At 48.4% G+C, this 70,152-nt stretch overlaps 2 protein-coding genes and 1 non-coding gene across 7 annotated transcripts; 2 read left to right on the top strand and 1 right to left on the bottom strand.

Annotated features, from left to right (window-relative positions):
* Positions 1-9,844: 9,844 nt before the first annotated feature.
* On the bottom strand, positions 9,845-27,366 carry ZNF275 (zinc finger protein 275). 5 transcript variants are annotated; one of them, XM_064277728.1, is made up of 7 exons: positions 27,249-27,334; positions 26,456-26,564; positions 25,126-25,202; positions 17,014-17,105; positions 16,445-16,553; positions 15,959-16,060; positions 9,845-15,589 (listed from the first exon to the last, which is right to left on the bottom strand). In XM_064277728.1, exons 3-7 carry the CDS (start codon positions 25,151-25,153, stop codon positions 14,433-14,435), a joined length of 1,488 nt encoding a protein of 495 aa, XP_064133798.1. In that variant the 5' UTR covers positions 25,154-25,202; positions 26,456-26,564; positions 27,249-27,334; the 3' UTR covers positions 9,845-14,432. The 5 variants fall into 5 exon arrangements, with proteins under 5 accessions (XP_064133798.1, XP_064133799.1, XP_064133800.1 ...); XM_064277729.1 differs by lacking the exon at positions 27,249-27,334 and adding an exon at positions 27,179-27,247; XM_064277730.1 differs by lacking the exon at positions 26,456-26,564 and having other exon boundaries at positions 27,249-27,366.
* LOC111748454 (U6 spliceosomal RNA) lies at positions 19,684-19,787 on the top strand. Its single transcript, XR_002784171.1, has one exon. It is a non-coding gene; the product is annotated as a U6 spliceosomal RNA (small nuclear RNA).
* A 13,370-nt stretch (positions 27,367-40,736) lies between the features above and the next one.
* Positions 40,737-43,292, top strand: LOC111748445 (paraneoplastic antigen Ma6E-like). Its single transcript, XM_064278501.1, has 4 exons — positions 40,737-41,136; positions 41,254-41,325; positions 41,416-41,775; positions 41,812-43,292. Exons 1-4 carry the CDS (start codon positions 40,737-40,739, stop codon positions 43,290-43,292), a joined length of 2,313 nt encoding a protein of 770 aa, XP_064134571.1.
* Positions 43,293-70,152: the final 26,860 nt, after the last annotated feature.

Genomic DNA, 70,152 nt, shown 5'->3' with positions numbered 1-70,152 from the left:
CTCCAAGAGCTCCTAGTCCTCTGTCCTGCCCTACCTCCTGCCTTTGGTCCCTGTGACCTTTGTGAGAGAGCAAACCAGCCTTGCCCCTCGGCTGCCTTTCCCTGCCCCTTGCAGGGCCCCCTTTCTTCATTTGGCCCTAGACTCCAGGATTGCCCCCTATTTCCACACAAGGTCACATTCACAGGTACAGGAGTTAGAACTTCAGCATATTGTTCTGGGGGACACAATTCGACCCGTGACAGGCCCCTCCAGGACCTTGGAGTCTGTGCAAGGGAGGGACCCTGAAGCTTATACAAAAAAAAAAAAAAAAACGTTGCCATCGTGTCGATTCTGACTCATAGCGACCCTATAGGACTGGTAGAACTGCCCCATACGGTTTCCAAGGAGTGGCTGGTGGATTCCAACTGCGGACCTTTTGGTTAGCAGCCAAGCTCTTAACCACTGCACTACCAGGGTCCCGCTTACACAATTAAGGGGGTCATTAACAAAAAAGACTGTAACATCACAAACACAAGTGGTCTGGGTCACAACGTGGGAAGGGGAAGCCAGTCAGGAGCAGCCTGTGACGAAAATGGAGGTAGCCTGGCCAGGGTGGTGGCTGGGGGATGCTGTGGTGCCCCACTGCTTCCTCTCTGGGAATTGCCCTCACCCACTGCCTGATTGGAGCCCTGGTGGTGTGGCAGTTGAGCTACGGCTGCTAACCAAGGTGTCAGCAGTTTGAATCCACCAGCGGCTCCTTGGAAACCCTATGGAGCAATTCCACTCTGTCCCATACAGTCACTATGAGTAGGAGTTGACTCAACGGCAACAGGTTTGGGTTTTTTAGTGCCTGATTTGGTGGCGGGTATTTATAACGGTCAGTCTCCCAGCCCTTAACTGGGGACAAGTCTGTGGGGCCATTCCAGCTGGGGACTCCCCGATTTCCCCCACACATGGTCCTGAGCTCATTGTGTGCTTGGTGGGGAGCTGACCTATGGTCGCTTTTCTGGTCTCCCACCTCAGCAGAGCCTCTCCGCAGCCATGCCTCTGCAGGGCCCTTGCCACAGTCTGCACCCCCCCCACTGTGAGCCCTCACCTCTTTCCACAGGCCCCAGCGCCCCCCTCCACTGTCAGCCGGGGACCTCTCCCAGCTACCTCATCAAGAAAACCGCAGCCTTCCACATGAAGGCCCTCAGGTCTGTGCTGCTTCATCTGAGCGCCCTGTCATGGCGCTGGGGCTACTGGGCCAGATTGTCACAAACTCGGCAGTTTCAAACAGCCCACATTTACTCGCTTACAGTTTTGGAGGCCGGAATTTCAAATTTGGTTTCACTGAGCTGAAACCAAGGTGCCTCTTCAGTTTCTATAGCTTTGTTCTGCGGCTCAGGCCCCTTGGCCCACCTTCAAGGTCAATCTCTCCTGCTTGAGTCACATCACCTTCCACTCTGTAGTCAAATCTCCCTCCCGTAAGGACCTTGTGATGGAATCAGCCTACCCGGGTCAACCATGAAGCTTCCCATCTCGAGGGCCTGAACTCAATCCCACCAGGGACACTCACAGGCTTCAAGGATTAGGACGTGGGCATCTCTTGGGGGACATTACTCAGCTGACCACCCATGTCCACTGGACTTGGTCACATGACCCAAACCAGTCCAGGAGAGAAGAAGCCTGGGAGCACAGCCAGGGGTGAGCCCACCCTCTCCGGAAAATTCTGCTCCCTGCAGGGATTTACAGCACAGACTGAACGGAATGTAAGAGCTAGGGAGCAGGCCTAGAGGATTTAATCCGTCTGACAGAAGAGTCACATGGGCTTAGAATGTCACTCTGCTTACTGGGACCAGTGACGGATCAGGAAGCCCCAGGCCCAGCTGGAGACCAACGCACCCAGAATCAGGGCCTGTGGAGAAGGCCCCGCTGCAGTCACCTCCTGGGGCACGGTTGGCAGATTGAGGGCTCAGACAGGCTGGGGGAGCCCACTCTGAACAGGCTGGTTCCTGCTTCTGTGGCCGGCTGTTTGGCACTGAGAAACATTAAGCAATGTCGACCCTGCATTCTGCCCTGTAGACCATCAGTTTGTTCATTCCCAGGGAATCATTTCCTGGGGCTGCCGGAACAAGTCAGTACAAACCAGGTGGCTTACAACAACAAAAGTTTATTCTCCCGTAGTTCTGGAGGTCAGAAGTCTGAAATCAAGTGTCGGCAGGGTCACACTCCCACCAGAGGCGCTAGTGGAGCGTCCTTTCTACTTCTTCCAGATCACTGCCGTCTCCGCCTCCATCTTCACATGGCCTATTCCTCTGTGTCTCTGTGTGTCGTCTCCTTTTCTGTCTTTTATAAGGACACAAGTCATTGGATACTCCAGGATGATCTCATCTGGAAATTCTTACCTTAATTACATCCTGTTACGGACTGAATCGTGTTCCCCCAAAATGTGTGTCAACTTGGCGAGGCCATGATTCCTAGTACTGTGTGATTGTCCACCATTTCGTCATCTGATGCCATTTTCTTATGTATTGTAAATCCTACCTCTATGATGTCAATGAGGTGGGATTAGCAGCAGTTATGTTAATAAGGTAGGACTCAATCTACAAGATTAGGTTGTGCCTTAAGTCAGTCTCTGTTGAAATACAAAAGAGAGAAGCGAGCAGAGAGACAGGGAGACCTCATACCAACAAGAAAGCAGCACCAGGAGCAGAGCGACTCATTTGGACCCAGGGTTCCTGCACCTGAGAAGCTCCTAGACCAGGGGAAGGAAGATTGATGCCAAGGCCCTTCCTACAGAGCTGACAGAGAGAGAAAACCTTCCCCCGGAGCTGGCGCCCTGTTATAGCAGCACTAGGTAACTAACACACATGCACAACAACCTTGTTCTCACAGGTTCCAGGTGGACAAATCACCCATTCAACCCACTGCAACAGCTGGATTAGTTTCCTACTGCTGCATAACAAATTAACACGAACTAAGCAGCTTACAACAACACACATACAATGAAATCTGTGAAGCCAGAACCAGTCTAGGTTTGAACCCTAGCTCAGGCACTTGCTGTGTGACCTTAAGGATATCTTTTAACCTCTCTGTGCCTCAGTTTCTCTGGACTGTAAAATTGGGTAATAAAGCATCTTTCTTAAAGGGGTGTTGTGAAGATTGCGTTAATGTATGGAAGGCACTTAGAACACTGTCTAGCACATTCCAAGCACTCAATAAATGTCACACACAGGGACAGGCACATTTCAAGGGGGTGTTGAAGGATGAGTAGGAGTTTGCCAGAAAGAGAAAGGGGGAGAAATAGGCATCTCAGGTTAAGATCATTTCAGGGCTAAAGACAGATACTGAGCTACCCAGTTGCATGCTTGCCATGTGCGAGGAACAGCAAGGCAGCTCGTGCCAGCCAAGCCACGACCAAACGGAGGGGAGTAGGAGGTGGGACCAGAGAGGCCTAGAGGGCGAGATCATGGAGGGCCTTGTAGGCCCTGGGGAGGACTCTGGGTTTGACACTTGGTGAGATGGGAAGCCATTTGAGAGAAGAGGCCAGTGTCCAGGCAGTCAGACTTGAGATATACTTCAATGAAGCGGCAGTGGCATTTTCTGATGATTTGAACAGAGGCTCAAGAATGGCTCTAAGGATAGGCTGAGGTAGGGGCAAATTTGCGGCAGAGGGATGGTGGAAATGAAGAGATTGGTTCTGGACGTGTTGAGCTGGAGCTGCCTCTTGCTTTGGTTTTCTTCTTCAAGAGCTCCCATCAGCCATAGGCTGGATCATCAATATTTGTCACTTTGTCTCAAATCATTTTTATCGATTTCTTCATTATTTTGTTATGTTTAAAAATATCTTCATTTTTGTCACCTATATATTTTTAAAATTCTTACATTTTATTGTGGTGAACTACACATCACAAAAGTCTACTGTTTTAACCATTTTTCAAAGTAGAATCCAGTGACGTTTTTTTCACCCTGTTGTGTTACTATCGCCGCTACCCACTTTCAGACAGAAACTCTAAGCTTTTAAGTGCATTATCTGCTGTGTTTTTTCTTCTTGTCTTCTTTTCAGTTTAGTTGCCATTTCGGAAATTTTAGAAGATTTTATTTCTAATTCTTTCCCGAGTCCTATCACCTAATTTCTGCGATTTTCTAATTCTGATTTCTGTTGTTCTTTCACCTCATGTGCAACCCACAAAATACCAAACGTCCCCCTCTTGCTCAGCTAATATGAGTGGATGCTGCTTCATTATCACTCACAGCTCTGTCTTCGGTGTCGTCTGCCCTCCCTATAGATAAGATGCATTGAGACACTCAGTCACAGAATGGCCCCCGCTTTCTGACAGCAAACCCTCACTTTTCCCTGGACCCTCTCCCAAAATCACCCAACCCAAGCCCAAATCCTGTCATCCGGTCTCTGGAAAACCCAAGGGAAACCACTAAAAAGTTGTTACAAAAAGTAAGAGAATTTAGTAAGTCGGCTAGGTACAAAATCATTTAGATCAACGACATGTTAGAAGACTTAATGAAATAGAAGATTCCATGTAACAAAAAAGCTAAAATACCTAGAAATAAACTAAACAAGCAATATGCCAGATCTCTGTAAAGAAACTTTAAAATGTTCACAAAAAAGACACAAAAAAGGCCAGAATGAATGGAAAAGGTCGAAAATATACCCAACGGAAAAGGGAATTTAGTGGATGATGAAAATGTTATTTAAATTCACGGGGGGCAGGGGGATGGATTATTCAGTAAATGGTGTTGGGACAACTAGGTGGCAATATGGGACAAAAGAAGTTGAATTCTTTTCTCACAACATACAACACACTATATTCAGATGGATCAAAGATTTAACAATTAAAAATACATCTATAGAAATATTAGAAGCAACCGTGGGAGATTTAAAATATACTGCTGAAGGAGGTAAGACCTTTTTAAGTATGACATAGATCTCAGAAGCAATAAAAGAAGAGCTTGAGTAATTCAACTACAAACAAAAAGCTTCTAGCAAAGTCTAAGGCAAATGACAAATTGAGAAATTTGCAACTCATGTCAGAGACAAGGGGGTTACTTTTCATATGAAGTGAATGGCTCCTACCAAATAGTACAAAAATTGCCAACAACTCAATTAAAAAAAAAAAAAAAACGGGCAAAGGATAGGAACACAGCTCACAGGAAAGAAATACAAACAGCTTCTAAATAAGAGAAATGAAAATTAAAACTATAGTGACATACAATTTTTCTGCCTATCAGGTTGGCAATGTTGGCAAAAGTGTGGGCAAACAGGCACTCTCTTGCATTGTCAACTGGAGTGGAAACTGCTACGTCTATGGAGATAATTTGGTGACAGTTATCAAAATAAGAAATGCATATACCTTCTGAGCAAGGAATTCTGTATCTAGGAATTGATTCTACAGATATATCTGCGTATGTGTAAAGGGACATAGGAATACCAGACAGATGCTGAAATAATTAGGCAACTATGTACTAGTATAGAACCATCTCCAACATACATTGTTAATTTGGAAAAAGGGAGGTGAAGCACAGTGTGAAGAGTATGCTAGAGTTTGTGTAAAACAAGATTATGTGTGTTTGTGCACGCGATGGGTAATTGTTGAAGCTGGTAAATTGGTACATGGGAATTCATTATTTTTTTGTGTATGTCTGAAAATTTCCATAATAAAAAGTTAAAAATAAATTTCTTAAGATAACCAAAACACCCTAAACCCGTTGCCATCAGGTCGATTCCAACTCATAGCAACCCTATAGGACAGAGTAGAACTGCCCCATAGGGTTTCCAAAGAGCAGCTGGTGGGTTCGAACTGCCGACATTCTGGTGAGCAGCTGAGCTCTTAACCACTGCACCACCAGGGCTCCTTCTGAGGGTAATGATAAAAAAAACTATCTCCAGAAGGACACACACACAAATACTGGTTGCTTCCACAGGTGCTGTATCAATTAGGTACAGTGTTTGGAGGAGTAACAGAGACCCAACAATGATTGCTTAAACACACAGAGTTAATTTTCTTATATACTGAGGTGTCTGAAAGTAGGAAGTTTCTGGCTTTCGTTAGCAGCTGAAAGATGTCCAGAGAAAGGTCTTTACCCGGCATTTTTCCTTACTGTACAAAGATAGTTGCAGAAGCTCCGGCCATCAAATATGTGTTCCCGGTTGAGAGAAAGAGGAAAGGGGCCAAAAATCAAACCAATTCTGACTCACAGCAACCCCATGTGACAGAGTAGGAACTGCCCCATAGGGTTTCCAAGACTGTAATCTTTTTGGAAGCAGATTGCCAGGTCTTTCTTCCATGGAGCGGCTGGTGCGTTTGAACTGCCGACCTTTTGGTTAGCAGCCGAACACTTCAGTCCACTGTAAATAACTTTCCAGAAACTCCACCCAACGGCTTCCACTCTCATTTCATTGTCATACTTCTCTGTAAGGAAGGCTGGGAGACGTAGTTTTGAAACTTAGTACATTGCTACTCCAAACAAAATCAAGTTCTTGTTACAAAACAAATCATGAGAAGGGTAAAAAAAAAGATGGATTAAAAAAATGTGCCAGGAAAAGACTAACAGAAAGGTAGCAAGTAGAGGAATACTATCATATAAAATAGAACTCAAGGCAAAAGTCTTTCAAAGGAACAAATAAGAGTATTTCCTGTAAATAAGAGATATAAGCCCCAAAGAAGATATGATAGGCATTAACTTCTATGTATCTAACAACATAGCTTCATAATATATGAAGCAAAAACCTGATAGAAGCTTAAAAAATGACAGGTTCATAATCAGAGTGGAAGATGTACTGTACCTTCTCTCAGGAACTGATAGATCAAGGAGACAGCAAACCATGAGTACGGGGGGTTTGAACAGCAACAATTAACAAGCCTGACCTAACAGATATGCAGCGTATATACGACTGAACCCAACAATCAGATAGTACAGGTTCTTGTCAAATATAAGTGGAATATTATCCAAAACTGACCATGTATTGGACTGCAAAGAAAATCTCAACCAAGGTCAAAAACAGAAATCATATTCGCTAGATCCAAAGCACCACAATTAGAACTTACCAAGAAAATCACAGCCCCGAATATGGAAAATAATGAAATAAATGAACAGTGAAAAGCCTAAATAGCTGAGAAGACCGAAATGAAAAATGCACAACTCATGGCAATTTTGGTTCAGGAATATGAAAGATGAGGAAACAAATATCACACACACACACACAAACAGAAAGATATAAACTTCAGATGCAGCAGAGACAATTTTTTTAATTGTAAGAAAATGCTATATACAGCTTTGTATGAATACTTTTGAAAAACTAGGTAAAATAGATGCTTTTCTAGGGAAATACAAATTACAATAATTGGACTAAACCAGTATCTAAAGAAGAACTGTAAACACAGCGTTCTGATCACCTTCTCTTCACCCTGCCCTAAATACTGCAAAATGGTTGAACACATGACACCAAACACTGGACAGATGAGACCGAGAAGTAGCTCATTAGTCACATATACTCACTACCTGGGGGAGGAGGACCACCTGAGGGCGTGAACAACCAGGGGCTGTGGGAGGCAGGCTTTGTAGCAACAAGAGGATGGGGTGACTCTTGGTTCCCATGGTAAGATGTTTGAATAATTTCGTGGGCTGGAAGGGAAGTGAGGCCCTTTAGGTAGAGGATGGGATACAGTGCAGCTAGTTTAGCTAGCCAACAGAGGAACTAGCCAGGTAGGGAGTCTTTCCACTGGGTGGGGGGATATCTGGTGAGAACAGAGAAGCTCAGTTAGGCCTCTGAAGCCCTATGAGGCTCAAAGGTGCCAAGGAAGCACTTGAAATTTTAGGTTTTTACAATACAGGTAGTGAAAGATCTACCCTTGAGAATGACATCAGGTCCAGGTGGTTTCATGGCTAAATTCTAGTAAACCTGAAAAGAAATAGGTAATTCCCATATTGTATCAACCCTTGTTTGAGAATAAAAAGATAAAAAGCATCTGAACTCTTTGTATGAGGCTAGTATAACCCTGATACCAAATTGGAATAAGACAGCACTCTGTGGGCCAATCTTTCTTATGACCATAAGCACAAAGATACTAAGTCACATCACAAGAGTATTAAAGGAGTACTTTATCATGCCCAAGTATGGGTTTCCCCAAGAATGCAATGATAAGACATTACTGGAGTTATTAACGTAATTCATTACTGGTTAAAGCTGAGCTCAGACTTCTGTGAGAGAAATAATCTTCCATCTTCTCTAAGCCAACCGAATCATTGCTGGTCTCTGTTAAAGGCATCCAACGATACCTCCATGTTCACCAAGAAGGGGAAAGGTCAAATAAGCCTGAATGACGCTACGCCCATACTGTGGAATACTGAGCTGTAGTTTAAAAAAGAACCTCCCAGGCATGCCCAGTTCAATGAAGAAAAACAGCTGCAGAATAAACTTACACTATGACACCACTTATATGACAAAAACTCTCCCTAGTTTATAGGCACATACATACATGTGAGGTGCAAAAAGATCAGAGAGATCCCTGTCAAAGTGACCACAGGGGGCTCTCGGAAAGGGAGGGGTGCTGGGAGAGGGCCAGAGAGTGGTGAAAAGGGACTTTGATTGCATCCATATTTGCTTAACATTTCTACATGAAATTACATTCATGTTTTACTTGCATACTTAAATGTGAAAGAACAGAAATTAGTGAGTAGAAGGCAAGGAACTAGAAGTGCATTTCATATAGGTGTCTGTGGGCTTGGGGGGAACCCTGGTGGCGCAGTGGTTAAGAGCTCAGCTGCTAACCAAAAAGTTGGCAGTTCGAATCCACGAGCTGCTCCTTGGACACCCTACATATGCGGCAGTTCTACTCTGTCCTGTAAGGTTGCTATGAGTTGGAATTGACTCCATGGCAACAGGTTTGGTTATTTTGGGGTCTGTTTTTTACAGGGAAGGCAAACAAAAGGTTTTGTTTTCCCAAATATTTTAACAAATTTTCATAGGCCTGAGGTTAAAAGCAATGGATTGTGCGGGTTAGTGGGAGGCCTGGCCAGGCCCAGGCCCCTGGGCAGGTGACCAGAAAGGTGGGGAGTCCAAGAGTCCAGCGGGTTGAGGGGCTGGAGGGAGACTGCAGGAGTCTCGAGCCAGGTCCCCAAGTCTGGCTGGGCCTCTTAAGCCCAGGCCTGGAACCCGGCACGAGCGAGCTTGCAAGATCAAACACTTTAAGGAAAGAGGCGGGGCTCTCAGCATCAGGAAACCAGAGGAGCAAATGAATGGCTTGTTCTTAACAACTGGTTTGCAAGCAGATGCCTGGACATGGGGCTCTGGTGCACTGTCAGCAAGGGGGCACTTGGGTCTGAAGAAGAGCTGAGCACACAATGAGGCTGGGCCTCTGGAGAAAGGTGCCTGGGAGCCCCTTTCTGGACTGTTGCCCCCTCCTAGGGGGCTGCCTATGGAGATGCTCATCCCAGCCCCCAAGGGCCCAACCTGCAAGCTCCTGAGCCCACTTCGTGGTGCCCCGCCCCCACTTGGCAGCTGACTTCTCAGCTGAGCTGTCTCGAGGCCAGGAAGCCGAGGGCTTGCTTCCCCCGCCACCTCCCACACCGGCCTTTTCTGAGGACTGGCCACCAGCCACCATGAAGGCTGACCCTCGCCGCCTCCTGGTCCTGCTCTTCTGGTCCCACCCGGAGTTCAGATGAAGGTAAGCAGTGCTCACCAGCAAGGCGCCTCCCCAGTAGAGAGGTCCAGCAGAGCTGCAGGCAGGGCCTGAGTGGTAGATCAGCAGGCCCAGCAGGGCAAAGTGGGCCCTGGAGCCCAGTGCGGGAGCAGTAAGTGCAGCTGCCACACAGTGGAGGGCAGACCCACGAAATGAAGTGAGGAAATAAGCCACCTACAAGAAGGTCGTTTAAGAGATATTTATTGAACTCTACTCGATGCAAGGCACTGCGCTAGATTCAGAAGGGGAGTGGCCACGAAGGGCCACCCTGTCTTCTGAGAGCTCACAATCTAGTGGGTGGGGAGGGGAGAAGCCAAGCCCACAAACAGCTCTAGTGCAAGGCTGAGCATAGTGAGTGCCATAAAACAAACAAGTTAACAAGATCAGGAAGGGACCAGAAAAGTGAGCCAACAAAACAAAATACGAACTAGGTGACAGAGCTAATGCTCCAGGGAATATGGCTGCAAGGGGAATTACAAGTAACAGAGTTCTCAGCCATCCCCACCAGATGGAATTGCTGGGAACACATAAAACACTTCCCTAACAGGGCGTAGGGTGGGCTGTGCCTTGACTCGTTATGCATTCAAATAGCAATGCTACCCTCAGACCATCTGTGGCCCAACTCGCTGAGACAAGAAGGCCATCACAGTGAACAGGTGTTCACGAGTCAGGTGGGACTAAGGCTGGGAGGAATGCCAGCCACGCAACTCTGCCCAAGTAGCAGCAAATGCTCTAGACAGGGTGCGATACGCAGACGCTCTCTGATGGTGACTTGAGTCATGGGGGTCCACAGTAAGGACACAGGGAAACCAAGACTGTAATGGCCAAGCTGCCTCTGGTCAGCTGAGCAGGAGTCCGCACATCTTCAACTGGTGCTGTCGCATGAGTTGACTCCCTCTTTCTCTCCAACACCAACGGGAACGTTCTTTCTCAGTGTCCTTGGTCACACTTCACGAGATCTGAAAGGCTAGCCCCTGGTTTCCAGCCAGGTCTGAGGACTGGCTGCTGCCCTTGGTTGGGCGTTTGCTTCTGGCTTAATTAACGTGGCCTGGAAGGCAGTGGAGAGGGAGCGGGGCGCCCATGGTACAGAACATGGCCGCGGGGCTGCGGGCAGGGCAGGCGCTAGGCCACCTCGAGTACAAAAACCAGCGGAATGCAGTACCACGGGAGAGACATGCCCGCTGTGGTCGGGCGGGGATTATTCCAGAAATACAAGAACAGGTGTAACACAACTAATCAACATTGTTAATTTCAATAAGCAGCAAAAATGGTAAACAATTACTTTCTTTTTAAAACTTCAGCAAATATTCAAAATTCTAATAAAATCAACTGAGGGTTTCTTTCTGAATATGACAAACGAAAGGATGGATTTCTGCCAGGAGCCAGCATTCTCTGTAAGCTGAGCCTCTTCACTGCCCTGGCTAGAGGAGCACATGTGATCAGGCGGAAAAAGCAATGAGGTAGATAGACAAATGCATAGGCAAGCACACACGAAGACAAATGCACAGGCAAGTACACACAAAAGAAAGCTGGGTCACGCTGTGCACCTGACATTGCCGTTCGCCCAGAGAATCTTAAGAAATCCGTCCCCCACCCCGATCACCAGGAACAAAAACGAATCCTGCAAAACTGCAAGACGCAAGTGAAAGCCACAGGCTGATGGCGTTTGGGTAGCAACCACCACGGAAAGCCATTCCGTCAATGCTGATGGAACAGACGTGCTCTTAGTGTTACCTCTTAAGAGAGGCTTAGAGAAAACTGCAGAACCCAAACGGAGGACAGTACAAGAGGCCAGGAAGGGGGATGGAGACGCTCCGCCCTGGCTGGGGAGCGTGCACAACAGAGCGAAGACGATGCTATGGTCCAAGTTAATCCTGTACCTAGACTTCAATAGGATCCTTCATCAAACCGGCAAATTAACAGCTCACGGTGCCAAACTTGCCCCCACTGGGATGGTGACATTCCTCACCATGACAGTTGTACAAAACACGCAACGATAGCTTGAAGAGAAAAAACGGATTGAGAAAAGGAGTGATTTCAGATAGAGATTCAAAATGACTGTAAAAACTAGGATCCAGAGCAAAAGGAATTACTATGTAGTTAAGTGCCGGTGCCTTCTCTCCAGCACTATCCTGGCCTGGTGGCCTTTCGAAAGAATCTTCTGGCCAAGGTCGCAGCGGTCATTGCCAGCCCTTGCTTCCCAGGGTAGGGGCCCAAGAAGCCCTCCTAAGATGTGCCTGCTGGAAAGTTCCGCCCCAAGCCTTTGCGGGCCCCCGAGAAGGTCCAGTTCCTCCACAGGCCCGTGAGTGGCCCTCCTGGGCTCAGCTGCTGGAAGTCACGTCAGCCTCTTGCTGTGGGCTGTGCCTGCCACCGAAGGGGTGAGCTTCCTTGCCCAGCCCTTGCAGCTATTCACCATGGCCGAGGCCGCTGGCAGTGACAGCTATAGCTCCTAGGCCACATGGGCCTCCAGAAGGGTGTGACTTCCCTCCAAACCCTTGCTTTACCACCCTTCTAGGTATGGCTGCTGGAAGTGACAGCCCAGGCCTGATGAGGTCAGCTTCCATCACTATGACATGCAGACCACCACAAGGGCATGGCTCCTCTCCAGGAAGTGACACCCAGACATGTGGGCAAGCTGCCCCCTAGGTGCCCAATGCAAAAGCCACCAAACCGACCTCTAAATTTTCAAGTCACTCGTTAGAACGGGACGGTGCACATGGCCACGTCAGTCAGGTGCATCTTCTTGTGTCTGCAGGTCTCTTGGGTGGTCCCTGGCTGGATCAGTCACTCAATCTATGCCAGGCACCGCCAATGCTCCCAGTAGCTGGCGGGACGGCTGGGCCGCTGCCAAGACTAGGCGTTGACCACCCCGCTGACCTAGGTGAGGTTAGGCCCTGGTGTTGGCTGCCAGCACTAGACTGATGAAAGGCCATAGAATGTTCTGGCCAATCCACGGTGGAAGTATCTCTAGTGCCTGAGTGGTCAGGTTGGACAGTCAAAGACCGCCCGCAACGTATACTGAGTCTATGTGTCGGATGAGGAACGAGCCTGCTTCTCCAGCCCATTCCCCCAGCCCACCCCACCGCGTAGCCTGCCTCCCAATTTGGCTGCTTCCCCTTGGTGGGGGGAGGGCAGCACTTTCAACCTTGAGTTTGTAATTAAAATTCCAGAGGAAAACGTCATATCTAACTACTGCAGTGATGAAGCAATTAAACTTACAATTTAAGCGACAAAGATGAATGTTCAAATACACTGAAATTAAAAAGCTCACACAACAAAACTGTAATCAAACTGTTACAAAGGGCAAAGCAATAGAAGTGAAAAAAAAAAAGAATCACCATAATTGATGTATAAAGAACTGCTCTATAAAGTCAATATATCCAAAGGTAACTTGATAACTAGTCAAAGGAGATGAACGTACAACTTGCATGCGAGACAACAGAAAAGGTCCTTCAGTCCTCACAGGAGAGGTCAGGGTTAGAAGAAAATGAGATAAGGCGTCAGGTTCTGGAGCTAATGACAGTGGGTGACCTGCACTGAGCGCTACCTCCCTGCCAGGTGCTTGTACGAGACCAGCGCTCTGTGGCACCAGCTGCCGGCCGCCCTTATGACCACTCTGGGGTAGGTACTGTGACCCCTCCGTGTGACAGAGCAGGAAACGGAGAGTGGAGAAAGCACCATCGAAGCCCGACAGACCAACGAGAGGCTCTGGTTCCCCTAATTCTCTCGGGAAGGAGGAGCCACCTTACACTCGAGTCCTTGAGAAGCCCCTCTCTCAACTACTTTATTTTGAACCAGAAAGTGCTGCGGGAGACCCATTAACCCGAAACCACCCTAATGAAATGCTGGTTTGGGATATGTATTTTTTTTTATAGGGGTCACCAGACTGAACCGGTTAATAAAGACGCAGAAGAAATTAGGACTATGACCTCACAGTGACAAGCCTTTTAAAGGTCACATTACAAAGCAACACCTTCGGTGCTTATGTTGTAGAGCTACAGAAGTGAAAAAACAAAACAACACAACCAACCAACGGTCCGAATGCCAAGTGAACATGTACCGACGGCTTGAGAGAAAATTTCCAGAGCGCCATCAGGCAGGCTGGCTATCGCCTCCATCTGAGCTGTTGGTCAGTCAGTCAGTCAGCTGGAGGGGGACCTGATGTACTTTGGAAATATCAGATGATGCAAAAGTGGCGCCCAGGTGAAGATAGCGAGGCCAAAACTGGACAGGAGGTGTTAGAATAAAATTATTTCACAAAACGGAGAGTGGGCAAAAAGGGCAGGTTTCTAAATTAATATATTATTTTATATCATATGTGACTTACAATATGTATGTATAACTAAATTAATAAATTAAATAGTATAAGATATTTGACCTTTGTATTTACATCCCTCACAATTTATAAATTCAAGTAGGCCACAAAAAGGCAGGGTGATCTTCTCTTTGGGAAACAAAGGGGATCACATTCGATCGGAGTCGCCTTCCGCTCGGAGCAGATGACCTCTGGCCCCGCCACAACCCGTGACCCTCTCGGATTCGAGGTGTGCACGTCTCAACACCTGGAAGGCCCTTTGTGCCAGTGAAACTAGCCAAAATAACTTAAAATGGTCAAAGCTACTTTTGATGGGCGTCATAGGAAACACGGACACTTAGAAATTGCTGGTGGCAGTAGAAACTGGTTTCAACCTTTCTGACAAGAAAATATAGAAGCGCTACAAAACCGTTCATCTCCTTTGACTTGGCCGCTCGGAGGCCCCCCTCACAGCCCAGCTACTGGCGGTGAGTGGGCTGGTGCTTGTGCAGGGCAGAGCGCCGCTTGAACACGCGGCCGCACTCGCTGCACTCGCAGCGCCGCGCCCCGCTGTGGATCCTGCGGTGGCGGCTCAGGCCGGAGCTCCTCCGGAAGGCCTTGCCGCACCGGTCGCACTCGTAGGGCTTCAGTCCGCTGTGGATCCGCCGGTGCTTGATGAGGTCGGAGGGCCCCCGGAAGGCCTTGCCGCAGTCGCCGCACGCGTAGGGCCGCTCGCCGGTGTGAATGCGCTGATGCTCCAGGAGGCTGGAGCTCTGCCGGAAGGCCTTGCCACACTGGCCACACTCGTAGGGCTTCTCGCCGGTGTGGATGCGCCGGTGCTTGGTGAGCTCAGAGCTGCGGCGGAAGAGCTTGCCACAGTGCGGGCACCCGTAGGGCTTGGCCCCGCTGTGGATGCGCTGGTGCTCGGCCAGGCCACTGACCCCACGGAAGGACTTGCCGCAGTCGTCGCAGTCGAAGGGCAGGTGGCCTGTGTGCGTGCGCTGGTGCTTGAGGAACTCCTGGCGGTCCAGGAAATTCACGCTGCACGCCTCGCAGGCGAACGGCTTCTCGGAGGCGTGAAGCTTCTGGTGCTGGGACAGCTGGGTGTTCACCTTGAAGGAGCGCCCGCATTCCTCACAATCGAAGGGCCTCTCTCGGCTGTGCACCCTCAGGTGCTGACTGAGGCCTGCGTTTTTCTTAAACCGCTTCCCACATTCCTCGCATTCAAAGGGCTTTGCCTCCTTCTCCATCTGCTCCCTCTTCTCCACAGCATCTTCAAGGGCCTGGCTGGGGCCAGGCCGAGGCTCCGCAGCCACGTGGCTCTTCCTGTGCTCCTTGAACTCGGTGATGCCCCGAAAGACCTTCCCGCACTCTCGGCACTCCCAGACCGTCTCCTCACTGTGGATTCTTTGGTGCTGGACAAGGAGGACTTTCAGCCGAAAGCTGTCCCCACACTCTTTACATGCAAAATGATGCTCTAGAGGCAGATTCTGGGGGCTCCCTAACCTCCCCTCTGTGTCCCTATTCTGTCTGACCTCAGGGCTAGGGTCACCGGCCCTGGGTGAGCTGGTGGACGCCATCTCGTGGGGCTGGGCGTTCTCACCCACTGTCTCGTGTTGAGTCACAGAGATGTTTTCTGAAATGAGAAAGGCAAGACATGCTGGTCTACAAAGGGAGAGAGAGGAGCTTCCTTGATTCTCCTCTGCCATGAGGCTTTTCCTCCCGAGACTGTAACTGAGCAGGGGCCTGGGCCTGGCAGCCACCAGAGCGGGATGGCTGGTGCCCGTCTGACCAGGAGCTGGGGATCACAGAGAGAAGAGGCAGAACTGCCTGACCACTGGACACCCCCTCCCTAAAAAGTGATCCTGAGAAGATTCCTCCTTCTGTGAGTAAAGAACAGCCCCCAGCTCTCACCTGAAGCCCCCAACTGCTCAGCTGGGCCTCCCCTGATTTCCTCATATATATATATACACACACACATATTTTTTGGTTTTTTCTCACTCACCGGAATGCTTAGCTTGACCCGCGATGAGAGATGGGTCTGAGACCAACAGTACTTGTCCTTGCACCTGGCGAGGGACTAAGGCAGGATTCAAACCAGGAACTCCTGCTCGTGCAGAAAGACACGTGTTAGGGAAGTAGCCAGAGATGACGTCATAACCTCATACTCTTCCCAGGCTCCCTCCTAAAGAACCCATATCCCACAGTGCAGACCTGACAACAGTAAATGGAAATCAAATGCCTGTGCAATTTACATAATTCATGTTTAAAAAAAAAAAAAGCATTCTAACTTATAGTAGCGTGCTCTCGTTTCTTTCCCAGCAGTGAATGCACCTTTTTTCGGTGCCCTCTCCTCCTAGACGCTGGTGGTGACAGGCCCTTTGTATTTCCCACAACCCATCCCCTAGGGCCCAGGTGCTCCTCATCCCACTCCCAGCCACTCAGGACCAAGAAGTTGGTGTTGAATGTGGCAAAGGGGCAGCACCCTTACCCACGGAGGTCACGTTCCCAAAGTATTCCAGCGTCCTCTGCTCACGGTCCAGCCTCAACCACTCCCCTTCTGTGAGGTATTGTTCCACACCATCAAATGGAACGGAACCCTGAAAGAATTCCCAAGGATAATCAGTCCCTCCGTTTATTCTAGCAAGAGGCGGGGCAGTGCCACGAGCACCAAGGACAAGAGGCAAGGGCCTGGTATGGGTGCGTGTGGCTAACACAGAACTCTAACCACAAGCCTCAAGAAGTCCTAGAAAGCAAACCCGACAAAGCGCCAGGAGACCTGGGCAGCAGCCCTGGCCTCCCACTGCCTTCCCACAGGCCCTCAGCTCGATCACTTTCCTGGCCTGAAGCTCTACTCCCCACCTGTACGATGGGGACAACAAGCCCAGCAGGCATCCATTCCTTGGCAGACTCCAGAGAGAAGCAGAGGGAGGGAGGGAGAGAGGGAGGGAGGGCAGCAGCTGAGGCTCAGGCCCTGCCACGTGTCATGCTGGGATCAGAGGCTGAGGCCAGAATCAGGGAGCAGTGACGGAATCCCAAACAAGGCAGAGGGAAGCTCACCTGGGCCTCCAGCATCTCAAGAGGGACTGCCAGGACCTGTTCTCCCGGGGCTCCATCCTGGGGAAGGGCAAGACCTTGGGGAGCAGGCGGCGCTAAGGAGAGTGAAAAGAGCCGTGAGTGACAGCAGCCCTGTTTCTGGGTCCCCGGGATAAGTCTGGGACTTTCCTTCTCCCTGTTTTTAAGTCTTGTTGAGTCTTCTCTCCTGCTGTGGCTGAAGTGACCAGCCAGAGCACAGGTATGCCTAAGAAAACATACCCCAAATACTGGCAGCGAGTTACTAAAGGCAGGCCGGAGGGAAACAAGACAAAGGCGTGGCAGCCCAGGCAGAGCCGGGAGAAGACAGGCACAGACAGGAGAGCCATCAGGGGTGGTGGATTGGCTCTCAGAGACAGACCAATCCCAGTCCTCTTTCTAGCTAGAAACCTCAGAGTTCAATGCTCACATTGCTCAGGAGGGAAGCAACCCAAAACTAATATCAGAAAAAATAACTAGGAAATGAGAGAGCCGCCCCAACTCAGTAGAGGCAACAAGAAACTGATCAAGTCGCTGGAGGGGAGAGCAGCAACAAAGAGCCAGAGTCACGGCTTCCTAGCCCAGTGCTCAGGTGCTTAAAGGCCACACGCCACCAAAGCACGTAGCCAGGGGAAAGGGAGAGATTTGCAGACAAGAACATTTCTCTTACACAGCTGACAAAACGAGAAGTTGAACAAAAATGATTCTTCTAAAAGCTTACAGCTGGGAAAATTAGCTACAAAGAAAAGACCTTCAAAACTAAGTTGCTAAATAAAAGATCTGAACAATACGTACACATTCCTTCCAAACTGCAAAACAGATGAGATATCAAAAGATCCTAGCAGAGACAAGTGTACCACAGACCTCCCGTTTCAGTGAGCTCAAAGGAACAGGAACACAGTGACCACTGCCCTGGGGCGAAGTCACTTCGATTCAATTCATAATTAAATGAAAAGAGAGCATTTTTACACCAATTCAAGGACTGCACAACCCAGATACTCCAGAATGACTTTTCCATAGGATTAAAGACGTTATGTTAAAATAAATGGCCAGAGACTGTCACTTCTGGCCGCAGTGGAATAACAAGGAATGGACTTAACGTCCTGCCGTAAACGAGTAGAACTGGTACAAGATGGATAAAACAACAGTTTCCAGACATGAGATAGCAAGATCTCTGAGAAAAGAGACACAAATGAGGTGAGACCTGTAATCATGCCAGCTCTCTGCCTGGAAGCAGTTTCCAGATAGAGAGTGTAGGAAAGGGGAGCCCAAACACATCTCATGATTTCCCCAAGATGAGGAGACCCAGATCAGCAGTCAAGTGAGCCTCAGACAGCTGAGCTCCAGAAAGGAGGAAATTATGCAGAAAAAAAGACTGCCATAAAATCTGCATCGGGCTCCCCTTTTCCTGACTATTAAATCATGCACATATAGAGTGTAACTCCAAAAGGGCAGGAGAAGAACGATCAGGAAGCTGCAAGCTAAACAATTTCCAAGAACACACAAACGTTTGTGAGAAGTTCAAGGTCAGATCAATCAGTGTAGAGTGTTCTCAGTGAGCACCTGGAGTATTCGGTAGAGAATCCAGAGGGGTCATGCCTTAGCAGCAGGGCTGATCTATCCCTGGAACCAACAATACGTAAGACATGTACTAGAAAAGCTTAAAACTAGGCCTCAAAGGATCAAAAACCAAAACCAACCCCATGACCGTTAAGTCAATTCTGACCCATAGCGACCCCATAGGACAGAGTACAACTGCCCCACAGGGTTTCAAAGGCGCAGCTGGTGGAGCTAAACTGCTGACCGAGTTTCTGGTTAGCAGCCGTATCACTTAACCACTGTGCCACCAGGGCTCCTCAAAGACTCAAGCTGATCCACAAATAACTACCTCCCAAAACAAAGTCCAACATGCTTCAAAGAGAGACAACAAAATCCAGACACTCAGCCACATAACATTTACAATGTCCGACACCTCATCAAAAATTACTGGACTGCCGAGAAGCAGGAAAATGTGACCCACAGCAAGGAGAAAAATCAGTCAACAAAAACAGACCCAGACGTGGCCGATGATAGAAGTAACAAACAAGGATAACAGCTAGTTTAACTATATACACGTGTTTAAAGAAAAACAAGAAAATGACAAGCAAAATGAAAAATAACAACCGATAGCAAGATCAAAACACAAAGACACATCAAAATCTGACTGCTGAAAACCAGTGATAAAAAGAAAATCTTAAAGTAGTCAGAGATAAAAAAGATATTACATAGATAGAAATAAAGATAATAACTGCTAACTTTTTATCAGAAAATACGTAAGCCAGAAAACAACTGAATAACATTGCTGAAGTGCTAAAAAAACCGAAACTGCCAACCTACAATTCTATATTCAGGAAAAGTGTCCTTAGAAAATGCAGGCAAAATAAAAACTTTTGCAGACATACAAAAGCTGAGAGAATCTGTCACCAAGAGACCCGCACTACAAGAAATATTAAGGGAAGTTCTTTGGGTGGAAGGAAAACGATACCAGATGGAAACGTGGATCTACACAAAGGAATAAAGCATACCAGAAATGGTAAATATATGGGGACGTATTCTTTTTTCGTTTTTATAAAATACTTTTACTCCTTAATTTTTAATTCTTAAAAAAATAATTGCCTGGTGCTCGCTTCGGCAGCACATATACTAAAATTGGAACGATACAGAGATTAGCACGGCCCCTGCGCAAGGATGACACGCAAACTCGTGAACCATTCCATATTTTTACTGGACTAAGCCAAAAGCAGAGAAGCTTCCTGAATAAACTGAATGCTTCAAAGGCCAGCATAGCAGGGGCAGGGCTCTGGGGACCATGGTTTCAGGGGACATCTAAGTCAATTGGCATATTAAAATCTATTAAGAAAACATTCTGCATCCCACTTTGAAGAGTGGCGTCTGGGGTCTTAAACACTAGCAAGCGGCCATCTAAAATGCATCAATTGGTCTCAACCCACCTGGATCAAAGGAGAATGAAGAACACCAAGGACACAAGGTAATTACAAGCCCATGAGACAGAAAGGGCCACATAAACCAGAGACTACATCATCCTGAGACCAGAAGAACTAGATGGTGCCCAGCTACGACCGATGACAGCCCTGACAGGGAACACAACAGAGAACCCCTGAGGAAGCAGGAGAGCAGTGGGATGCAGACCCCAAATTCTCATAAAAAGACCAGACTTGATGGTCTGACTGAGACTAGAAGGACCCCGGTGGTCATGGCCCCCAGCCCTTCTGTTGGCCCAGGACAGGAACCATTCCTGAAGCCAACTCTTCAGACATGGATTGGACTGGACAATGGGTTGGAGAGGGATGCTGGTGAGGAGTGAGCTTCTTGGATCAGGTGGACACTTGAGACTATGTTGGCATCTCCTGCCTGGAGGGGAGATGAGAGGGTAGAGGGGGTTAGAAGCTGGCGAAATGGACACGGAAAGAGAGAGTGGAGGGAGGCAGCAGGCTGTCTCATTAGGGGGAGAGCAACTGGGAGTACGTAGCAAGGTGTATGTAAGTTTTTGTGTGAGAGACTGACTTGATTTGTAAACTTTCACTTAAAGCACAATAAAAAATTTTTTAAAAATTGCCTGTTAAGCAAAAATTATAACAAGGTAGTGTGGGGTTTATAACACATGTAGAAGTAAAACATACGGCAATAGTTGGGAGAATGGAACTATACTGCTATAAGGTTCTTATATTCAGGCCCCATCCCAGACCTAGTAAATCAGAAATTTTGTCAGTGGAGTCCAGCAATCTGTGCTTTAACTGACCCTCCAAGAGACTCTGATGCACACTAATAACCCAGTAGTGGGGATAAAATGCAATACCAAAAAATACTTCATCCAAAAGAAAAGTAAAGAAAAATATGAACAGAGGCAACAAATGGAAAACAAAAAGAAAGATGACAAACAAACCCAACCATATATATAATTAAGTTAAATGCAAATGGACTCAGCATTCCAATTAAAAGGCATAGGTTGTCAACCTCTATTAAAAAATACAAACTCAATTATATGCTGAGAGAAAACTTTAAATATAAAGGCGTTACAATATAAAGACACACATTAAGAGTAAAAGGATGGAAAATGACATTCTGTAAAAAGGCCTGACAGGAAATAATCTCAATGCTATAAGAAGAGGGGTGAATGATGAATGTGGCTCAGGGCTCTGGACCCACACCACTGAGGAGTCCCAGGATTCAGGGCAGGGAGAAAATTGGGGGGCTTAAAGATAAAACTAGCAGGTGGCCATTGGAGGATGACATACAGCAGATTATGAAAATGCAAATCCTTCGTAGACAATGTAGAGAGACAGAGTAAACTCTGGATTGAACACCCAAAGAGGTAGGAGAAGGGGAGAAAGCAGCTAGGTATATATTTCTATCTTAGGAATACAATAAATAAATAAATAAACAAAACAGACTTGTAACTAAAACACACACACACACATATACACACCCCTACCCCAATGGGAATCACACTGGGTTAGAATCAAGGTCCTTTTAGATGAATTTCTGTAGTAATCAGAAAAGAACAAGAATTTAAAAAAATTTTAGTAAACTCTGGATAAGAAAGATACTCAGTATGAAAGAGGACAAGGGCTGAGTCCAAGAAGGAAATGGAACTTGGCCCTTGAAACTGGGCAATGCTGGGTGGGTGAACCTTGGCTGGCAAGGGTCAGAAGAACAGCACTTCCTGAGATGTCCACGTGGGAAAGGAAGTACTGGGTGACAACCAGAAAGATGGGATTGTGACTTCCTGGGCTCTTCCCCACGATGGGTGTGGGCAGAAGGCCTCATGAGGCCCCAAAGTCCATCTGAGTCTCTATGTCCATCTTTAACCGGCTGTCACACACAGGTGCTTCCCCAGTGTGTGAGCTACTCCCCAGGCACTCAGTAGCCAAGCCCTCTGTGTGCCCCGGGGCAGGGCCTCCCTCAGGCCAGTGGCATTCTTCCTGGTAAACATCTGATGTCTGGTTTGACTTTGATTTCCAATAAAAAAAACAAACTGGTCATGTGTTATGTACATAATTCATTTTTTAAAATTCACTTCCAACTGAACATTAATGTTTTGCTACCAAGTGGAATGGAAAAGAAAACATTATATATTGACCTTCAGAAATGTGGACCTCTTCTCACTGTCCTGAGGTCTGAACCCAACCCCTGGCCCTGGCCCAGCCCACCCAGCTCATATCCCACCCCTGGAACCTCAGTGCCACACTGGCCTTCAATCAGTCCTAGATATGCCAAGGCTGTGAACTGCCTACACCTTCGACTCCAATGCCACCTTCTCCAAATCATGTCCACATTTCAGCTGCATTAAAGAGTTTCCACATGACACCTTCACTCCCTAAAACTTATCCTGTGAAAATAGACTCTCCAGAGGAGAAATGTCAGCCTCACCAGGACAGGGGCCTTTTCTTTCTTGGTCACACCAAATCCCCAGTGTCTGCAGCAGCTCCTGGCCCCAAGAGGGCACTGGATAAATTGTGGGTCGACTGCATCGATGTGTAGGGGGAGGGGAGCATTAAATGGAGGGAGCTTACACTCATTGAAAGCCTACTACAGGCTTGGTGCTGTGCCTCTCCCTTCACATATTTTAATTACCACAACCTATGGTTTTTTTTTTATGGTTATTACCAAGGAGCCCTGGTGGCACAGTGGTTAAGCACCTGGCTGTTAACCAAAAGGTCAGAGGTTCAAATCCACCTGCCACTACATGGTAGAAAGATGTGGCAGTCTTCTTCCATAAAGATTACAGCCTTGGAAACCCTACGTAGCAGTTCTACTCTGACCTACAGTGTCACTATAAGTGGGAATCGACTCCATGGCCATGGGTTATAGCTATTACCACCTCCATTTCACAGAGAAGGAAACCGGGGATGCAAGACATTAAGTACTGTGCTTAAGGTCCAGCTCCCAATCTTTGAGACTGTTTAGGCCACACCAGAGAAGAGAGAAATAATATGCAACTCCTTAATACCCAGCCATGTCCGGGGACAGGCTAGTAGTGAGTGTGGCAGCCTAATGATACACATGCGCGTTTAGGGGCTGGTTTTAAATCATGCTATGAACATGCTATCACAAGCCATCACTGTCAATGGAAATACACACTCACATACAGTCCTTCCATGCCAGCCAGCCAGTTTAATCGAGCAAACCCGACTCATGTGTTTTTCCTTAGTTGGCATGATTAACTGTTGAAATCCCAGAGCCACAATCTGCGAGTGAACTGTGAATTATCCTTTCCTGAGTGTGGACGGGAGTGGCCCTTCTTGGACCAAGGCAGCCCAGGGGACTTCACCCATGAGCACCTTAGCTCTTGGTAGTAGTGTGATCACCACCCACACGGTCACAGAGCCCATGGGTACGGAGAGGTTGTCATAAAAACGGGAGGATACGGTGAGCCCAATTTCAAAGGAGGCTAAACTCCACATGATACCAAGGGTGTAGGGTAAAAAAAGCTGTAAAGTGAAGGAAAACGATAAAAAAAAAAAAAAAAAAGACAGTACACACTAATCCCCAGTGCAGTTAAAAATGGAACACTCATTAACCCTGGACTCGGTAAACTCATTTAGATTCCGTGTTTCACAACTTCTGTACTTTACAATGGGGAGACTGATCCGGAGAAGACGCTGGACACTGGCCCAAAAGGGATACACTTGTGTCCACTGCCTTCCAAGGTCAAAGCAATTCCGGGCAGAACACGAAAGCCAGTGGAGTGCACCCGATGGACAGAGAGTAGTGCTGTCCTTGAACAGGAGGCACTTTCAGCAGCCACAGAAAAGCATGCGCCGAATCACGGAAGGGGCCCTCCTGTGTGCAACTATGAGATGAAGCTCAGAGAAACAGCATGGCCAAAAAGGCCCCCGGCTCCTAATCTTCGTGTAAAGAATAGGTCACACCTGGCATGAAGAGTCCTCCTCCTTCAAAAAGGCTCTGAAGTATATTTAGACCATGAACTCCTAGAGAGCAAAGGCCCTTCGGATGCGACTGTGGAGCCCATACTGACCCGAGCCCAGTGCCATGTGTTGAGTACATATCTATCGCTGGAATAGAAGGAAAACAATCACGCAAATCTCGACCCGCTGCCTGACAATTTAAAAAATGCTCTCTAAAAAAATGAAAGCTCATCTCAATGTCTTCCTAATGTGGCTTCAAATCACAATTGAAATTTTGAGCAACTTATTTAAATCTAATTTACTGTATGAAATGAGAAACTCTGGCATTAAGAGAACAAAAATAATCATTTTGATTTGATCTGAAAGAACGGAGATTAAGAGTTGAAATCAACCTAGACAAAAACCAGCTCATGTCACAAAAAATGCTGAATGATTAAATGTCCTCTGGTTGCCTCTGAGCTGAGGACAACCTCAGGAATGTTGGGCAATGAAGGTAACTTTTCAGTCTAAATGATCTGCACTTGACCGATGGCACAGCACAAAGAGCCAAGCATCCTCCTCAGCCAGGCCTTCCCTGGGCAGGGGGAGTGAGGCAGCAAGGCCATCCAGACTAGATGCATCCAGCAGCCTTCAAGAGCCGAGCTCCTGGGTTCAGAACAGATCGCCAGGTAAGAAGTGAGGAGAGAGCTCAAGAGACCATGTGACACTGTAGAAATGGGCAACAGCAGATTCCAAGGGGTGTGAGAAGCACTTGGACTTCCCTGACTATCTAAACAAGGACGCATAGCAGGATCTCTTCAGGTCCCAAAGCTAGAGTTCACTCAGAAGACAACAGGCGGCTTGTGGTGTACAGTTCGGTTCTGGGCCAGGGCATGAAGGCCATGCAGGCTCTCTTTATGGGATCCCATTCGCAAGAGACCTCGCTCTTTAACATCTGAACCAGATGGGTGTCTTTGGCCCCCTCCCCTATCCCAATGATTACTTAGATTACCCATTCTCCTTATTGGGTATCTTCTCTTCCTCACGTCATATAGCTTGCTTGAGAGAACTGTCCTTGGGTAAAGACAGTCCAGTAACACCATTGTATAAAAAAAAGGAAGTGCTTGTACCCTACTCACGGGGCCTTCTGAGAGCCTAGCAGCAGACATGATCTGTGAATACACAGACTTACCCAAGAGAGACACACAGGGATGACTCATAGTGTCACAGAACAATTCCCAGTTGTTCGTTCCGCAGGTATAGCCTCACCTGTGGGATTGAAATAACTTGGGTGAACAAAAGCAAATCTGCGAGCACCTTCCAGGAAGGTGTTTCTGTGTAGTGAGCGCTAAACCAGGAATGTGTGCAGGAAGCACAGGCTGCAGGACTGAACACGTGGTCAAGGTCCGCAATCCCCCCCCCCCCCCAGCCACAAGCACAGAACAGCTGCACCACTCCCCCCGCCCCCCCTCAGCTGGAGATGGTTCTGGCCTTTGTGTTTCCTTAGACCTTCGGGGCCAGGACGTGGACGTAAAGGCCCCATTCAGGTCCAGCATATACTGTCTAAGCATGCCGTTACTAGAAGTGGTAGAATCCTGAAGGGCTCAAAGAGGGTGCTGCACCAGGAAAGCCTGTTTCTCACGGATATTTGTGTCGTGTCTGTGTGTGTCTTTTTCCAAGTGTGTGTGGGTGGGAATACATCTGTTTTTGTCTTTCCCGCTTTTCCTCTCTCGCTTGGCCTGGACACCTGTTTCTCTGTGTTTTGGTTTCCATCTTCTTTCTTTTCTATAAAAAGCCATAAGGTAGACCAGAAGGGGATTTTGTAGTGTTTGTTGTACTTAACTGAAGAAAAGTTTATGTTCTCCTTTCTCAAGACATGCGGCATCTTACTCAAAATCAAAATACAGCGTTAAGTAGTGCTTCATTTAGGTTACAAGACCCTGAATATAAAGGATTCTAAATGGGGCAGCAGGGGTGCTATGTAAATCCTGGGCCATCGAGGAGCCCAGGCAGCTGAGGGATCAGTAGGTTAGAAACCAGGGTACCAGGTATGGGGTGAGACCAAGAAATCGGCATTTTCCAACAGGCACCCAGGGGATTCTATATGGAGGGGGGCTTATTTCCACTGGGCCTGTCCAGAATCTGGAGACTCCTTCTCCCTAGTTCTCATCAGGCTGAGCCTGGCCCATAAGCCTCTGGAAATGGGAGCCCCTCTGAGTCCCTGCTGAGGGCCAGGCTTTCAAGTACGGAATTCACACTGTAGCAGATATTTCAAGAGGCCCCTCACCCACAGAAGGCGGGGAAAACAGTCTCCACAGGATTCTAAACATGGATACAGTAACTTTTTTTGTACCGTATGGTGCCAGGCACTGTGCAAGTTTCTACTGTAGGGCCCAATGCGGGGGATGAGAGGAGGTACCATTAGTATGGGGTGGGGGGTGGGGTTCCACCAATCCCATTTGAAAAGCTCTGGTAAAGGAAAATTCTAGAGACTGAGGTTGAAGAGGAAATGTTTCACTGACCAGACTGGGGGGAGGGGGGGAACCGTGGCTAGGCCGGGCCAAGGCGGGCTGGAGGGCTTCAGTTGGAACAGGGTGGGACCTCTGGGATGAAGGCCAGGAGTGGGGGGTGCTGAAAAGAGACCGTTGGCTTTGGATGGCAGGCGAATGGGGGGGTAGGAAAAAACATGTAATTAATCACCCAAATATAGACTGGAGGAGGCGGTCAAGGAGCTTACAGGGGGGGCGCTGTAGCTAGAAAGGGTAGCCCCCCAAGCGAGCCATAGAAAACGAGCCGTCCAGACGGAAGGTCTTGAGCTCGGCTTCAGCCAGCATGGATTGCTCCCCTCAACACAGCTCTCGGGCCCTAGGCCACCCCCCATCCTCCCTGCCAAGCTGAGACTCGGCCCCTCCCCCAGACTCTCCCCGATCACCCCCTCCTCCTCGGCCTCCAAAGTGCTTGGGGTGGGGGTCCCTTCCCTCAGACCCTGACTGGCTCCCGCTCCCCCTCCCAGCGTCCCCCGGAAAACTGGGTAGGCCCCGGCACGTCCTGACTCTCGCTCCTACTGCCCCTCCCCGCGGGGGGTCTTGGTGCCTCGACGCCCCACCCCAGGGCCGAGCAGCAGCTCCCGGCGGGCCCAGAGTACCCCGGGCTGCCGGCTCTGCCCGCCGCACCCGCTCCGCTGACCCGCGCGCTCCCTCGCGTCTCCCACGGGCTCCTCCCGCGGCCCGTGGCCGAACGCTCACCCCGGCAGCAACCGCTCCGGCGGCCCACGCGCTCCTCCCGCGGCCCGCACGCCCCAGTGGCCGCGCTCACCCCAGCCGCCGGGGCACCGCCCACGGCCCACGGTCCTCGGCCCTCGGCGGAGCGGAGGCGCGGCCCAGCAGGCCCGGCGTGGCAGGAAGCGCCCGGAGCTCCTGTACGGCCGCCAGCCCAGCAGCCCTGGCGCGTTTCCGGAGCCTCTGGCGCCGCCGGGGATAAGGGGGGAGCGAGACTCCGCCCCGGCCCCGCCCATCCTGCGGGCCCCGATTGGCCAGGAAAGGGGGCGGGGCAAGGAGGAGGGTCAGGCGGGGCCACCGGGGAGCCGAGCGCGCGGCCGGAAGGAAGCTCGGGAGGAGGGGGGGAGGACGCAAGGAATGTACGAGTGAATGAATGAGTGAGCCCGCGGCCAGCCAACGAAGGAAAGAACGAATACTGAAAAGAACCCCTCCCCTTTGGGTGCCGTGAGGGAACGAGATCCGAGGGCGATGAAAGCCACCCCGCCACTTGAGGGCTCAAATTTCCTCGCAAAGTTGGTGGCCTTGACTCTGCCAGGCCCAGCCCTGCCCTCGGGGTGCAAGCTTTCGCTACCCAGAGCTCCAGAGACGATCTGTGTGCCCGCGTGTGTGTATTGAGGACCCGCCATAAGCTAGCAAACACATGCGTTCATTTCAAAATAGCAGGTCATACTATGAAGCAAAAACAACAGGATCCTTGGATCCTGGGGGTGTAGCAAGCAGATGCGAGCCAGTTGTACAGGAATTCACCGTCACTGAACAAAAATCTCGAAGTTGTGGCCTGGCACGTAGGGGTCCAGGTTGCTGCCTTCTTGAAGCCGATAGTACACAAGAATAAGAGTAGAACAGGTTAGAATAGTGAAAAGAGCTGGGAAGAAAATCAATGGAGAGTGATGGGAGAGGGGGAGGGCTTCAGGGACTAAGGCTGAAATGCGATTTTAATGACAAGAGGACTCAGGTGAATGTGGTTGAAGATAGGAAGGGTATCCGCAGGCAAAAGGAACATCAAGTGCAAATGCCCTGTGACAGGCACAACCTTGACATATTCTAGGAACTAAAAGAAAAATGCAGCCGGAGTGCAGAGGTCAAGGGAGAGCAGGCCGATGCTGGGAGGCAAAGCTACACAAAGCCTGGAATTTGATTCTGAGTGACAGTTTTTTTTTCCTTTTTATATTGAATGCTTTATTAGCGATAATGGTTATAACCAACTTCTTAAACATCCTTGTAATTGTTTTATCCATTAGATGCTAACAAGTTTTTTTTTTATATCCTCCCGTTTTATGAAAACACTGAAATATACAGATGCATGGAAATAATTGTACCCACGTACCAACCAAAAATATTCTACAATGAGCATTATGCAATGCTCGCTTGACCACATGGTCCTCCTCATTTTATTCGTGCATTTCACAGTAAGTTGCTGACATGAGTACACTTCACATTTAAACACTGAAGCATGCATATCAAGAACTAGAGATCAAACATTATACTTATTTTATACAAAATAAAACCTGTTTACTGTTCTTTTTACTTTTTTAAGGTAAGATTTACATACCGTGAAATACACAATTGTTACATGGCCCATGCAGTGAATTTTGAAAAATGTATTCTCCAAACCCCTATCAGGATACAGAACATGATAAACACCCCAGAAAACCCCCCCGTCAGACCCAGCCAGCCCTCACCACCATCCCACACATAAACAACCACTGTTCTGAGTTTTTCCACCATAATGACTTTTTGCCTATATGAAAACTTCAGATGAACGGAATCACATAGTGTGTACTATCTTGTGTCTGGTTTCTTTCACTTAGTATGATGTTTTGAGCAGCGGGGTTTTTTTTTTTTAATCTATGTTGTTGTATGTGTTCATGCTTCTTTCCTTGTATTGTGGAGTAGTTAGTATTCCACTGATGGGTGGATCAGTTTATTCACTCACTAGTTTATGATATGGTATGTTTCCAGTTTGGACTATTATAAATAAAGCTACTATAAACATTCTTGTGCAAGTTTTTGTGTGGCTACTATGTGCTTGCATTTTTCTTAGGCAAATTCATTGGAGTGGAATCACGAGGTTATAGGAGAGCTTTATGCTTTATAAGAAACAGAAGTTTTCCCAAAGTGGTTGTACAATATACATGCCCCACATAAATGTATGAGAGTTCCTTTTCTTTTGTATCCTCACCAAAATTCGGGGTTGTCAGTCTTTAATTTTAGCTATTCAAGTGTGTGTAATGTAGTATCTCATTCTTATTTTAATTATTTGCCTGATCCTGGCTGTTTCTGTATCTTCCTTTGTAAAGTATCTTTTCAAATATTTTGCCCAATTTGAGGGGTTTTCTTTTTATCATTTACTTCTGTATGTGTATATTCATATATATATGCATATATATATATACATATGGAGAGATATATATAAAACCTGTTGCTGTCGAGTTGATTCCAACTCAGAGTGACCCTATAGGGCCGAGTAGAACTGCCCCATTGGGTTTCCAAGGAGCAACTGGTAAATTCAAACTACTGGCCTTTTGGTTAGCACCCATAACTCTTAACAACTGCTCCACCAGGGCTATGTGTATGTGTGTTTGTGTGTGTGTCCATCTCCACAGTCAAGGTAGTGAACAACACAACCATCATCCCAAAGTTTCTTTGTGCCCCTTTGTCATCCCTCCTTCCTGTCCCTTCTTGCCCTCTCCAATCCCCTAGCAACTACTGATCTGCTGTTTTTATTTTCTAGAGTTTTATATAAATAAAATCATATAATAAATGCTCTTTTGTGTCTGGCTCCTTTTACTCAGCATAATTATTTTCAAATTTGTTCATGGTGTTGCATATATCAACAGTTCATTCCTTTCTATGGCTGAATAATATTTTGTTGCATGGATGTACCACAATGTGTTTATCCATTCATCTGTTGATGGACATTTGGGTTGTTCTCAGTTCAGGGCTACTACAAATAAACATTTGCGTACAGCTCTTTGTATGGGCATATATTTCCTTTTATGTAGGTAAATACCTAGGAGTGGTATGGCTAGATAATATGGTAGAGGTATGTTTAGCTATTTAAAAAAACAAAACTGTTTTCCAAAGTAGTTATACCATTTTACATTCCCACCAGGTATGTATGAGACTCCGGGTAGTTCCGCATCCTTGACAATACTTGGTATGGTGAGTATTTTTACTTTTTTAAATAGATGGGTAGGGGAATCTCGTTGTGGTTTAATTTGGATTTCCTTCCCTGGTGATGTCGAGCATCTTTTCATGTTCTCATTAGCCATTCGTATATCTTCTTTGGTGAAGCGTATGTTCAAATCCCCCACGTGTCTCTCAGGTTGTCATACCGCAGGGGCTTGCATGTTGCTGTGATGCTGGAAGCTAAGCCACTGGTATTCAGATACCAACAGGGTCACCCATGGAGGACAGGTTTCAGCTGAGCTTCCAGACTAAGACAGACTAGGAAGAAGGACCCGGCAGTCTACTTCTGAAAAGCATTAGCCAGTGAAAACCTTACGAATAGCAGCAGAACATTGTCTGATATAGTCCTGGAAGATGAGCCCCCCAGGTTGCAAGGCACTCAAAAGATGACTGGTGAAGAGCTGCCTCCTCAAAGTAGAGTCAACCTTAATGACATGGATGGAGTAAAGCTTTCGGGACCTTCATTTGCTGATGTGGCACGACTCAAAATGAGAAGAAACACCTGCAAACATCCATTAGTAATCAGAACCTGGAATGTACCAAGTATGAATCTAGGAAAATTGGAAATCGTCAAAAACGAAATAGAATGCATAAACATCGATATCCTAGGCAATAGTGAGATGAAATGGACTGGTGTTGGCCATTTTGAATCAATCATATAGTCAACTATGCTGGGAATGACAACTTGAAGAGGAATGGTGTTGCATTCATCGTCAAAAAGAACATTTCAAGATCTATCCTGAAGTACAACGCTGTCAGTGATAGGATAATATCCATACACCTACAAGGAAGACCAGTTAATACGACCATTATTCAAATTTAAGCACCAACCACTAGGACCAAAGACGAAGAAATAGAAGATATTTATCAGCTGCTTCAGTCTGAAATTGATCGAACATGGAATCAAGATGCATTGATAATCACTGGCGATTGGAATGTGAAAGTTGGAAACAAAAAAGAAGGATAAGTAATTGGAAAATATGGCCTTGGTGATAGAAACAATGGCAGAGATTGAACGATAGAATTTTGCAAGACCAACGACTTCTTCATTGCAAATACCTTTTCTCACCAACATAAACGGTGACTATTTTTTTTTTTATATACATGGACCGCACCAGATGGCATGCACAGAAATCAAATTGACTACATCTGTGGAAAGAGACAATGGAAAAGCTCAATATCATCAGTCAGAACAAGGCCAGGGGCCGACTGTGGAACAGACCACCAATTGCTCGTTTGCAAGTTCAAGCTGAAACTGAAGACAATCCGAGCAAGTCCACAAGAGCCAAAATATGACTTTGAGTATATCCCACCTGAATTTAGAGACCATCTGAAGAATAGATCTGACCCATTGAAATATAGTGACTGAAGACCAGACGAGAAAAGATCAAGATGGATGTCAGAGAAGACTTCTGAACAGAAGATTTCATGTGCCACCTCTTGGGCCAAAGAGGAAGAAATAGAAGATTTTCATCAGCTGATTTACTGTAGCTTCATAATAATCTTTGAAACCAGAGATTGTAAATCCTCCAATTTTGTTCTTCCTTTTCAGTTTTGTTTTGGGTATTTTAGGTTTTTTGCTTTTCCATATAAATTTTAGAATCATCTTGTCAATTTCTAAAGGTAAAGCCTGCTGGATTTTGATTGGGATTGAACTGGATCTATAGGGCAAATCGGACAAAGTTGACACCCTAACAATCCTGAGTCTCTTGGCCCGTGAACAAAGTCCTTCTCTCCGTCTATTATGACCTCCTTTAGTCTCAGCGGTACTTTGTAGTTTTCAGTGTACAGGTCTTTCACACCTTTTGTCATATTTCTTCCTAAGTATTTTACAGATGTGATGCTATTGTAATTATATTATTTTTAATTTAAATTTCTGATTGTTCATTGCTAGAATATAGAAATGCAATTGATTTTTGTGTATTGATCTTGTATTCTGAAACCTTGCTAAACTCACATATTAGTTCCAGTTGCTTTTCTGTAGATTCCATCAGATTTTCTACATGGACAATTATGTCATCTGTGAATAGAGATTATTTACTTCTTCCTTTCATTTCCTTTTCTTGCCTAATTGTCCTGGCTAGAACCTCCAGTAGAACGTTGAATAGAATGGGTAAGAGTGAACATCTGTCCTGTTCTGGATTTTAGAGGGAAAGCATGCAATCTTTCACCATTAGGTATGATGTTCCAAAAAAACCCAAAACCCGTTGCTGTTGATTCCAACTTATAGGACAGAGCAGAACTGCCCCATAGGGTTTCCAAGCAGTGGCCAGTGGTTTTGAACTGCCAACCTTTTGGTTAGCAGCCATAGCTCTTAACCACTGCACCACCAGTGCTCCAAGTACGATGGTAGCTGTAACTTTGTCATGATTGTCCCTTATTAAGCTCTGGAAGTTCCCCTCTATGCCTAGTTTGCTGGGAGTTTTTTTTTTTAATAAGGAATGAATATTGGGTTCTGTCAAATGCTTTTATCTGCATCTATTTAGTTCATCATATAGTTTTTCTACTTTCAGTTTGTTAATGTGCTGAGTTACATTGATTAATTTTTAAATATTGAAACCAACTTGCATTCTCATGATAGACTTCACTTAGTCATGCTGTATTATCCTTTTCATATCTGGTTGGTTCTATTTGTTAACATTTTGTCTAGAATTTTTTTATGTGTGTTCATGAAAGATACTGGTCTGTAGTTTTCTTTAATGTTTTTCTATGATTTTGATATCAAGGTAATGCTGGCCTCATGGAATGAACTGGGAAACATTCCTTTGTCTTCAATTTTCTGAAAGAATTTGTGTAGTTTTAGTATTATCTCATCCTTAAATACTTGGTAAAGTGAAGCCATCTGAGTCTCAAGTTTTCATTGTGGGAATGTTTTTAACTATAATTTCAATTTCTTTAATAGATATAGGGTTATTCGGATTATCTATTTCTTTTTGAATGAGCTTCGCTAATTTGTGTCTTTCAAGAAATTTGTTCATTTCATGTAAGTATTTAAATTTATCGGCATAAAGTTGTACATAAACCCACTGCCGTCGAGTCGATTCTGACTCGTAGTGACCCCATAGGGCTTCCAAGGCTATAAATCTCTACGGAAGAAGACTGCCACATCTTTTTCTCCTGCGGAGCTGATGGTGGTTTTGAACCACTGACCTTTCGGTTAGCAGTTGATTGCTTTAGCTACTGCGCCACAAGGGCTCCTTAAAGTACTACATAATAAACTAAAAAACCAAGCCCGTTGCCAGCGAGTGGATTCCAACTCATAGCGACCCTATAGCACAGAGTAGAACTGCCCCATAGGGTTCCAAGGACAGCCTGTTGGATTCAAACTGCCGACCTTTTGGTTAGCAGCTGTAGCACTTAACCACTACGCCAGCAGGGTTTCCAAGTACATAATAGTCCCTTATTATCTGCAGTGATATCAACCACTATCATTCCCGATATTGGTAATTTGTGTTTTTTTTTGTTCACATGTCTCTCTCCTCTATGATTTCCTTCACCTGTCCATGTCATACTATATTAAGTAGACAGCTGTTTTTTTTTTTTTTTTTTAATTTGGTTAACCATTCCTTTCTATGTTTGGGCATTGCTCCGCTCCATGAGGCAGAATTTGCTTGCTGCCATAGATCCTGAAGATGGTAAATATTCACTCTCCTGGCTTCCCTTGCAGCTAGGATTTGGGCACATGACCTGGGCTCCACCAATCAGATGCACCCACTGCCAACTCTGAATCTGGGGTAAGAGATGGGAAAAATCAGGGGCTGCAAGTTTCCACTCTAGTGGGGTTGGCGGCAGCAGGGGCATTGCCACCTGTTTCCTGGTGCAGCAGTGGCAGCTGTGGTTCTCGTGGCAGTATTCAACGTCCTGCATTGGTGCTGCAAGCTGCAGGGTCTGTGCCCTGTGGCGGGAGAGGGCTACAGGGGTGCCTTCTCTGGCCTAGCACTAGGGTGTGCTTTAGAACCCTGTTCCTCTCTGCAAAGCCCCCCAACCTGGTTCTCCAGCCCTCTTCAAATGCCTGTGAGCTACCCAATGTCCTTTAGCTAGTTCCCTTCATGCTTCCATCAGCCAGTCTACTTCAGTTGTGCATGTCTAAGAAACATGACAGACCAGGCCACTCTGCAGGTGGTTCCTGATGTGCAACTGTTTTAAATGCCCTGTCCCTGAGCTCAGTGATGCCAGTTGCTCTCTGTTTTCTTTTTAGAACTCTGGAAGCTCTTTTTAGAGTCCTTTCTTGGTTCTTCTTACTCCATTCTTCTTTCACACTGATGTTTGTTAATAGTTATTAATATTTATAAACTTATTGCTCATAATGAACTTTAAAAACAGGAAATTTTAGTGGATAAAAACAAACTACTGAAAAGAATCGATTGTAAATTCTGTAACTGAAAAAACGCAATATCTGAATTGAAAAATTCACTCGATGGTCTTAGTAACAGATTGCAGATGAGAGAAGAAAGAATGACAAATTTGAAGATACATCAATAGAAACGATCCTTTCTGATACACCAAGAGAAAAAAAGATTGAAAAAAAAAATACCAGAACCTGTGTGAGCTGTAGGACAATGTAAAAATATCTTACACTTGTGTATTTGGAATCCTAAGAGAGGAGAGAGAGAATGGGGAAGAAAAAGTACTTGAAGAAATAATGGCTGAAATTTTCCAAAATTTGGTGACAGATGTAATTTACAGATTCAAGAAGGCCAGTGAACCCCCAGTCAAGCTACTGACAACAAAGGATAAAGAGAAAATACAGAAAGCAGGCAGACTTGAAAGAACGACTACATAAAGGGGGATGTAGATGAGTATCCTAACGGAATTCTCATCAGAAACAGTGGAAGACAGGAGAGAGTGGAACAACAGCTTACAATGTGCTGGAAGCAAACCAGTTCAACCCAGAACTCTACATCCAGGGAAACCATCCTTCAAGAACGAAGGTGAAATAAGGACATCTTGAGATACATGAAAGCTATGAGAATTCATCAACACATCTGCACTAAAAAAGAAAAGCTAAAGCAAGTCTTTCAATCTAAAGAAAATTTATACTAGAGGGAAGCTTTGATCTTTGGGTAGAATGAAGAACTCTAGAAATGGTAAATATGTGGGTAAATATGAAAGAATATTTATTTACTCTTAATTTCTTCATAATACACATGACAGTTTAAAATAAAAATTAAGACAGTGTATTGTAGGGTTTATAAAACATGTAAGTATAATGCATATGACCACTATAGCATAAGGATGGGGTAGAGGGGGGATCTACATTTACATTTATCTGAAGTTGCACAATATCAACTCAAAGTAGACAGTGAATTGTTAAGGATATATGTTGTGATCTCTGGAGCAACAATTAAAAAAACGACGCAAGGAAGTATAGCTCAAAAGGCGAGAGATAAAACGAAATTCTAAAAAATACTTGCTTAATTGAGGCTGGAAAGAGGAAACAAAGGAACAAAGCCAGACAGAACAGATGGTAAAAAGATAGATCTAAATTCAATCATATCAGAAATTATATTCAATATAAATGGACTAAGCTCTCCAATTAAAAGTCAGAGATTGTCAAAATGGATTTAAAAAAGTAAGTTTTTTTTCTGTCTACAAGAAATGCAGTTTAAGTATAAAGACACAGATATGTTGATATTAAAGGACGCAAATAACATTCCATGAATAGAATAAGAAAGCGGGAATGGCTATATTAATACCAGACAAGGTAGAGTTATAAAGACTATTGCCTGATATAAAAGGGACATTTTATAATGATACAAGGGTAAATTAATCAGGAACTCATAGAATTCAGAAATATATGTGCACGCAATAACAGAGCTTCAAAATATATGAAACAAAAATTGATGGAATAAAGGGAAACACAGATATTTTCATAATTATAGTTGGAAATTGTGATGATTACTTTTATGTGTCAACTTGGCTGAGCTGTGCTGCCCAGTTATTTGGTCAAACACTAGTCCAGGTGTTGCTACGAAGCTATTTTGTTGATGTGATCAACATTTACAATCAGTTGACTTCTAAGTAGATTACCCTGGATAATATGGGTGGGCCTTGTCCAATCGGTTGAAGGCTTTAAGATAAGAAACTGAGGTTTCTAAGAAGAGAAAGACTCTGCCTCAAGACTGTAACATAGATATTCTGCCAGATTTCCTGCCTGCCTGGCCTATGAATTTTTGGACTTGCCAGCCCCCACAATCTCATGAGCCAATTACTTAAAATAAATCAACCTCTCTTTCTCAGTACATATTGTTGTTGTCATTAGATGCCATCGAGTCAATTTCAATTCATAGTGATTCCATGTGACAGAGCAGAACGGTCCCACAGGGTTTTCTAGGCTGTAAACTTTACAGGAGCAGATTGCTACGTCTTTCTCCTGAGGAGATGCTCAGTGGGTTCAAACCACCAACCTTTTGGTTAGCAGCCAAGTGCTTAACCATTGTGCCACCAGGGCTGCTTGTACCTCTCTCTCTATATATAGATATATAGCTACCTATATGTATTCTGTTGCTTCTGTTTCTCTGGAGAACCATGACTAAGACAGAGATTTTCGTACTCTTGTCTCAGCAATTGATACAATAACTAGACAAAAAAAGAGTAAAATATATAGAAGATATGTATGACATTACCTAACATCTTAACTGATATTTATAGAACACTTCCATGAGTTGGGGGCTGACTTGATCGTAGCTAACAACAACAACATACCCAACAACTGCAGAATATACATCCTTTAAAAGTGCACATTGTAAATTCACCTAGATACACCATATGCTGAGCCAAAGTCTAAATGAATTTAAAAGAATTGAAATTTTACAGACTATCTGGCCACCGTGGAATTCTATTAGAAGTTAATAACAACAGTGTATCTCCAAATATTTGGAAATTCAACATTACGTTTCTAAAAAGCCCATGGGTCAAAGAGAAATCACAAAAGAACTTAGAAAATATTTCTAACTGAATAATAATAAAAGCACAACTTATCAAAATTGGTATGACCTACAATACAACAACAAAAAGATAAACAACTCAATTAAAAATGGGCAAAGACACTGAATTGTACATGTAGAAATGTTCAGTTGGCATATATCTTGCTATGTATATTTTCACTATAAAAAAATAGGCAAAGGACTTGAATAGACATTTCACCAAAGAAGATATACAAGTGGCTACCAAGCACAGTAAGAGATGCTCAACTTCATTAGTCATCAGGGAAATACAAATGAAAACCACAATGAGATACCACTTCATACCCACTGGGTGTCTGAAAAAAAAAAAGCAAGTGCTGTAGAGGCTGTGGAGAAATTGGAACACATTTCCACTGCTGGTGGGGATGTAAAATGATGAAGCTGCTATGGAAAACAGTTTGGAAGGTCTTCAAAAAGTTAAACATAGAATTACCATATGACCCAGCAATTCCCCTGTTAGGTATATGGCCCAAAGACTTGAAAGCAGGAATTCAAAGAGATATTTGTACACCAATGCTCATAGCAGCACTATTCACAATTGCCAAAGGTGGAAATAATCCAAGGATCCATCAATAGACGGACAAACAAATGTGGTATATCCATACAATGGAATGTTATTCAGCCATACAAAGGAATGAAGCTCTGATACATGCTGCAACATGGATGAACCTTTAAAACATTATGCAGAGTGAAATGTCAGAGACAATAGGACAAATATTATATGAACGCTCCACTGCTAACTGAAAGGTTGGCAGTTTAAACCCATCAGCCACTTCACAAGAGAAAGATGTGGCAGTCTCCTTTTATAAAGATTACAGCCTTGGAAACCCTATGGGGCAGCTCTACTCTGTCCTATAGGGTTGCTATGAGTTGAACTCAACTTGATGGCAACAGGTTTGGTTTTTTATATAAAATATCTTGAATAGGCAAATGAATACAGACAAAAGATTAGTGGTTATCAGGAGCTGAAAGGAATGGGAGTTTACTGGCTAAAAAAAAAAAAGAAAACAAAGTGAGGAAATTAAAAAATAAAAAAAGGCACCTAACTGTGGCATAAAAAAATAGTAGGAGTACTTCAAGGGAAGAGTCAGGAAAAAGGTATTTCCACAGAGGGAACTTGTGGGCCAAGAGGGGAAAAAACTACTGGGAGACAGCTAAAGGGATGGTAAGAGGAAAATTAATAGCTTTAAATACATATGTTAGAAAAGAAGACAATCATACAATCAATGGCCTTAAGATTCATCTAAAGAAGCAAAAAAAAGATGAGCAACATAAACCTAAAATAACTAGAAGCAAGGAAATAACAGAGATAAGAGCAGAAATCAATGAATTATAAAATAAACCATAGAGAAAATTAACAAAACCATAAGTTGGTTCTTTTTAAAGAGTACCAAAATCGATAAACCCCTAGCAAGACTAATCAAGAAAAATGAGAAAGAACACTAATCACTAGTATTGGAAATGAAAGAGGGGATATCGCTACAGGTCACACAAACGTAAAAGGATAATGAGGGAATATTATGAACAACTATGCCAATAATTCTGACAACTTAAATAAAATTCTCAAATTCCTTGGAAAAAAGCAATTTACCAAAAATGACACCAGATCAGAAAATGTCTTGTAGAGAAATGCTTATTATCAAAAACTTTCCTAAGAAACAAACAAAACAGTACAACAAAAACCTCCAGGCTCAAATGATTTCATGGGTGAATTCTAGCAAATATTTAAGGAAGAAAAATCACCAATCTTACTCAAACACTTTCAGAAAATAGAGGAGGAGGGAAGCATTGCCAACTCCTTTTATGAGATCAAGATAAACCTGGTACTAAAATCTGATGGACGCATTACATATGTAAAAGAGAAAATTACAGAAAAATATTCCACATGAACAGAATAGCAAAAATGCTGTTAGCAAATCAAATCCAGCGCTATATAAAAAATAATGTGTTCTCATTGCCTATTTACATATCAGGGGCCAGAGATGTTCAGTGATTTGTGCAAGGCCATGCAGCTGGTAGATGACCCTACCTCTACCTGATTCAAAACCCACAGTCTTTCCAATGCAATAGCTTCCTAGGTGGTGAGGGCTGGCTTTGCAGTGGAAGGAGTTGTGATGAGGCTCCTGGGTGGGGAACAGCCAGCCCGGGTCGCTCCTGCAGTTTCCAGACTTGATGGGGACAAGGTATAAATGCAGAGTGTCCTAGGCGCCTGGTCTAGGGCCCTCTGCCCCCTGACTCCTGGCTTCCATAGCCCCCCCCCAACTTGCTACAAAGATGCTCTCCCTTCCCCCCTCCTTGTTGCCAGGACATTTTGCTGGTAGCAGGACAATGGGTGTGCCTGTTGCTTTTGGAGGCTGCCAGCCTTGCCCCGGCAAGCCCTTACCACGCAGGTCCCGGTGCCATGACAACACTGACGCCTCCTCACGTGCTCTCCTGCCGCAGCCATTCGCCCTGAACAGAGACGCGAGGTCTGCCTGCCTCACTGCCGGAGCTTCTGGGAAACGCACCAGCCCAGGGACGGGGGGCATCTGAAGACCCCGTGTCAGCGTAGATCCAGGCCCACGCAGCGGAGGAGCATTCTTTCTTCCGATCCTTTGAGGGGGACTCGAAGCCCAAAGCGGCATTTCCCCGGGGTCGTGGGAGCGCACGCAGAGTCGCAGGAGGTGAGCGAGGCAGGGCCTTTTCTGTGGCGGAGCCTGGGATGACGGAGCCCTGGGTCTGGCCGGGTAGTCGCCAGGCGGGGGGAGGGGGGAGGAGAAGGCTCAAGATCTGGAGCTGGGGGAGAGGAAGGAGGAGCTCCCAGTTGCAGGGAGGGGGAGGGAAGGGGGCTTGAGGCTGCGGGAAGGGGGGGCTCGGGAGCTCGGGTCTGCGGAGGGAGGGCGGTGAGTGTGGCGTAGGGACTCCTGCCTGCAGGGGTCTGGGCAGGCGCGGGAGCAGGTCTCAGGTTCTGGCGCTGGCAGAGACAGGAGAGGGGGCTCCTGGCTACGGTGGGGAGCGACTACGGGCTGTGGGGGAGGGTACAAAGGGGTACTCCCCGTCTCGGGGGTGCAGGCGATGGTGGGAGGGGGAGAGGCTCAGACTGCTGCGGTTGGTGTGGCCGATCGCGGCCGCAACGGTCGGGGATGCGCTCCAGGGCTCCTAGCCGCTGTGGGGGCAGGGAGCGCGGGCTGCGGTTTTGGGAGGGGGCGGGGCAACAGGCTGCAGCAATGTGGGGAGCGAGGCCTTGATGCCTTTCTGGCGGGTGGGCGACAAGACCCTGGCCTGGGTGGTGCGGTGGGGTGCGTGGCACCCCCGCCCCACTCTCTGCGTCTACAGACTGCGGGGACTGCGACGCTCCCTGCATCTGGTTGTTCCCCAGGTCCACAGCCATGGCGCTGGCGATGCTGCGGGACTGGTGCAGGTGGATGGGCGTGAACGCGCAGCGCTCGCTGCTCCTCTTGGGCATCCCGGACGACTGCGACGAGAACGAGTTCCAGGAGGCCGTGAGGGCCGCCCTGTGGCCTCTGGGCAGGTACCGAGTGCAGGGCAAGGTCTTCAGAAAGGAGCTGGGGACCAGGGTTGCCTTGGTCGAATTTGCCGACTACTTAAACCGCAGCTTGATCCCCCGACAGATACCAGGCAAAGGTGGGCCCTGGAGGGTGATCTACCTGCCCCAGGCCCCTCATGCCGAGTTACAGGAGAGACCTGCTTTCCCCATACAGCCCCAGGGGCAAGAAGTGGCTGACAGGGCAGGTGAGGCAGGAGCCGCAGGTGTTGCAGATGCTGCAGGTGTGGCAGGTGTTGCAGATGCTGCAGGTGTGGCAGAAGCCACAGGTGAGGAAGGAACAGCAGGTAAGGGAGGAGCTGCAGGCGAGACAGGAGTGGAGAATGTGCCAGAAACTGCAGGTGAGGTAAGAGCTACAGATGAGGCAGGAGCTGCAAGTGAAGCAGGAGCCCCAGGTGAGGCAGAAGCTGCAGGTGAGACAGGAGCAGTGAGTGGGGCAGGAGCAGAGACTGTAGCAGAAGCTACAGGTGAGGCAGGAGTTGAGAGTGTGGCAGAAGCTGCAGGTGAGGCAGGGGCAGCAGGTGAGGCAGGAGCTTCAGGTGAGAAAGGGGTATTAGGTGAAGCAGGAGCTGCAAATGAGACAGAAGCTGCAGGTGAGGCAGGAACTACAGGTGAGGCAGAAGCTGCAAGTGAGCCAGAAGCCACAGATGAAGCAGGAGCTGCAGGTGAGGCAGGAGATGAGAATGCGGCAGAAGCTGTGGGTGAGGCAGAAACTGCAGATGAGGCAGGAGCTGCAGGGGAGGTAGAAGCTGCAGGTGAGGCAGGAACTGCACGGGAGGCAGAAGCTGGAGGTGAGGCAGGAGCTGCACAGGAGGCAGGAGCTGCAGGTGAGGCAGGAGCTGCAGGTGAGGCAGGAGCTGCAGGTGAGGCAGGAGATGAGAATGTGGCAGAAGCCCCAGGTGAGGCAGGAGCTGCAGGTGAGGCAGGCTATGAGGATGTGGCAGGAGCGCTAGGTATGGCAGCAGCCCTAGGTGAGGCAGGAGGTGCAGACGAGGCCGACGCCTGGGCCCAGCAGTGGAGACACGCCCTGCAACCCGTGCTGGAGAGCCTGGCCTACCAGGAACTGAGACCCTTTTCAGGGCGAGAAGAGCCAGGCCCTGGGGAAGAGCCCTTTCAGGGCTGGCTAGACCACGCCTATGACATGCTGTACCTGTGGCGCCACGTGTCGGAGAAGGAGAAGAGGAGGAGGCTGGTGGAGTGCCTGAGCAGCCCAGCCCTGGACCTCCTGTATGGCCTCCTGGCAGAAGACCCCGACCTCCCAGCGCAGGACTGCCTGGTCGCACTGGTACAGGTGTTTGGGACCCAGGACACGCGCATGACTGCGCGGCTCAAGTTCCTCACCTGCGCCCAGGAGCCCGGGGAGAGCCTGTTTGCCTATGTGATGCGCCAGGAAGGCCTGCTGCAGACGGCCATGGAGAAGGGGGCGGTGCACCCGGCCATCGCAGACCAGGTGCGTGCGCGGCAGGTGCTGATGCGAGCTCACCCCAATCCCACTCTGTACAACAAGCTGAGGAGGATGCGCGTGGAGGGGCGGCCTCCTGGTTTCGTGGGGCTGCTGCGTCTTGTTAGGGAAACTGAGGCATGGGAGGCTGCCCAGGCCAGGGGGGAGCTGTCCCAGGTGGAAGAAGGGGCCCACACAGCCGGTGGAGCCCCAGCCACTGCCCAGGCTGCCCCAGGCAATGAAGATGCCGTCACAGACAATGAAGATGCCACTGAGGCCTCTGTGTCTAACGAAGATGCTTCCTCAGACAACGAAGATGCCAGTGAGGCCACCCCAGCCAATGAAGATGATGCAGAAGCTGCCCCAGGCAACGAAGATACTGCTGAGGAGGTCCCAGCTGATGAAGATGCTGCCCAGTCCGACTTGGCCAATGAAGATGCCACTGGGGAGGCCTCAAGCAATGAAGATGCCGACCAGGTCCACCTAGTCAATGAAGGTGCCACAGAAGCTGCCGCAGCTAATGAAGATGCTGTCAGGGAGGCCCCAGGAAATCAAGATGCTGCCCTCACAGCTCTAGCCAATAATTACATAGCCCAGACCGCTCTAGCTAATGAAAATGCTGCCAAAGCTGCCCCAGCCAATGAGCAGGCCAATGAGGCTGTTCACAACACTGAAGATGCCACTGCTGCTGCTGCAGGAGCCACCCCTGCCACTCACAAAGAAGAAAGTGCTCCCGCCCCAGCCCGGGTGGGCAGTGTTCCTGGGGCAGGCCCGGGAGCCCTAGGCTGTGGGCCGGAGGGCCCTGCCAAAGCAGGAGACCCAGAGGCCACGGAGGCTGAGGAGCCGCCCGACGAGCGGCTCCAGTCCATCCTGGAGGAGTCAGAAAACGAAGGCGAGGCTGGCAAGATAAGCCTGCCCGAGTCCTCCTCAGACCAGTAGGCTCAGGTGGCTCTGGGGCCTCTGCTCCTCTCAGGCAGCGGAGCCCTGGGGGGCAGCAGGGCCAGGCCGGGCCAGAGTGGGCTCATGGCCCTAGGACCCCAGCAGGGCAGAGGGAAGGGCCTGCCGGCCACCTCCTGCCCCCAGGGCCCACCCCCTCCCGCTTGGGCCTGCCACCCCCCTCAGTCCTTTCAAGGGGGGGAGAGGCCCCTCCCCATTGCAGCACCACCACACAGACCCAGCCCCACATCTGCCCAGAGGCACCCAGATTAGGAGCACCTGGAGACGTCCTCTCCCGCTCCTGTCCACTCGGTTGGGGGCTCAGCCTCTGCTTTCCTGGCATAGATCCTGGTCAACTGTTGCTTGTTCTTGTGGAGGTGTGTGTGTTCTTATCTGAGCAGTTTCTCCCCGGAGACTCCAGCCCAGTCCCGGAAGACAGCAGGAAGGACAGATGCTGGAGTGGCCACCCTCACCCTGTGAGCGACGGAAGGAACGAAGAACGGACCAGGGACCAGGAGGGCTGTGGGGAGCCCCGCCAGGACTGTGCTTGAAGATTCACCCCAGCTGTTGTTTGTGACTCAGTTTCCTCAACGTGGTGACGTGTGCTCTGCTGTGTTTTCCAGTGTTCTTCTGTGACTGTCCCCTGGGGCCATGGGGCAGGGCCATGGGGCAGGGCCGGGGAGGGGTCCCCTGAAGTGAGTGAAGGTTGCCAGAGTCCATCATCCTGACAGGAGGCAGAGCCTGAGTGCCCCAGGCAGGGAGAGTTGGGGAGGGCTGCAGTGGGTCAGGGAGGCTGAGGCTCCTCATCAGGTACCCCCGGGAGAAGGGAGGCCCCGTGTCCTCTGGTGGTGGTTATCCTTTCCCTCTGTTGTGATTCCATTCTCTTCAGTGGTTCCAGTTAAGTGTTTTCTCCTCAATAAATCTTATCAAGTGTTTCTGCTGAGTCTGGCCTCTGCTGTGGGCAATGGAGGGGAGGGCCTGCGGGGCGGGGGGACAGGTGGAGCAGTGGCCTGTGTTCAGCCACAGCTGCTCCTGAGGGATCACCAGGGACCTGGGTGTGTGTGATGCCATGTGATGGGTGGGACAGGACAGGCTTCCTCAGCGCTGGTGGAAAGCATGGGGAGCTGTCCTGTGCCCCAATTCCTGTCCAGGGCGCCCCAGAGGGCAGGAGGCCTCGCTTCCCAGCCAGCTCTGGGGAGCACCCTCCAGGTCGTTGGGGCCAGGCAAGAGGCACTGGGCCATGGGTGGGGGCTGCCCCTGGGTGCCAGAGGCCAGGCTCTGTCCCTGAAGCCTGCTGAGCCCTGGGTGCTGCCCTGAGGAGCCCCCAGGTGGAGGGCCCTCTGGAGCACAGTGGCCCAAGGGGCAGTTCTGGGGGGCGTGGTGAGGGAGGAGGGGCTGGAACAGCAGCTGGCTCCATCCTCTGAGACCTACACTCTCACCTCAGGGGCTCGAGCTGCCCCAGCAGAGAGCAGCCCTCAGCCCACTGGAGGGGACTGGGACCTTTGGGAGGAGGGAGCAGTGACTGGGCCCCTGCAGGTGTGAGGGGGCAGCACTGTTGAGCCCGACATGGGGGTGTCCCTCGGGCCCAGCTCTGTCTGTGTCTACAGGCGTCCACCAGCCTGTCCGAAGCTGCAGAGGAAGGACAGAGCCCCATAGCAGCCCAGGAGCCAGGGCGAGCCTGGCACTTGCAAATGCAAATGCTCAGGCTGGGCCTGGGGACAGGGGACTGTGGTCACTGACCGGAGGAGCCCTGGGGAGAGCTGGAACAGCTGGGTTGCAGGGGGAGGGGGAGGGCCAGTGGGGCCCTGGACAAGCCCAGGGCAATGAGAAGCTGGGAGGGTGTGGCAGGTCCTTAGCCAGGCCTGCAGCCTCCTTGGCTGAGGGGCTTGGCCGTGTGTCCCTTTAGGACGCAGGGCAGGGGGTCGGGCCCCAGGACACAGGCCTGGTACCCTGTATAAGCGCCTGTCCTTGGCCCATCGACAGCCACCTCCCGGGTTGAGTACAGCCAGATAAGCTCTCCAGTTCAGTTCCTCACAATGGCGTTTTTGTCTTGGGTGTGCAGGAATAACGTCCTTGTCCACAAGAAGGAGGTGCAAGGCCAGGACGCCTTCGGCTTCTCCCCTGCCACCCTCAGCTTTCCCAGACACCTTCCTGAGCTGCTCTGGCCCCACCTGCCCCTTCCCATGTGAGCTGCAGAGGGAGAGAAGAGAGCGACAACCTGGGCAGCTGGGCTGAGAGGGCTCCATGGCCAGCCCTGCACCTCAGCCCCCATTCTTATGCGCTGCAGAAAGAGGCCTTGAGGCCACCCGCTCTCTGCTCCAGACCTCTCCCCCAGCCCATATGGAAGGGGATGAGCACTCTACCTGGATGGTCCCCCATCCACAGACTCCCAGCTCCTTGGCCACAGGACCCTTGGGTAGGTTCAAAGCAGAGGCAGCCTTCCGGAAGCATCTGGGTTGGGGCCACGCTCTGCCCGTAGCCCCTACCTTCCTCCAGACCCTGTGCCCTCCTCCAGGGGCCTGGAGCGGGGCCTGTCTCCCAGTCCTGCTGTCTGTACACACAGGCATCTTCCCTGAGCACTTCTGTCCCCACCGCCCCGGCAGCCCTGCTCCCGGCCCCAGGTGCCTGCCTGGGCTCAAACTTGTGGCTCCCATTTTACAAGCAGGAAGTCACAGCTCCCTCTGTCTCCAGGGCCTCGCCATGGCCCTCATCGCGAAGAGGGCAGAGCTGCCCCAATCCAAATGGTGTTCCTGTGCTGGCCATGAGAGGGGCAGATGTGTCTCCAGCATGGCCGAAAGCTGCCCACATCACCACCAGGCAGCCCTTGGGTCCTGTGGCCCTGTTCCAGGACACATCATTCTGCTGGTGCCGAGGCCCTGGCACACACCCACCTGGTGTCAGCGCAGGTGGAATGCCACGATCTGTACCCTCCACGCTGTGCTTTCTGTGGCCCTGGACGTTCCGCCCCCACACCTTGCTTCCAGGCCCACATGGACATCTGAAAGCCATTTCACCTGGCTCAACAAAGGACAGCAGGGACGGCAAGGCCCTTGAACCACTATGGCCTCACACCCCATCAGCCATGCACCCCAAAGATGCGGAAGAGTTTGGAGCCTGGGAGAACGGTAAGTCTGCTCCCCAAATCTTTCCTCCAGGAACACGTCTTATGGCTGGGACTGAGGGGCATCCTCCAGGAGGGAGGCACGGCCACCACATCCTGATCTAGGATGCCATTTGTGAGGGGGCAGCTCTGTCCTCTTTGCGATGAGGTCCATGGCTTGCAGTGAGGTGCTGGGGAAGAAGGAGCGGTCAGTGGCTTTCTGCTCATAGAATGGGAACCCGTAGTTTGAGCCCAGGCCCTGGAAACACAGTGGAAGGATTCACCAGTAAAAAAACAAAACAAAATAGTTGGCCTTTGAGTACACTCTGACTCATGGTGACCTCATGAGTGTCAGAATAGAACTGTGCTCCATAGGGTTTTCCATGGCTGATTTTTTTGGAAGTAGATTGCCAAGCCTTTCTTCAGAGGCACTTCTGGGTGGACTCAAACCATCAGTCTTTCGGTTAGCAGCCAAGCGCATTCACTGTTTTCACCACCCAGGGACTCCCTGTGCTAGCTAACGATGCCCCATAAACCAGCTGCAGTCAAGTTGACTCTGACTCCTGGCAACCCCATGAGTGTCCGAGTAGACCTGTGCTCCATAAGGGTCTTCCATGGCTGATTTTGGGAAGTGGATCACCAGGCCTTTCTTCTGAGGTGACTCTGGGTGGACCTTTCAGTTAGCAGTCAAGCGCGTTCACTGTTTGCAACGCCAAGGGACTGCGCACAAGGACGCACAGCACATTGCTAACGGTGAGATCCCCGGACCGAGACACAGCCCAAGAACCACTGCACGCAGTTAACAGTGGCAGCCCTGAAACACAGCGGAAGGACCCGCAGCATGTCGTTAGTGGAGACAGCCCGGAAGCCCAGCAAAGGACGCTGGCTGGGTGCTGGGCTCACAGGAACCTTGATTCTTCCTTGGCCTTGCGAGGCTCCCACCCACATCCCCGGTGCACACGCGCTGCGCTGCCATCGTGTGAAGGCGCGTCCTCCTCTTTAACCTTCAAGAGAGACTGGGCCCACGCCTGAGTGCCCACCGGCCCCTCTGCTCGGGAGATGCCCAGCGAGTCCTCCGCTTCCTTATGCTCCTCCGCAGGTTACGAATCCCCGCCCGGTTCTGGTCTTTGAGATGCCACACCACGTCCTCCATTCCCAGGTGCTCTCGAAGAGTCCCCCGGGTGCTGTGCCTCTGTGCTTAAACACCCGCCCCGCTGCCCCTTCGCTAGCTCCTGCTGTGCCACCTGTGCCACCATGGAAGGGGCCAGTTCCTGCTGATCTCTGGCGGGAATAGGGTGACAGGTGCCCACGTGGACCCAGGCCCTCAGCTCACCGAATGGGTTTGGATGGTGCACCAGGCGTGTGGGCTCTGGTCCCTACTGGGGCCACCCCGGGGGCCTCCCAACACTCAGGCCAGGCCTGGGCACCCTGCCCTCAGGGCCTACTGTCCAGGGCTGAGCTGCCCTCCACCAGAAGAGGCAGTTCCCAGTGCCAGGCTGGCAAGAGGCCTAGGTGTGATGGCACCCCAAGGGGAAGGAGTCCAGGTCATGGAGACCCCCTGGCCCTACCTCAGGCAGGGATTCAGCTCCCTGGTAGCCGGGCAGGGGTGGGACTGAAGGGGCCTCACAAAGGCTGTGACCTGGAGGGGCCCAGGGTGGGTGGGCGAGGGCTGAGCTTGGCCAGCAGAAGCCTGGAACCACCTCACCCCAGAGACTGTGAGATACCCCCAGGGCAGGAACCGGGCACGTGGGGACGCCTGAACAAAGCTGGACACGGAGCAGGGCTGGGGCTGCCCCTGGCAGGCTGTGGCCTCCCAAGGCCCCAGACCCCCTGCCTTCCGCCCTGGCCCACAGCCTCACCCCCAGGGTCCACACAGGCAGCCCGTCCACTTGGGCTGCCCTGGGTGTTCTGAGGAGGACGCTTCCTTGACTCAGTGCCAAGTACAGCACCTGTTGTACAGGACCTTCAACCTTGTTGGGCAACAGCCCCCAGGACAGGCTGTGTCTGGGGCTGAGCTGGGTCAGCACTCCCCTGGCCTGGGGCTCCAGTGGCACAGCATGGAGCTAGGGACACGCCTCTCTCTCTCTCCCCAAGATGTCCCGAGGGACCCAGGAACTTAGTTGCAGTCCTGGCCTGACTTCACGTGCTCCCACCCGTGTCAAGGGTGGGGTCTTTCGTTTCTCTGTTAATTTTTGAGTATTCACCACTGCCCCAGCTTGGAGGGCAGCTTCCTGGCATCACCTGGGCCCAGCTCCCCTTTCAGGCTACCATAACCCATGGAGGGCTCAAGTGGCTCCTGTCTTCCTAGGGCCCAGGACCAACCAGGACCTTCAGACTATGGCGTGAGGCCTCTCCGAGGCCCACAGAGAAGCTAGCTGGGCCCTGCCGGCGCATCCCCTGGCAGCCCCTGCCTCCTGGCAGAGGGTCCCCTCCTCTCCGACGCAGTCTTAGGCGTCTCTTGTCCTTGCCTGCGTTCCCTCCTCCCCCTCAGGCCCTCCTCTTCCTCCAGGACCCTTGCTCTGCTCGTAGGCGCCCATGCCTTTCTCTCCCTTCCTGTGTCTCTCTGGCTTGGGGAGGACTTGCAGGGAGCAGTCACCGGGCCCAGGGGAGGGGAACATGCCAGAGGGAGGGAAGAGGATGGTGACTGTGATCCCCAGGGCAACCACTAAGAAAAAAATCCCTCAACACATATAGTAAAAGAAATGACAACGGAATTAAAATGGTATAGTAATGGAGGAATTCAAGCCTCGAGTTGCAATTCTGAAGGGTCCTCCATGGGAAATATTGCAGGACATGGAAAGCATCAAAAGAAGATGGAAGGAATACACAGAGTCATTATACCAAAAAGAAATGATCGACATTCAACCATTTCAGGAGGTAGCATATGATCAGGAACCGATGGTGCTGAAGGAAGAACTCCAAGCTGCTCTGAAGGCATTGGCGAAAAACGAGGCTTCAGGAATTGATGGACTACCAATGGAGATGTTTCAGCAAACGGATGCAGCCCTGGAAGTACTCAATCGTCTGTCCCAACAAGTTTGGAAGACAGCTTCCTGGCCAGCGGACTGGAAGAGATCCATATTTGTGCCTATTCCACGGAAGGTGATCTAATAGAATGCAGAAATTATCAAACAATGTCATTAATACCATATGCAAATAAAATTTTGCTGGAGAGAATTAAAAATTAGTTGTGGCAGTACATCGACAGGAAACTGCCAGATATTCAGGCCAGATTCAGAAGAGGACATGGAACCAGGGATATCATTGCTGATGTCAGATGGATCCTGGCTGAAAGCAGAGAATACCAGAAAGATGTTGAGATGTGTTTTATTGACTATGCAAAGGCATTTGACTGTGTAGATCATAACAAAATATGGACAACATTCTGAAGAATGAGAATTCCAGAACACTTAATTGTGCTCATGAGGAACTTGTACATAGATCAAGAGGCAGTTATTAGAACAGAACAAGGGGACACTGCGTGGTTTAAAGTCAGGAAAGGTGTGTGTCAGGGTTGTATCCTTTCACCGTACCCATTGAATCTGTATGCTGAAAAATAATCCAAGAAGCTGGACTATACAAAGAAGAACAGGGCATCAGGATTGGAGGAAGGCGCATTAACAACCTGCATTTTTTTTTTTTAGGCAGATGACACAACCTTGCTTGCTGAAAGTGAAGAGGACTTGAAGTCCTTACTGATAAAGATCAAAGACCACAGCCTTCAGTATGGATTATACCTTGTAGAAATGGCTTGGGGGAGGTGTCTGACCTCCTCTAACTTCACAAGGGGGAAGGAGAATCAAGATTAATGGCCCAAGTCTGATTCCTATGAGGCAGAGGTCAGACATGCCTCCTCCCTCTGCCATCTTTATCAATTCTGACACCAACCGTCCCTCCCACGGCATTCTACTTTTCTGCTGGGTTTGATAATTCATTGCAGTGGCCACACGCAACTCACAGACCATACTCACAATTATGGGATTTATTAGGGAAGTAACAGTTACAGTTCAGGCTCAGGAACACTCAAGGATACAGTTCTTCCATCAGGACAGCCTCTTCCCAGCCATGCTCACAAGCACGCCTCTCCTTGGCCCTCAGCCTTGACCCAAAGGCACTCAGCTTTCTCTTTCCATGAGCCAAGAATCCCATCATGTCGTCTCTGCTGCCAGGTTTCTGCTGCTGCTTCTTGCTGTTACAATTCTCTCTGTCTCTTCGTTTCAGGAGCTTCTCAGTGCAGGGATCCTGGGTCCAAAGGACATACTGGCTCCTGGATGTTCCTCGTTGGTGGTGGTGGGGTATTCTCTTTCCTGTCTCCGGGATGGCTCATTTCAAGCCCAGAACAACAACAACAAAAAAAAACCAAACCCATTGCCATCGAGTTGATTCCGACTCATAGCGACCCTGTAGGATAGAGTAGAGCTGCCCCCGTAGGGTTTCCACGGAGGGTCTGGTGAATTTCAAGCCCAGAGGGATGGCAAAACCAACCAATCACTTTGGTGGGCCACAATTACGCTATCACACAGTCCCACCCAACCACTTGGGTGGGAGTTACAAGACCATGGCTAGAAAGGCCACACGCAAAAGTGATTTATCACACCGAAGGCCACCCCCTGGCTTCTCTAGCCACGGTTCTTTCATATTTGGAGGATTACTTACCCCTTCAATCATTTTACCAGTTCAAAACATCCATTACAATTAGTTCTGCAGTAGGACAAAGAGTCATCGGGGTGAGGTTACTCAGGTACCAACCATTCGGGTCTGTTGCAGATGTCCACCTGATTTGGTCAGGGTCTCCAACAATTCATCTCACCTTCACCCTTTCTGTTGTCTGATAAAATTTATCTGAGAGAAGATTATTCCCTTGCTCTGATCCTCACAAGGTATCAGCAGAGCAAAACCTTTAAGGGGCTTTCGGTTCGGCCACTGGGCTCCAGTCCAGCAGTGCCTCAGCCTTAGTCCACTCTTGCACAGTTACTGCGTCTACAATTATAGTTTGTACAATCACAATTAACCCTGTCACCAACCAACACTTACAACTGAATCATTTAATCCTATCAGCATCTCCCCCCACCCCGTCTTCCCCAGACCACGCAGGAATCTGTTCAGTGGGGATCATCCCTTGTCCCTCATTTTGAGTGTAAGCACACCATGAAGGCGTGTAGGCCAGCCACTTCGTGCCTTTATCTGTCTCCTATTTTAGATAGCCAATGTTTAAATAGTCTGTTTGTATCAAACTAGGAATCTGAGAAGACAAGCATGTTTCTTGATCTTGAAGAATCTTCTGTTCTGGTTGGAACTTTGAGCATCTGCATCCAAAAGCAAAGTCCAGTCCAGAGCAAGCCATCGAATGGCAGCAATTATACCAGCTGATGGTGTCAAACATCTTTCTCTTCATTTGGTCGTGTTCTGACTGGTCAGCTCATCTCTAGCCATCCAAGCTAGGTCACAAAGGGTAGCGGCCTTAGGCTCAAGAGTTCACACACACCTCCTGGCACTTCAGACAGCCCTTCACACTCTCTCATCCCTAGCGTCCTTGGGCTAGGTCAACAGGTTCCACCCGTAAACTTCAGGAGGCCGACAACTCCTTTTTCTTCTGACCAGCCAGCCCTTCCTCTCTCTCTCTCATCCCTAGCCTCCACGGGCTGGGTCATTGGGTGCCAATGGAACACGTCCAAACTCAGCCCGTCTCTTCATTGCTGCACTTCTCCCACTTTCACTCATTGAGTGGACCCAGGTAATCACCACAGACAAGCAGACCAAGCTGCCTACTCGCAGCTCCCTTTAACGTCCAGTCCTGGAAGGGGGTTCCATCTGATGGACACTGACTTTTCCTGCCTGGATGCATCCTACAGCAAACTGCTTGTTCGGAATTCAAAAAGCAAAAGTTACTTTTTTTTTTTTTTTTTGCACGTCCTGACTTCAAATGGAGATCTCCAGTTCTCTCAGCAGTTCTGGGTGGTTCTCCATGTCTTTTCAAATGCAAAATCTGGGCGGTGCCCAGGTTTTCAATCTAAGCCCACAATACATACACAGGGCTACTGCAGTCAAACAGCCTGTGTTTCCCTCAGGAAAATCCTAGTTCCCTTTTAGCATATCCAATCAAGTACTGGCTGAAGGCAGGGTTACACACTATAACACCCAATATTCATTTCTGTCATACTAGTCCTGGTGGCACAGTGGCCAAGTGATACATATGGCTGCCCATCAAAAGGTCAGCAGTGGAGGCGGAGCCAAGATGGCGGACTAGGCAGACGCTACCTCAGATCCCTCTTACAACAAAGACACGGAAAAACAAGTGAATCGATCACATACATAACAATCTACGAACCCTGAACAACAAACACAGATTTAGAGACGGAGAACGAACTAATACAGGGAGCAGCGATTGTTTCCAGAGCCTGGAGCCAGCGTACCAGTCAGGTACGGCACAAGCACAGAGAGCTGCTCCACCCCCCTGAACTAACCCCGGGAGGGGGACCAGCCGGTTCCACGGGCGGCGTGGGACGCAGCCGGTAGGAGAAGTCCCCGGGAGGCAGCGACTGGTATTGGAGCGGGGAGAACAGCGTCTCAGCCGGGACACTCGGTCACGGCACAAGCACGGGGAACTGCTCCACCCATCTGAACTAACCCCGGGAGGAGGCCTACCTGGTTCTCGGGGGCGGCACGGCCACGCGGCTAGAGGGACGAGAAGTCCCCGGGAGGCAGCGACTGATTTTGGAGTCAAGAGTGCACCGTCCCAGTAAGGGAGCCTTGACGCTGGGCGTGGGGCTGGAAGCGGAGGATCTGACCGTGACTCCAGCGGGCCAGACCCCCCGGGGGCAATCTCCACACAGCCAGCACACATAGGCGACGCGCCCGCGGGAATCTCAGACATAATAGTCATTCCAAGCAAGACAAGCAACTCTGGCTATATTCTGAGGTGCTACTCTCCTATCTCTCTATTCCCTCCCCCACCCTCCCCAGGCGGCTTCATTAACATCTGAATAGCCTGAGCCAGAGGGAGAACTCTGATAGGGATCTGACTGCATTTTTTTTTTAGCGGATTTTCTGGAAAAACTAGTTTCCCAGTGATGGCTCGGAGACAACAATCCATATCAAACCACTTAAAGAAGCAGACCGAGACAGCTTCTCCAACCCCCCAAACAAAAGAATAAAAACCTTTCCCGAATGAAGATACAATCTTGGAATTATCAGATACAGAATATAAAAAACTAATTTACAGAATGCTTAATGAAATCACAAATGAAATTAGGATAACTGCAGAAAAAGCCAAGGAACACACTGATAAAACTGTTGAAGAACTCAAAAAGATTATTCAAGAACATAGTGGAAAAATTAATAAGTTGCAAGAATCCATAGAGAGACAACATGTAGAAATCCAAAAGATTAACAATAAAATAACAGAATTAGACAACGCACTAGGAAGTCAGAGGAGCAGACTCGAGCAATTAGAATGTAGACTGGGACATCTGGAGGACCAGGGAATCAACACCAACATAGCTGAAAAAAAATCAGATAAAAGAATTAAAAAAAATGAAGAAACCCTAAGAATCATGTGAGACTCTATCAAGAAGGATAACCTGCGGGTGATTGGAGTCCAAGAACAGGGAGAGGGGACAGAAAACACAGAGAAAATAGTTGAAGAACTCCTGACAGAAAACTTCCCTGACATCATGAAAGACGAAAGGATAGCTATCCAAGATGCTCATCGAACCCCGTTTAAGATTGATACAAAAAGAAAAACACCAAGACACATTATCATCAAACTCACCAAAACCAAAGATAAACAGAAAATTTTAAAAGCAGCCAGGGAGAAAACAAAGGTTTCCTTCAAGGGAGAATCAATAAGAATAAGTTCAGACTACTCAGCAGAAACCATGCAGGCAAGAAGGCAATGGGATGACATATACAGAACACTGAAGGAGAAAAACTGCCAGCCAAGGATCATATATCCAGCAAAACTCTCTCTGAAATATGAAGGTGAAATTAAGATATTTACAGACAAACACAAGTTTAGAGAATTTGCAAAAACCAAACCAAAGCTACAAGAAATACTAAAGGATATTGTTTGGTCAGAGAACCAATAATATCAGATATCAGCACAACACAAGGTCACAAAACAGAACGTCCTGATATCAACTCAAATAGGGAAATCACAAAAACAAACAAATTAAGATTAATTAAAAAAAAATACACATAACAGGGAATCATGGAAGTCAATATGTAAAAGATCACAATAATCAAAAAGAGGGACTAAATACAGGAGGCATTGAACTGCCATATGGAGAGTGATACAAGGCGATATAGAACAATACAAGTTAGGTTTTTACTTAGAAAAATAGGGGTAAATAATAAGGTAACCACAAAAAGGTATAACAACTCTATAACTCAAGATAAAAACCAAGAAAAACGTAACGACTCAACTAACATAAAGTCAAGCACTATGAAAATGAGGATCTCACAATTTACTAAGAAAAACGCCTCAGCACAAAAAAGTATGTGGAAAAATGAAATTGTCAACAACACACATAAAAAGGCATCAAAATGACAGCACTAAAAACTTATTTATCTATAATTACCCTGAATGTAAATGGACTAAATGCACCGGTAAAGAGACAGAGAGTCACAGACTGGATAAAGAAACACGATCCATCTATATGCTGCCTACAAGAGACACACCTTAGACTTAGAGACACAAACAAACTAAAACTCAAAGGATGGAAAAAAGTATATCAAGCAAACAATAAGTAAAAAAGAAGAGGAGTAGCAATATTAATTTCTGACAAAATAGACTTTAGACTTAAATCCACCACAAAGGATAAAGAAGGACACTATATAATGATAAAAGGGACAATTGATCAGGAAGACATAACCATATTAAATATTTACGCACTCAATGACAGGGCTGCAAGATACATAAATCAAATTTTAACAGAATTGAAAAGCGAGATAGATACCTCCACAATTATAGTAGGAGACTTCAACACACCACTTTCGGAGAAGGACAGGACATCCAGTAAGAAGCTCAACAGAGACACGGAAGATCTAATTACAACAATCAACCAACTCGACCTCATTGACTTATACAGAACTCTCCACCCAACTGCTGCAAAATATACTTTTTTTTCTAGCGCACATGGAACATTCTCTAGAATAGACCACATATTAGGTCATAAAACAAACCTTTGCAGAGTCCAAAACATCGCAATACTACAAAGCATCTTCTCAGACCACAAGGCAATAAAACTAGAGATCAATAACAGAAAAACTAGGGAAAAGAAATCAAATACTTGGAAAATGAACAATACCCTCCTGAAAAAAGACTGGGTTATAGAAGACATCAAGGAGGGAATAAGGAAATTCATAGAAAGCAACGAGAATGAAAATACTTCCTATCAAAACCTCTGGGACACAGCAAAAGCAGTGCTCAGAGGCCAATTTATATCAATAAATGCACACATACAAAAAGAAAAAAGAGCCAAAATCAGAGAACTGTCCCTACAACAAATAGAAAGTGAGCAACAAAAGAATCCTGTCCCTACAACAAATAGAAAGTGAGCAACAAAAGAATCCATCAGGCACCAGAAGAAAACAAATAATAAAAATTAGAGCTGAACTAAATGAATTAGAGAACAGAAAAACAATTGAAAGAATTAACAAAGCCAAAAGCTGGTTCTTTGAAAAAATTAACAAAATTGATAAACCATTGGCTAGACTGACTAAAGAAATACAGGAAAGGAAACAAATAACCCGAATAAGAAATGAGAAGGACCACATCACAACAGAACCAAATGAAATTAAAAGAATCATTTCAGATTATTATGAAAAACGGTACTCTAACAAATTTGAAAACCTAGAAGAAATGGATGAATTCCTGGAAAAACACTACCTACCTAAACTAACACATTCAGAAGTAGAACAACTACATAGACCCATAACAAAAAAAGAGATTGAAACGGTAATCAAAAAACTCCCAACAAAAAAAAGCCCTGGCCCAGACGGCTTCACTGCAGAGTTCTACCAAACTTTCAGAGAAGAGTTAACACCACTACTACTAAAGGTATTCCAAAGCATAGAAAATGACGGAATACTACCCAACTCATTCTATGAAGCCACCATCTTCCTGATACCAAAACCAGGTAAAGACATTACAAAAAAAGAAAATTATAGACCTATATCCCTCATGAACAAAAAAAAAAAAAAATATCCCTCATGAACATTGATGCAAAAATCCTCAACAAAATTCTAGCCAATAGAATCCAACAACACATCAAAAAAATAATTCACCCTGATCAAGTGGGATTTATACCAGGTATGCAAGGCTGGTTTAATATCAGAAAAACCATTAATGTAATCCATCACATAAATAAAACAAAAGACAAAAACCACATGATCTTATCAATTGATGCAGAAAAGGCATTTGACAAAGTCCAACACCCATTCATGATGAAAAACTCTTACCAAAATAGGAATTGAAGGAAAATTCCTCAACATAATAAAGGGCATCTATGCAAAGCCAACAGCCAATATCACTCTAAATGGAGAGAACCTGAAAGCATTTCCCTTGAGAACGGGAACCAGACAAGGATGCCCTTTATCACCGCTCTTATTCAACATTGTGTTGGAAGTCTTAGCCAGGGCAATTAGGCTAGACAAAGAAATAAAAGGTATCCGGATTGGCAAGGAAGAAGTAAAGTTATCACTATTTGCAGATGACATGATTATATACACAGAAAACCCTAAGGAATCCTCCAGAAAACTACTGAAACTAATAGAAGAGTTTGGCAGAGTCTCAGGTTATAAAATAAACATACAAAAATCACTTGGATTCCTCTACATCAACAAAAAGAACACCGAAGAGGAAATAACCAAATCAATACCATTCACAGTAGCCCCCAAGAAGATAAGATACTTAGGAATAAATCTTACCAAGGATGTAAAAGACCTATACAAAGAAAACTACAAAGCTCTACTACAAGAAATTCAAAAGGACATACTTAAGTGGAAAAACATACCTTGCTCATGGATAGGAAGACTTAACATAGCAAAAATGTCTATTCTACCAAAAGCCATCTATACATTTAACGCACTTCCGATCCAAATTCCAATGTCATATTTTAAGGGGATAGAGAAACAAATCACCAATTTCATATGGAAGGGAAAGAAGCCCCGGATAAGCAAAGCACTACTGAAAAAGAAGAAGAAAGTGGGAGGCCTCACTCTACCTGACTTCAGAACCTATTATACAGCCACAGTAGTCAAAACAGCCTGGTATTGGTACAACAACAGACACATAGACCAATGGAACAGAACTGAGAACCCAGACATAGATCCATCCACATATGAGCAGCTGATATTTGACAAAGGACCAGTGTCAATTAACTGGGGAAAAGAAAGCCTTTTTAACAAATGGTGCTGGCATAACTGGATATCCATTTGCAAAAAAAGGAAACAGGACCCATACCTCACACCATGCACAAAAACTAACTCCAAGTGGATTAAAGACCTAAACATAAAGACTAAAACGATAAAGATCATGGAAGAAAAAATTGGGACAACCCTAGGAGCCCTAGTACAAGGTATAAACAGAATACAAAACATTACCAAAAATGACAAAGAGAAACCAGATAACTGGGAGCTCCTAAAAATCAAACACCTATGCTCATCTAAAGACTTCACCAAAAGAGTAAAAAGACCACCTACAGACTGGGAAAGAATTTTCAGCTATGACATCTCCGACCAGCGCCTGATCTCTAAAATCTACATGATTCTGTCAAAACTCAACCACAAAAAGACAAACAACCCAATCAAGAAGTGGGCAAAGGATATGAACACACATTTCACTATAGAAGATATTCAGGCAGCCAACAGATACATGAGAAAATGCTCTCGATCATTAGCCATTCAAAAAACATGAGAAAATGCTCTCGATCATTGGCCATTAGAGAAATGCAAATTAAAACTACGATGAGATTCCATCTCACACCAGCAAGGCTGGCATTAATCCAAAAAACACAAAATAATAAATGTTGGAGAGGCTGCGGAGAGATTGGAACTCTTATACACTGCTGGTGGAAATGTAAAATGGTACAACCACTTTGGAAATCTATCTGGCGTTATCTTAAACCGTTAGAAATAGAACTACCATACAACCCAGAAATCCCACTCCTCGGAATATACCGTAGAGATACAAGAGCCTTCACACAAACAGATATATGCACACCCATGTTTATTGCAGCTCTGTTTACAATAGCAAAAAGCTGGAAGCAACCAAGGTGTCCATCAACGGATGAATGGGTAAATAAATTGTGGTATATTCACACAATGGAATACTACGCATCGATAAAGAACAGTGACGAATCTGTGAAACATTTCATAACATGGAGGAACCTGGAAGGCATTATGCTGAGCGAAATTAGTCAGAGGCAAAAGAACAAATACTGTATAAGACCACTATTATAAGATCTTGAGAAATAGTAAACCTGAGAAGAACACATACTTTTGTGGTTACGAGGGGGGGAGGGAGGGAGGGTGGGAGAGGGTTTTTTATTGATTAATCAGTAGATAAGAACTGCTTTAGGTGAGGGGAAAGACAACACTCAATACATGGAAGGTCAGCTCAATTGGACTGGACCAAAAGCAAAGAAGTTTCTGGGATAAAATGAATGCTTCAAAGGTCAGCGGAGCAAGGGCGGGGGTCTGGGGAACATGCTTTGCGGGGACTTCTAAGTCAATTGGCAAAATAATTCTCTTATGAAATCATTCTGCATCCCACTTTGAAATGTGGCGTCTGGGGTCTTAAATGCTAACAAGCGGCCATCTAAGATGCAGCAATTGGTCTCAACCCACCTGGAGCAAAGGAAAATGAAGAACACCAAGGCCACAAGACAACTAAGAGCCCAAGAGACAGAAAGGGCCACATGAACCAGAGACCTACATCATCCTGAGACCAGAAGAACTAGTTGGTGCCCGGCCACAATCGATGACTGCCCTGACAGGGAGCACAGCAGAGGACCCCTGAGGGAGCAGGAGATCAGTGGGAGGCAGACCCCAAATTCTCATAAAAAGACCAAACTTAATGGTCTGACTGAGACTGGAGGAATCCCGGCGGCCATGCTCCCCAGACCTTCTGTTGACCCAGGACAGGAACCATCCCCGAAGACAACTCATCAGAAATGAAAGGGACTGGTCAGCGGGTGGGAGAGAGACGCTGATGAAGAGTGACCTAATTATATCAGGTGGACACTTGAGATTGTGTTGGCAACTCTTGTCTGGAGGGGGGATGGGAGGATAGAGAGAGAGAGAAGCAGGCAAAATTGTCAAGAAAGGAGAGAGTGAAAGGGCTGACTCAAGAGGGGGAGAGTAAGTGGGAGTAGGGAGTGAGATGTATGTAAACTTATATGTGACAGACTGATTGGATTTGTAAACGTTCACTTGAAGCTTAATAAGAGTTAAAAAAAAAAAAAAGGTCGGCAGCTCGAATGCACCAGCCACTCCCCAGAAGCCCTACGTGGCACACCTTGACATAAAAAAAAGCAAAAATCCTCACAACTGGACCAATAAGCAACATCATGATAATCAGAGAAAAGATTGAAGTTGTCAAGGATTTCATTTTTACTTCGATTCGAAATCAACGCCCATGGAAGCAGCAGTCAAGAAATCAAACAACGAATTGCATTGGGCAAATCTGCTGCAAAAGATCTCTTTAAAGTGTTGAAAAGCAAAGATGTCACCTTAAGGACTAAGGTGCGCCTGACCCAAGCCATGATATTTTCAATCACTTCATATGCATGGAGACAGCTGGACAGTGAATAAGGAAGACCAAAGAAGAAATGACAGATGTAAATCCTATTTGATCAGGAATTACATTAATTATAAATGAAATAAAGATTAAAGATGCTCAATGTCATTAGTAATTAAGGAAATGAAAATCAAAATCTCACGATGAGATACCAGTTCACACCCACTAGGATGACCATTGTCAGAAAAAGAGAAAATAACAAGTGTTGGTGAGGATGTGGAGAAATTGGAACCCTTGTACCTTACTGGTGGGAAAGTGAAATGGTTCAGGCACTGTGGAAAGCAGTCTGACAATTCCTCAAAAGTTAAACATAGAATTTCCATATGAGCCAGCAATTCCATTCCCAGGTACATACCCAAGAGAATTGAAAGCAGGGATGCAAACAGCCACGTGTACACCAATGTCCTTTGCAGCACTATTCACAACAGCCAAAAGGTGGAAACAGCCCAAGTGTTCATCAACAAATGAATGGATAAACAAACGTGGTATATACATACAGTGGAGCATTAGTCAGCCATAAAAGAGAAATGAAGTTCTGACGCATGCGATAACATGGATGAACCTTGAAAACATGATGCCGAGTGAAAGAAGCCATACACAAAAGGACAAATATTGTATGATCCTACTTATAGGAAATATCTCCGATAGGCAAATGCTAGAGACCAAAGGGCCAGCATGAGTGGGAATTCACTAGACGGCAACTAACAGTAGTAACAGGGGCTGCCGGGAGGGGGAATGGAGAGTGATTGCTAGTAGGTACAGGATTTCTTTGTGGGTGATGAAAATGTTCTGGAAGGGGACAGTGGAGCTGGCTGCACAAGGCTGCAGGGCACAGGGAGGCAGGGACTGGAGCTCGGGGTGAGAGCCCTGCCGGTGTGCGTTGTGTGTACATTCATGCTCACCACGCACACATTCACAGGGAGACCGCTGGGGGGTGCATTCGGGGGTTCTGGTGCCAGGGTTGGGGGTCCTGACCCCACGAGGCCTCACACTCATGTGCTCTAGAAGCAGGTCCTGCAAGAGGGGCTCGCCTGGGGGTCCGGAGGGAGAGTCCGCCCACCTGTTTGGTGGCCGGGGTCCTGCACGGCTGTGCTGAGGGAGGAGCCGCAGGCAGTCCGGGGTGGGGGGCACTGCGCTGGGAGGGAGAGCTCGGAGTTGGCAGGGGGGCCCTGAGAGGGTGGGCGGGGTGCCACCTCTCCTCTCCCCACCCAGGCAGATGGCCAGGTCTAGCTGGGACACGGTGACTGGACAACGGGTAGAGTGGCCCCAAATGGCTCCTGGGATGTTCTGGAAGGGGCAAGATTGGAAGCAGGCTGAAGGGAAGAGCCGACACTTCACCTGGGGCCTGGGGATGGCCCTGAACAGTAGCAGGCCACAGGCAGCCCCATCAGGAAAGCTGCTCCCCGCAGGTCTCTGGGCACCCCCAGGAAAGGGGAATGCCAGGGGGGCTGGTGACCTGCAGGCCTACTGATGAAGGCATCTTCCACGTCAGCTGACAAACCTGCTCAGAGGAGGGGGGCAAGGCAACATCTTTTCCTGGGAATCTGTTGCCTTCATTTGTTACCAGCGAGGACCCCCTGGCTTTGAAAGCCCCCTCCCCCCCAGGAGACGGGTGCTGGGTGGGGGCAGTTGGTGCAGTTGGTGGGCCCATTCACTGACATCTGGGGGTGGTTGCTCCATGGGGCAGCCTGTGCCAGCAGCTGGGCACCCAGACAGGTGCCAGTGGTAGTGACATCAGGGAACATAGTGGCCTCTTTGAGCAATTGCTACGTGCCAGGAACCTCCTGAGGCCCCTGAGAGTTTGGGGCAAGGGGGGTAACCCCCGGAGGGCTCCCTGGAGGAGACGCTTTCCGAGCTTGGTCTTAAAGGCCCAGCCAGTTAGAGAGGATGGAGGACTAGGGGAGAGGAGGTCAGCAGTCTGGGCAGAGAGAGCAGAGTCCTGGTAATGCTGAGAGAGGGCAGTAGTGAGCGGCTGATAAGGAAGGGCTTTACGTAACAGGCAGCAAGGTCTCTAGAGAAGAATGTTTTGTGGAAAAATACGCAAGGGTGGTCTGCAGCAGGAAAGAGGTCGGTCACCAGCTCCAACTGTTGCTAAGGGAACCGCTGCAATTACACGTCAAGAGCACTTAGAATGCTACGTGGAAGGATTGTGAGAGCTTTTGAGAACAGGACAGGAAGCAGTCCTCTGGTCAATGAAAAGTACAGTTTCCAAAAGTAGTCTTCCCAGAGACACAGCATTGCTCTCTGCTGGGCAGGATTTTGGCCCCCGGTGACCTTCGCCCCTCACCTCGTCCCCATGTCCATGAGTACGTAATGTTACATATGCCTGTGAATATGCAGTGTTATGTGGCAAAGGGGACTTGGCAGATGTAATTAAGGTTACTAATCAGTTATCCTTAGCAGAGACAGGTCAGCTTGGATTATCTGGGTGGGCCCAGTGTAACCACCAAAACCAAAAGACCAAACCCATTGCCATTGAGTCGATTCTGATTCCTAGCCGCCCTACAGGACAGAGTACAACTGCCCCATGGGGTTTCCAAGGCTGTAATCTTTACAGAAGCAGACTACCACATCTTTCTCCCGTGGAGCACCTGGTGGGTTTGAACTGCTGACGTTTTGGTTAGCAGCCAAGCACTTAACCGCTGCACCACCAGAGCTCCTTACTGTCATCACCAAACCAAACCCGTTGCCGTCGAGTCGATTCTGACTCATAGAGACCCTGTAGGACAGAGTAGAACTGCTCCATAGGATTTCCAAGGAGCGACTGGGGGATTCAAACTGCCGACCTTTTGGTTAGCAGCTGGCAGGACCCTTTAAAATCAGAACTTTCTCCAGCTGAGGGCAGAAGAGTGAGTCAGAGAGATGTGGCGCAGGGGAAGTCAGAGAGATTGGAAGCTCGAGAAAGACCGGACGTACCATCGCTGGCTTGAGAAGGAGGGGGCCACGTAGCAAGGAGTGTAGGTGGCCTCTAGGAGCAGACAACAGCCAGTCAGGGCACAGGGACCTCAGACCTACAGACACACAGAACTGGGTTCTTCCAGCTACCTGAATTCAGCTGGAGGCGGCATCTTCTCCAGCACCTCCAGACAGGACCCCGGCTGGCGGACCAGACACCTGATCGTAGCTTTGGGAGCACAGGTCCCAGCTAAGCTGTGCCCGTACTCCTGACCCACGGAAACTTCGAGATGAGAAATTCAGGTTGTGTTAAGCTGCTCAATTTGTGGTAATCTCCAGCTGCTTCTGGTGGGGGTGGTCTTCCTCAATGCTGTCAGGCCTGTGAGGAATGGTGGGTGTTTGGCTCAGTGTCCATCAGTCCCAGGATCCCATTGGTTTAACTCCCAATCGTGATCTTGGCTCAACTCGCCACTGTGGTTGCAACCATACCTAATCAGTGGTGGCTTCTCCCTGTTTTTTTCTTTCTTTGCAAGGTCTCGTTCCCGGGGTGGTGGGAACAAGTAAGTGCTTGACTACTAGCTGAAAGGTTGGCGGTTCGAACCCATCCAGAGGTGCTACAGAAGACAGGCCTGCTGATCAGCTTCTGAAAGGTTACAGTCTTGAAAACCCTATGGAGCCCAGCTCTATCCTGCACCCATGGGGTAGCCGCAAGTCAGATTCAACTCCTCGGCAACTAACACCCACACTTCTCCTCACTGGCAGCTGCAGCTATCAGTGGCCACAAAGTCCCCGTTTTAAAAGTGTTTAAGGTTTTAGAAGACTCCGCTCTTCCTTGTTTCTCCTCCTTCTCCGGACTCCCTCCGCTTCTTAACGTTCTAGGGGGAAGGGCATTCGAAACAGGACAAAGGTCAGACCCAAAAGAAGCCGGTGGGGAAGTGCCTCCAGTATTTAGGGCGGAGACCCTGGGCCAGCAGCATCAGAATCCCCTGGGAACTTTCAGAAATGCAGATTCTCAGGCCCCACCCACACCAGCACCAGTGAGAATGGAGCCCAGCACTCTGGGTTTTATCCAGCCATCCAGGGGGTTCTGAAGCAGAGAAAGTCCTAGAACCACTGCAGCCCAGCAGTGGCTTAAGAGTGCAGTGTTTCCGGTGACTGCCTGGGTTCTAAGTACAGTTCCATCCCTTAGTAGCTGTGTGACCTTGAGCAACCTCTTTTGAACCTCAGTGTCCCTACTGAAGGTCCCTGGGTGGCGCCAACGGTTTGTTCTCAGCGACTGACGAAAGGGTGGTGGTTCAAATCCACCCAACGGCACTGTGGAAGAAAGGCCTGGCAATCCACCACCCTAAGATTACAGCCAAGAAAGCCCCATGGAGCACAGTTCTGCTCTGTAATACTTGGGGTCGCCATGAGTTGGAATCGACTGGACCGCCAGGGTTTTCCTTATCTATAAAATGACAAGAATAAACGTGTCTCCCTCCTGGGAGCGCAGGGCGGTTTCCAGGAGATGATGTGTCTAGAGCACTCAGGAGAGGCCTGGACGCGGCCCTTGGTGGGGGCCGGCTGCCTCCGTCCGTCCGTCCGTCGGTCCATCCGTCTGTCTGTCAGCCTCGGCGGCATTCAGGCCTGGGGAGTCCTCTTGCCAGCCCTTGTCCTCAAGGTTGCCCCTGATATCAAAGGGGTTCAACTCAAGCATCCCCCATGGCTCAGGTGCCTTGCTGGTTAGTTTTTACACGTTTCACCTCAACAAATGCTACTCCCCTAGCCTCCTGGGGCCTCGGTTTCCTCACCTGTGGAATGGGGATCATGAAATGCGCTCTCGGGGTGGAGCTCGGAAGAAATGAGGTCAGGAAGATGCTCTGTCCTGCCCTGTGGCCCCTACCCCTCCCTCTATGGGTTGTCAGTCCCAGTGTCTCCAGCAGGTGCGCCCCTGGAGGCAGGCACAGTTCCCAGCTTCATCCCCCAAAACCCCCCAGCAGGCCTACTTGGGGCTCCACAAGCGCGCGCGCGGGGAGGAAGCCCGGCGCGGGGAGGAAGCCCGGCGCGGGGAGGAAGCCCGGCGCGGGGAGGAAGCCCGGCGCGGGGAGCGCGTTGGCTGGGCCCGCGCTGCCTGCCGCGGCCCTAGAGGTCCAGGGTTAGGGGAGAGCAGGGCCGCGGGGATGGACGGGGTGGGGTGGGGCAGGCCGGCGGGAATCTGTGCGGGCCGCAAGGCAGCGGCACGTGGGCAGAGGCCAACAATCCACACAGCGACCCCGCGCGTGTGGAAAGAGCGCTGAGCTCTCTGCCCCCTCCTGGCGCAGAGGCTCTGGCTGAGGCAGTGCTGGATCCCAGGGAGCAGGGCAGCTGGGCCACCACCTCCACTGGGATCCTAGAGGAGGGGATGAAAATGCAGATGCCAGGGCTTCAGCCCAAATACCCAGAATCAGACTCTGCGGCGGGGGGTGGGGGGATGGGGTGGGAGGGGTGGGGGTGTTGCTCGAGTCTGCATTGTAGCCACATGCCTAAGGCGATGCTGAGAGTCACTCAAGTTCAAAACCCAGACAGGCAAGCAGGCGGGTACTGGCAGCCCTCTCCAGCCGAGCTGCTATTCCAGAGGGCCGAGGGCACTGGGTTGGGTTGGGTTTGGGCATGTAACGCAAGAAACCAATTCGTCCACTGGGCGTCCCCACCCCGCCCCCCACACATCCTAAAGGTTCCATTCCTGGAAAAGCAATGATGAGTGTCCCCAAGTTGGACGTATAAATGGAGAACTGGGGAAGGTGTGCTTCGGGAGCAGAGAAAGAAATGGTTAACTTGAGGAAATTGGAGGACGATTCACAGGGCATGACTTTGGAGTAGATGTTTGCCAGGCAGAAATGTCAAGGATGTCCTACTGGCTCCCCTGCTTGCTTCTCCCCTGCGCCTTTTCACCCGTCTTTCGGTTCCCCGCTGACGTGTCAGCCCCTCAGACCTTGACCTGGCTAGCTAAAGAGGGTCCTGTTATTAAGTAAGTGCTCCCTGGCACCCGTTTGGAAACCCTGGCGGCGTAGTGGTTAAGAGCTATCTAGGGCTGCTAACCAAAAGGTCAGCACTTCAAATCCACCAGGTGCTCCTTGGAAACACTATGGGGCCGTTCTACACCGTCCTGTAGGGTCGCTATGAGTTGGAATCGACTTGATGGCCGCAGGTTTGGTTTGGTTGTTTGGCACCTGTTCATCTTCAGAGCGTTTATCCCAATTCACAGTTACACAATTTTTGTTGTCCAGTGTCTGCCTGTCCCCGTCGATGGCAAGCGTTTCAGGGTGGCAGGTGCCCATTGGGTCGCAGGCGCTCGGTAAAGCTCTACCAGATGAATTCATAGGACATCGGACAGAGGACCAGCAAAGGGAATGGCGGGGAGGGGGGCGCGGCAGGGCTCCCGCAGGCGGCTGCGAGGGAGCTCTGTGCTGATGAGGGTACCAGGATTGGTCATAATCCTTACAACCACCTTTTGAGTTCTGAGTTATTATTCCTGTTTCGAGGACAGGGAAACTGAGGCCCAGGCTCTCCAAGCTTGCACAAAAGAGTGAGGATCTCAGCAGCTGGAGCCAGGAGAGCTGGTGAAGTTGCCAAGAGGAGAACAGAAGGGGACTACCCCTTCCCCAGGGATGGCCAGAGCAAGTTACATGAAAAGCTTTCTTTTTTTTTAAGTAATTTTTATTGTGCTTTAAGTGAAAGTGTACAAATCAAGTCAGTCTCTCTCACAAAAACCCATATATACCTTTCTACACATTCCCAGTTACTCTCCCCTCAATGAGACAGCCTGCTCTCTCCCTCCATTCTCTCTTTTCATGTCCTTTTCACCAGCTTCTAACCCCCTCCACCCACCCATCTACCCTCCAGGCAGGAGATGCCAACATAGTCTCAAGTGTCCACCTGATCCAAGAAGCCCACTCCTCACCAGCATCCCTCTCCAACCCATTGTCCAGTCCAATCCATGTCTGAAGAGTTGGCTTCGGGAATGGTTCCTGTCCTGGGCCAACAGAGGCCTGGGGGCCATGACCACCGGGGTCCTTCTAGTCTCAGTCAGACCATTAAGTCTGGTCTTATGAGAATTTGGGGTCTGCATCCCACTGCTCTCCTGCTTCCTCAGGGGTTCTCTGTTGTGTTCCCTGTCAGGGCTGTCATCGGTTGTAGCTGGGCACCATCTAGTTCTTCTGGTCTCAGGATGATGTAGTCTCTGGTTCATGTGGCCCTTTCTGTCTCTTGGGCTCGTAATCACCTTGTGTCCTTGGTGTTCTTCATTCTCCTTTGATCCAGGTGGGTTGAGACCAATTGCTGCATCCGAGATGGCTGCTTGCTAGTGTTTAAGACCCCAGACGCCACTCTTCAAAGTGGGTTGCAGAATGTTGTCTTAATAGACTTTATTATGCCAATTGACTTAGATGTCCCTGGAACCGTGGTCCCCAGACCCCTGCCCCCGCTACACTGGCCTTCGAAGCATTCAGTTGATTCAGGAAACTTCTTTGCTTTTGGTTTAGTCCAGTTGTGCTCACCTCCCCTGTATTGTGTGCTGTCTTTCCCTTCACCTAAAGTAGTTCTTATCTACTATCTGATTAGTGAATACCCCTCTCCCACCCTCCCTCCCTCCCCCCCTCCTGAAACCACAAAAGAACGTTTTCTTCTCAGTTTAAAGTATTTCTCAAGTTCTTATAGTAGTGGTCTTATACAATATTTGCCCTTTTGCAACTGACTAATTTCACTCTGCATAATGCCTTCCAGGTCCTGCAGAGGTGGAGGGGGAGGGAGTGGGGGCAGGGGTGCAGGAAGGGATCTAGGCAACATCAAGGGGCCATCAATACGTGTCACTTGGCTTGTTACCATGCAAAGGAAGTTAAAACACAACAAAAGTGTAAGCCCTGCCTTCCGGCATCAGTAGCTTGGACAGCTGTTTAGTGAGCACCGGTGATGTGGCAGCAGCGGTCACCCAGGGCGTGCCACCGGCCCTGCCCTCCTGGAGCTCAGGGCACAGCAGGCGCCATTTGCTAAGAAATCTGTGGCATTTGTTTCCTGGGGCTGCTGGAACAAGTGACCACAAACCGGGTGGCTTAACGCGACAGAAACTGATTCTCTCACAGTTGTGGAAGCCAGAAGTCTGAAGTCAGAATGCCAGCAGGGTCGCGCTCTCTCCGAAAGCTCTAGGGGGAAGATCCTTCTTTGCCTCTTCCAGCTCTGGTGGCTCCAGGCATTCCTTGGCTTGAGGCAGCATCGCTCCAAACTCTGCCTTCGTCTTCACATGGCTCCCTCCTGTCTTGTGTCTTTCTCTTCCTTCTGTGTGTTTTGTACAAGCACCCTTGTCATTGGGTTTAGGGGCCACTTAGATAACCCAAGATGATCCCTCAGCCACAGATCTGTCACGCCATGACATCTGCAAGGCCCTTTTTCCAAATCAGGTCACCTTCACAGGGCTCGGGTGTTAGGGTGTGGACACCTCAGTCCACTACGTGGGCCCTGCCTCAGATTCCAGGCGCCAGGTAGCCAGAAGCCTTCCTGGGGGCTCTGCCTTTCAGAGGCTGCCCTCCGGTGGTGAGGAGGGCCCGAGCTCCCTCTGAAAGCTTCATCATGCTCGCTACATACGTAGGCTTCATCTCCATGGGGAATGACCAGTCGGGGAGGAAGACTGGAGCTTCCCTGAAAGTCTTCCCACACTCAGTGCCCTCCTGGGACACCTCCGTGTGCCCTCTCTGATGTCATTAAGTCCTGTGCTCATCTTCAAAAAGAAACAGTCTCTTTTGTGCTTTAGGTGAAAGTTTACACAGCAAATTAGATTCCCATTCAAAATTCATGCACAGATTGTTCCGTGACATGGGTTACAATCCCTGCAATGTGTGAGCACTCTCCCCATTCCCATCCCGCGTGCCCCCTTTCCATCCATCCAGTCTCTCCGCCCCGCCCCTCCTTGCCTTCTCAGCTTTGCTTTTGGGTAAAAATGTCGACCCTTTGGTCTCCCATAGTTGATTGTTTAAAGGAACACATTGTTCACGGGTGCTATTGTTTATTTTATAGGCCAATCTATTATTTGGCTGAAAGGTGACCTCTGGGGCCTGAATTCATCTTAAAAGTTTTACCTCATTCCTTACATTGGTAAAGTTCCTATCCAATCTGAACGCTCCAATGCTTAGTAAGATTTGCTCTTTCCAGCAGCCTTTCCCCATCACTGCATTTATACCTTTCCTGTCCACTTGGAATTCTTGCTGTTCAATTTCTTCGGATGTCTCTCTGAAGGTTTTCCCACACTCGGCACAGTCGTAGGGGCTGTGCCGCTCATGGAGTCTCTGATGTTTAAGAGCACCGAACTCTGACCAAAAGCCTCCCAGCAGCCACTGCCCCATTGGGTTTCTCTAGGCCACACAGTCTCCGCTGTTCGTTAAGGCCGCGCTTCTCTCCGGTGTCAGTTCTTTGAGCTCTAACAAGCACTGCACTTGGCTTAGCAGCTTTTCCACATCCTCTCTCTATGATGAGTTTTCTGGTGCTTCGTGAGGTGAGAGCCCACACCGAGGCCACTCAGAGGGCCTCTCTGTGCTCGGACTCTTCTGGTGCTGGGTGAGGGAGGAGCCTCATTTGGGACCTCTGCCCTCCAGAACTGTGAGGTAAAAAATGGGTGTGGTTTTAAGCCACTCAGGTGTTGTTGTTGTTTGGTGCCTTCCAGTCGGTTCCGACTCATAGCGACCCTATGCCCAACAGAAAGAAACACTGCCCGGTCCTGCGCCATCCTCACATTGTTGCTATGCTTGAGCCCATTGTTGCAGCCACTGTGTCACTCCATCTCACTGAGGATCTTCCTCTTTTTCCCTGACCTTCTACTTTACCAAGCACGATGTCCTTCTCCAGGGACTGGTCCCTCCTGATAACATGCTCAAAGTATGTGAGACATAGTCTCACCATCCTTGCCTCTAAGGACCATTCTGGTTGTACTTCTTCCAAGACAGATTTGTTCGTTCTTTTGGCGGTCCGTGGTAATATTCAGTATTCTTCCCCGACACCACAATTCAAAGGCGTCAACTCTTCTTCGGTCTTCCTTATTCATTGTCCAGCTTTCACATGCATAT

Source organism: Loxodonta africana, chromosome X (assembly GCF_030014295.1).
Source record: "Loxodonta africana isolate mLoxAfr1 chromosome X, mLoxAfr1.hap2, whole genome shotgun sequence".
In the NCBI taxonomy this organism is placed as follows: domain Eukaryota; kingdom Metazoa; phylum Chordata; class Mammalia; order Proboscidea; family Elephantidae; genus Loxodonta; species Loxodonta africana.
The sequence above is the reverse complement of the archived record's forward strand: the minus strand, read 5'-3'. Positions and strand labels throughout refer to the sequence as shown.

Coding starts and splice junctions, on each gene's coding strand:
- ZNF275 (XM_064277730.1), bottom strand. CDS start 25,153: ATGAGTCATCCCTGTGTGTCTCTCTTGG. Junction 16,554..17,013: donor TTGAGATGCTGGAGGCCCAG/GTGAGCTTCCCT, acceptor GAATTCTTTCAG/GGTTCCGTTCCATTTGATGG. Junction 15,590..15,958: donor GGGTCAAGCTAAGCATTCCG/GTGAGTGAGAAA, acceptor TTCTCATTTCAG/AAAACATCTCTGTGACTCAA.
- LOC111748445 (XM_064278501.1), top strand. CDS start 40,737: ATGGCGCTGGCGATGCTGCGGGACTGGTGCAGGTGGATGGGCGTGAAC. Junction 41,137..41,253: donor AGGTGTTGCAGATGCTGCAG/GTGTGGCAGGTG, acceptor CAGAAACTGCAG/GTGAGGTAAGAGCTACAGAT. Junction 41,326..41,415: donor AGGTGAGGCAGAAGCTGCAG/GTGAGACAGGAG, acceptor CAGAAGCTGCAG/GTGAGGCAGGGGCAGCAGGT.